Source organism: Prionailurus viverrinus, chromosome D1 (assembly GCF_022837055.1).
Source record: "Prionailurus viverrinus isolate Anna chromosome D1, UM_Priviv_1.0, whole genome shotgun sequence".
NCBI classification, from domain to species: Eukaryota; Metazoa; Chordata; class Mammalia; order Carnivora; family Felidae; genus Prionailurus; species Prionailurus viverrinus.
In genome coordinates, this window is record NC_062570.1 from 3,200,266 (window position 1) to 3,271,806 (window position 71,541).

Consider the following 71,541-nt stretch of genomic DNA (forward strand, 5'->3'; position numbering starts at 1 on the left):
CTGCTTAGGGACATCAGCCTAACCTGGAGATACTAGACTGTGTTGTCATCAGTTGACAGTGTTAGAAGTGCACTATCACATAAATAATGCAACACATTAATATTTTTTCTGTGAGGATTAGCATTTTCATTATTTTAAGGAATAAAAATTTTTAAAAATATTTTTAAAACTCGGCATTCGGGGCGCCTGGGTGGCTCAGTCGGTTAAGCGTCCGACTTCGGCTCAGGTCATGATCTCACAGTCTGTGGGTTCGAGCCCTGCATCAGGCTCTGTGCTGACAGCTCAGAGCCTAGAGCCTACTTCTGATTCTGTGTCTCCCTCTCTCTCTGCCCCTCCCCTTGTCATGCTCTGTCTCTCTCTGTTGCAAAAATAAATAAAAACATTTAAAAAAATAAAAAAAATAAAAATAAATAAAACTCGGCATTCAACACCCAAGGTTTCATTGAGCATCATATCAGAATGTACATCTTTTTCAAAGAACTTGCAATCTTTAATTTTCAGGATTCTTTTAAGCTCTGAAGAAAATTGATATGCATGTAAACTCAGCTTTGTAGAAATGAACAAATAAAAACAAAATACTGAATATTATCCCCTTTAATGTATGTTAGACATCTAAGTAAGCTAATCCTAAGTGAAGCATTGTATCAACGTAAGTAGGTAAGAAGATGGGTTTCTTTTTTCATTTGCAGTCATCGTACTTTTAAACAGATAAACTCACAGCTACAATGTTAGTTCAAGATCAAGAATGACATTTTGTGCATTAAGATCTTATCCGGGAAAATAATTTATATGTGAGAGAGCAGATTTTATGGATAGGGACTGGGGCTTCCTATTTAATTAACTTAAAGCTCAATCGCAGAAAATCAGTGCCATAATAGAGTGGAAATATGTGCACTGAATAGCACTTTGTAATTGATGTAACTAGATGAAAGTCTTTCATTTTGAGACGGATTTCCATTGTGTGAATCCCATAAAAATGCTATACAATGCAGTTTGAGATATAAAACATGAAATTTCTAAGTGACTGTAATGTTTAATCTCTTTGATTTGGAAAAGGACATGCATCACTCATGGCTTAGTCACTTTCGTGTTCCTGTGGCAGATAGGAGTTTTGGTCTGTGAACTCAGGTGATCATGTATTTCCAGATTATTTTTTATTTATTATAAATCGACTTAATTTCTACTCTGAGCGCAGTGCCAAAGTCAGAGTGAGATTCGGCTGTAGTTATTACTCTTTGGATTGTACCCTCTGTCCCAGCTCTGGAGATCTCTTAAGTGCTGAGGTCTTACTTGGAGCCTAGACATTAGCTTGTCTTTACAATTAGTCTCCATGGACACTTACTGTTGCTGGCAATCCCATCGTCCTGGCCTGTTTAGAAACCCCCCAAGCCGGCACCATTCTGCCGCTACCATGTGGAGACAGTGGTCCTTGATGAGGCTGGGAGCCCCAGGCCTGTAACCTCATGAGTCAACCTCATCTTGTGCCCGGGGGCCTGGCACAGCCCACGGGTTCCCTCGGTGGTCCTCTAACAGCCTGCAAGCTTTAGAAGAAACCGTCTGCAACCCTCTGCCGCTTACTGGTCCCCAGACTTATATCTCTGTTCTCCCACGTCAGGTAATATTATTGAATGTCACAAATCCCTTTCCCTTCATACATTTTTGTCCAGCTTTTGGAAAATAAATCCAAGAAACACTGCTACTAACTTCTTAAGCATGTATGAAGCAAGGTGTCTCCCTACTTGCTAGAATAGAGGGGATGGGAGAAAGTGAGAAAAAAACCTCAAAAATTACCTGTCCATACTCTATTTTTGTTTTGAGAGAGAGAGAGAGAGAGAGAGAGAGAGAGAGAGAGCCAGCCTGCAAGCAGGGGAGAGCGGCAGAAAGAAAGGGGAGGGGCAGAGAGAGCGGGAGAGAGAGAATCCCAAGCAGGCTCCACACTGTCAGTGCAGAGCCTCACACAGGGCTGGATCCCATGAACCACAAGATCATGATCGGAGCCAAAGTCAAGAGTTGGATGCTCATCTGACTGAGCCGCCCAGGTGCCCACGTTTCCATACTCTCACACAAGAATTTGATTTCTGTACTATTCGTACGTCCACAAAGTCATGTCCTGGTTTTAATGGATCTGCCATTAGGAATGTGCCCTTCAACAACAAATCAAACTGGTCAACTACTTTGACTTTCTCAGACCTGGATGTAGTTCAGCCAGCTGGAGCTGACATGAATGTGAACATGGACATCATGTTACTCAGTTTGTGTGTGAACACGTATGTCCGCAGTTTCTCTTCTGTATGGTAGATTGCTCATATTCTCAATCAAAATGGTTTAAAGTTTCCAGGACCTTCAACTATTGATCTAGAGGCAATGAAAATATTATACCTCTGTTTTCCATATTCCCTTTACATTGCATTTATACTTCTTTTAATGCCTTCTCATACTCTCTTTGCTTTATTACCCAAGTGATTACATGTCTTATTTACCTTATTTACTTTAGGTCAGGCCTAATTCAAACATTTTCCAGCTATGTGACATTGAAAGGCTTCCTTACATAAAGCTTCCTTAAACCTCAATTTCTTAATTTGAAACTGAGATTATAAAAAGTATCTTGCAACGCAGGATAGGGGATTCTGTAGAGATAGGAAATGCGTACAAATCTCTTAGCATGTTTTCTGAGACATAGTTTGCACTCAATATTACATAATAACTTATCCAACTACGAGACAGCCATTTGCTTAGCAGATAGTTGGAGGTTTTTCTTGTCTTCTTTTATTTTCTTCATACACACACACACACACACACATACATATCTATATGTCGATGTACATATAAACATCCCTTTTAGCTCATTTCTGATCTAAAAACATAAATAAATGGCAGATACTAAATATATTAATATGTAAGACACTTAAGGTATCTTTAAATTCGGAATTTTAAAAAATATTTATGCTAACCTAGAGTCTGCTTCCATCTAATTTGAAATACCATCTTGGATTTTTAAATCTTCACTGCAGTAAGGTTACAATATACTTTAAAAACTCTGAATGTTTTTAAAAAGTGAAATATTCAGATAATTATAGCCCATAAAGTAATTTGTGACATAGCTGAAAAGAAAAAAAAAGGTATTGCTACCTACTTAAATACATGAGTCAACCTCATCTTGTTTATCTCTGCTATTCCAATAACATCAGCCTTGAAAGTGGTCATTTTGGCCCAGTGGATTGTATTCAATCTATGCAGATTCGGTTGGATTTTGTTTATTTCCTCTTCTTTTATCATTACGCTCACTACAGAAAGTATTGGATGATCTTCCCAAAAGTTACATTTGTGTTTTCTCTTCCATATATAGCATAATACATAAAGTCCAGCCATTCTCCATGTTGCTACAAAAAATATTTGTGACTCATTTTTTGTTTCATTAATGATATGGTACCTTAGAGTATATACATACTTTTAACCTTATTTGTGCTGAAGCATCTTATGGAAGAAGTCTGTTGGTGAACATTGTTCAATGGCAAGATTTGTGAGGAAGAAAGAAAACAGGGCTGGACCGAGAGACCAGCCTCTGCCAGTGTCATGGGGAGCATATCCAAGCTGGGGTCAAACTTTAGGGACAGAGTGTGTCAAGGGGTTGTACCTTTGTACCTGGCCCCATCGAGCAATTGAATGCAGGCTCTACCCAGGGAGGAGACATGCTCTTGGTTTGGATGTTTTCTGCATCGTAGGTTAATTCACGGGGATGGGCTTAGTAGGGGAGCCTTGAGCAATCAACATTCTTTGCATTTGGGGGATACACTGCCTCTGTCTTGGAGGGGGATCTGAGGCATGCAAAACAACAACCTGTTGAGCGCTTCACATATACTTGCTTTGTAAAAATAAGTCTGTTCCTTATAGGAGCAGCACCTTCAGGATTCACAATGATCTGCTGGTGTTTTGTTTTGTTTTGTTTTGTTTTGTTTGTAAGGAAACTTAGATAAAGCGGGAGGAAATCTACCTCCAGCTAGGGGGTAGCTGGAGGGGCTGGCAGCTGGCCAGGGGCTGTCCTTGGAATTCAGCATCTCTTTCTTCTCTCCTTTCTATTTTCCCTTCACGGTCAGCTAGCATCAGCTAGTTTGGAGTGTTATCTGGTGGCATGGCCCAGGCCCACATCATTAAGGGGTCCAAGATGCGGTTCAACCAGTATCCTTCTGAGTTTCTGGCTGCTATACTTTTTTATGCCATCTAAGTTAAAGAGGGGAGTACTGAGACATGCCCCCAGTAGACCCTTGGGTGCCAGGGGCGTTTGCCCTGCCCTCCACCATCAGTACAGCCTCAGTCCTGTCTTATGAAGGTCAAGGCTATTTACCCATACCTGGAAGTGGACTCCATTCCTTGTCTAATAGTCTCTGGACACAAGGAGCCCAAAATGACTAGGTAACCACCATGGCTAAAATGTAATGAGATTCTTCCTGGGTGCTCTGAGACAAGTATTTCCCCCCTGGAGGCTTCTAGAACCAAAGACACTTGAGTTGTAAGACAAAGAAACACAAACTCTACTAATTGACTCATTAGGAGTGTCAGGGAATGGAGCCACTTTCTATTTCCAGCCATAATTCCAGGCCTCCTGTGTTTTACCTATCCAGTACCTCGCATGATAAAATAGTATTGATCTAGGGTATAGCCTACATCCTGGAGATTGGTGTGCTATTTTTACGGAGTATGATATCCAAACTGGCGCTTCTGCTGCACTCATAATTTTTTCAGGTTGGCTTTGTGTATTTCAGTATGAGTTAGAGCTGGTAGATTTCATGATCAGTATCACGCCCATCCCCATACTTCCTTTTCCTTAAAGCTGATTCTTTGATTGATAGATTGTATGGGAATCATAGGCAGGTGGGAGTCTGTATTCTCTTGGATAGTATACTTGTTTCTGTCTTGTGGATAGGAAATAAATGTAAACTTAACCAAGAATACTTATTTTGGTCAAGATACTTCACTGTCCCTTCTAGGACAGAAGGGATTCAGTGTGGTCAACATTACAGCAAGTGCCTTGGTGTTCTCCTCTGAGGTTAATGCTGTATCAAGGGGTCAACGTTGGTGTCTATTTCTGACATATTGGACATTTGATAGTGGCAATGGTCTTAGATATATCAGTCTTTTTGGATCTTTGATAAACATTTTTTTGGTTTTGACTTTAATAGGCATAATCTACAAATCAGGGGATCTAGCTGTGAGTGAGCTCACACAAAGCCAAATTTTCTGATAAGAAAGGGCAGGAAGAATATTAGATGACCAAAGAAAGAAAAGATCAAACCTAGACTAATAGATTAGTCAAGAAACATCCAGATGTAATGTTTGGAGTGAAATGATTGTGATGTGTAAAATAAATTCTTCTGTCTCTCTTAAGAGAAAAATATATTAATATTTTTACCGTGCACTAAAATTTATGGTGTATCTTTTCTTGGGGAATGCCCAGAAGGGCTTTTCCCTGCTTTAGGGCTCCTTTAAGCAAAAATAGTGTTGCCACAAGAGAGAGTAGATTTTACTATACTTCTATATGAAAAGTGAAATGGCATAATGTCATAAGCACATTGTTGAGCAGCATTTAATAACTGGACATTACATTCTGGGAAGGGCGGTAGTACATCTATCTTCTTTATAGTGTATATATATTTAATTCTGTATGACTTAGATAAAATATACTTAATTTATTCAGTTGTTACTAATGCATCCATTTATTCAACTAATATTTATGGAACCTATATTCTATTTTAGCATTATACTAGTAATCGGGGGTAGACAATGTCTTTCTTATACTTAAAAATTTTTAAGTTTATTCATTTACTTTGGAGAGAGAACGTGGATGTATAAGCACCCTGAGGGGAAGGGATAGAGAGAGAGAGGAGTGAGAAAGAATTCCAAGGAGGCTTCATGCTGTCAGCACAAAGCTTGATGTGGGGCTTGAACTCACGAACTGTAAGATCACCATCTGAGCAGAAAGCAAGAGTTGGACGCTGAACCAACTGAGCCATCCAGGTGCCCCTTTTCTTATACTTTATTTTTATTTTATTTTAAAAAAATTTTTAACATTCATTTATTTTTGAGAGAGAGAGAGAGCATGAGCCGAGAGGGGGCAGAGAGAGAGGGAAACACAGAATCCGAAGCAGGCTCTAGGCTCTGAGCTGTCAGCACAGAGCCCAATACGGGGCTCTTACCCACGAACTGTGAGATCATGACCTGAACTGAAGTCCGGTGCTTAATGGACTGAGCCACCCAGGCGCCCCATTTCTTATACTTTAAATTTAACAGAGAGATATACTAGCAAGCAACACTTAAAATGCAGAATCATAAATGCTATGGTAGGGGGTATTATAGGTTTTGGTACCTGAATGTCTTATAGATGATTCAAAAAAAATAGGAAAAGGATTTTTACTAGGATATCATCGATTGATATTAAGACCAAAATAATTGTTAAAAATTATCCAATGAAAGGGTGAACAGAGATGCACATCAAGTGGTCACCACATTCAGAGTTGTGGCAGATGTCTAAGGGAAAGCAGGAACAATGAGGGATAGAGGGAGTTTGTTGTGACTGGATCATAGTGTTCAAGGCAGACAGTAGCTCAAGATGATGGTAGATCTTATAATCAAGCCTGGTATTATTTTATCCTGTGGGCAGCTAGAAAATATAGGAGAATTTAAAGCAGGAAAAATATCATAGAGGCAAAGGAGTCCAGTAAGGAGATATGAAAAAGTCATCCATGCGAGACATAATATTGGCCTTCATGAAAATTGTGTCAAGGGAAATGGAAATAATGGTTGGCTTTGAGGGACCTGGGATTTAGACTGAAGTGATGTGGATTGAGAGAGAGGAAGAAGACAACCAGGCACCCGGTTTCTGACGTTGTTGCTGGTACTATTAACTTCAACTGAGAAATCAAGATGTACGGCAGGTTAGTTATTCAGGGATAGGATGACGTCACATTTGAACTTGTTGCTTTTGAAACATATCCACTGGAGAGGTTGAATGAAGACTTGGATTTATGGATCTAGAGCTCAGGAAATACAGATTTTGGAGCCCATATCTGTAGACATGGCCATTGAAGCCTTAGAAGTAAATAAGATATTCCAGGTAAAACTTGTAAAACAAGACCTAGAAATGAGAAAATGGGAATATCAAATATAAAGGGCGCTGTAGAAGAAGGGCCTGCCTTTGGGGAAATCATGAGAGAAGTTCCTCAGCATCCAAAAAGTACAGGAGGGTAAAAACCAGCCATGACATTTGCTGGAGAGAAGTCAAGTAATTAAAATTTTTTCCTTTGAGTTTAGGAATAATTGGTGACCCTGGCAAGAGCATTATCTGTGAGATAGTTGTCGGAAAGGAGTCAGACTCAAGCTGAAATTCAATTGAGTCCGACTCAATGCAGAACCATTAAAAAAGTGGAGAATGTACATTGCAGCAAGCTACTGAATGGTGCCACTGTGCAGTAATTTGAGATTTTGAACTTGGAGTAAATGTGACCCCAGTCATAAGATGTCAGCAGAAGAGGAAAGCTGCAATTATACAGGATACCTGCAGAAGAGTTGTACTAGGGACATGTGGGTCTAAGTAGAAGATAGGAGAAAGTGGCAGGAGAGCATTCTGTATTCAGAAACTCCTGTTAATTTCCAGCACCTCCCAAGCAAGTGACACCGCATTCATCCTCTCTAATTTGTTGTGTCCTTATTTATTGTTATAGGTGTGTTTTTCCTCTTGTTGACCAGCCTTCACATTGTTTTGCTGGGGTGGGGGTTGTGGAGGGGGTAGAATCTCATCATATAAAACGATGGAGAAATTAAACCTTTACCTAATAGTCTTTCAGGAATAGGGAGCGTCTGGGTGGCTCAGTCGGTTAAGCTTCCATCTTCGGCTCAGGTCATGATCTCGGGGTTCGTGAGTTCGAGCCCTTGTGTTGGGCCCTCTGCTGACAGCTCAGAGCTGGAGCCTGCTTTGGATTCTGGGTCTCCCTCTCTCTTTGCCCCTCCCCTGCTCATGCTCTATCTGTCTCTGTCTAAAATGAATAAATATTAAAAAAATTAATAGTCTTCTAGGAATAAAAATGCATGTAACTAACTGCTCCCACCCTGGTACCTCATTCATTAAACAAACATGTATTGAGTGTCTACTAAGTGTGAAACACTGAGGATATAGAAAGAAAGAAATTTTTTTTTAAAACAAAGACAAGAGGTTCTAGTTCAAGATGGAAACATGGGAAGATCATGAACTCACGTGTTCCCAAAACACACTGAATCTACAGCTACACACAGAGCAATTTCTTGTGAAAGAAGTCCAGTAACGAAACAAGGAACTCCTACACATCTGGCAAACAACCACAGAAAATACACCACCCATACTGAAACAGTCAGGAAAAGCTGAGGTGCACTGTTGCCAACTCTTGCCATAAACTTCACCCCTGGCACAGTCACGTGCCATCAGGAGGGAACGCACAACTCCCAACTTCAAAATGAAGAGCAAAGGGTTTAGACCCAATATCTAGCACCTATCTTTCAACACTTCCACCTGAAGAATAATCCCCACAACACCCAACTCTGAGAAACACTGAAGCTTGCATCTGTGAGACCGCAAGACTATAGTAGACTAAGAATGTAGTGGATGACTATGTAGCCATCTATGACTGTAGTAGACTGAGAAACAGTTCCTCCCAGGTTCAGCACAGAAGGAGTTGACCAAAGCACTAATCTCCCAATCTTTCTCTGGAAGAGCCCTATTTCCATAGTTTAAAAGCTGCTGACTGACGGTCAGGCTTCTAGGCTAGCACACACCTACAAGACAGATCCTCCCCAGAGACTTGACAGGCCTGTGACTGCACTGGCTTTGTTTTCCCTCTGGCCTCCTCCAGGTAGCAACAATCTCCCTGGAAGGACTTTGTGCACGTGTCTAGTGCTCCTGCTTTTGTGCCTACTGCCCAGGGTAAGCACCTCTTGATTAACGGCCTCTGGTGGATAGAAGAGCTTCAATTCCCTGGTCCCACAGGACTGGAGCAAACAAACAGTTCTGAACCAACTATCCCCCAGAGTTCAGCACAGAGAGAACAGACAAAAGTGTCCATCTTCCAGTTTTTCCTTGGTAGAGGCCTATTTGCATACTTTAAAAGCTGCTGCCTGAGCATCTGGCTTCTAATCAACCTAGATCCAAGTATTGACTGGGATCCTTTCCCTTGGGACACTGACGCATCTTGGTACTCAACTACTGGGAGCCGCTAAGAACAAAGAATGTAGCTTGGACAATCCCAAAGGTTTGAGAAAGTATCAAAAGCTTGAGCCAGGCTGAATGATAAGTTTCATCTCCTATATGAGACCAGTTTGTCAAGAAGGGAGGGGTGGCTGTTATATCGCACAGAGAGTCAAGGAAAATGAAGAAGAAGATGTTCCCCCCAAAAAGAACATGTGAAAACTCCAGAAACTGATCTTGATGAAATGACACTAAGTGATTTACCTGGTAAAGAGTTCAGGAGGCAAAAGTATTAAAAATAATGACAACTACAATAATTTGTTAACGGATCCAAAAGGGAAAGATAAGTTGTGACATCAAGACATAAAATGCTGGGAGGAAGAGTAGTATTCTTTTGAACTTAAGTTGTTACTGGCTTAAATAGAAGGTGTTTTATGTAAGTCTCATGGTAACAACAAGTCAAAAAGCTAGAGTAGATGCACAAAAGATAAGGGGAAAGGAATCCAAGCATACCACTGCAGAAAATCATGAAATCTTAAAGGAAGATAGCAAGAGAAGAAAGCAACAAAGGAATTACAAAACGGACAGTAAACAATAAAATAGCAATACTAAGGCCATATTTATTAATAGTTACTTTAAATGTAAATGAATTAAATTCCCTAATCAAAAGACATACAGTAGAGTAGGTGAATGGATTGAAAAACAAGACTCAGTTACATACTTCCTATAAGATAGTCACTTCAGCTTAAGGGCACACACTGACTAAAAGTGCAAGGATGTGAAAACATATTCCATACAAATGTACAAATGGAAACCAAAAGAAAGCAGGCAGGGGGTGGGGAGGATGATAGATGACAGATAGATAGATAGATAGATAGATAGATAGATAATATAGATTTAGATTTATATAGATATTAGACTTTAAGTAGACTGTAATATGAGACAAAGAAGGTCGTTATATAATGATAAAGGTGTCAATCTCTCAAGAGGATATAACATTTATAAACATGCATGTGCCCATTGTAGGAGCACCCAAATATACAAAGCAAATATTAATAGACCTAAAGAGGGAATAGATAGCAATATAATAATAGTAGAGACTTCACCATAACACTTTCAACAATAGATAGATCATCCATACAGAAGATCAATAAGGGGTCATTGGACTTAAACTACACGTTAGACCAGATGGATTCAAGAGACATTTATAACATATTCCATCCAACAAATAACAAAATACATGTTTTTCTCAGGAAATGTGATGCCTCCAGCTTTTTCTTCTTTCTCAAGATTTATTTGGCTATTTAGATCTTTTGTGTTCCATATGTATTAAAGGGTTCATATCCAAAATATATAAAGAACTCAGTCGAGTCAATAGCAAAAAAAAAAAAAAAAGCAATTAAAAAATGGGCAGAGAAATTGGATACTTTGCCAAAGAAGACATCCAAATAGCCAACAGATATATGAAAAGGTGCTTATATCATTAATAATCAAGGAAATTCAAACCAAAATCAGTGAGATGTCACCTCACATTTGTTAGAATGGCTGTTCTCAAAATAATAAGAGATAGCAAGGGCTGGTGAGCACGTAAAGCAAAGAGAACCCTTGTACATTGTCCATGGGAATGCAAACTGATACAGCCATTATGGAAAACAGTATGGAGGTTTCTCAAAAAAATAAACATAGAACTATCATATGATCTACCAATCTGTCTTCTGAGTGTATACCTGAAGGAAATAAAATCAGTACCTCTAAGAGATATGTGTGTCCCATGTTCATTGGGAACTGTGTTCATAATAGCCAAGCTATGGAAACAACCTAAAATATCTGTCAATGAATGAATGGATAAAGATATATATATGTATATGTATATATATGTGTGTGTGTGTATAAGTATGTATGTATTCCTTAAAAAGTTTGATTCTTACATTTGTGACAACATGGATGAACCTGGGGGACATTATGAAATGAGCCAGACACAGAAAGAAAAATATTGTATGATTTCACTCATATGTGAAATCTAAAGAAATTGTATATGTAGAAGTGGAAATTACAGTGGTAGTTACCAAGGGTGGGGAGGCGCTGATGACCAAGGGATAAAAATTTGCAGTTATGTAGGATGAACAAATCTAGAGTTCTAATGTAGAGTATGATGACTATCGTTAAATACACTGTATTCAAGAAAGTAGATTTCAAGTGCTCTGAGCACATATTCAAAAAAAATGGCAACTATGTGACAAGATGAATATGTCAGTTGGCTTGAATGTAGTAATCATTTAACTATTTATATGTGTAATAGAACATCATGTTGTACTCCTTAAATATATACATATTTATTAAGAGTAAAAATAAATTTAAAAATTGTATTGTGATTTCATTTTCAAATGCATGTTGTAGATGCATACTTAAAATGAAAACAGTTTTTTTTTTAATTTGAGTAGAGTACAATTTAGTGCTCCGAATAACCTTTACATGATTCTGACTCATTGGCCTAGAGGAGGCGTTGGTATGCAAGAACTGTCACTGTCGAGCTCATACCATCTGTAAAGCATAGAAAGTAGTTTAGTTATGGGATGATGTATTTGAGAGTGTAATTTTAGTTTAGTATATTTTTCATTCCACAAATTTGAAGTATAAAGGAGAAAAGAATATGACAAAATCATGAGGCTCTCAACACAGCGAGCAAGTTGGAAATTCTCCAATTAGCAATAATTGCAGAATCAGCACCTACCGTACTCTTGAAATAAATGCCTCTTTAGAGAAACTACAATTTAAATATTTCTCATACAAATATAGAAAACAACACTGTCTCAAAAGGAAATAAAATAAAAACATGCTGATTGGCAGCTGAGGTAATTGCTGCGTTCAAGTTATCTTATCTGTTTTTATATTTAAAAATATGCCCTACTTTTTTATTCCCATTGCCAGACCTGGAACAATGTGTATATTTTGCATTCTGAATCAAAGCCATAGTTCAATAGTAATGCTTCTTTAAAGATAGTAACAGATACTTGACGTCTCATAATATTAGGGAAATAGTAGAATTGGGAAAGGAATAGAAATCCACATTACCCATTCTGAGAGGTAACCCACGTGGCCATCATAGATGACTAGAGCATTTCCTCCTGGGTGGACCAGCCTGAGCTATGTCTCCTGCCATCTTCTCATGGGTTCTGACGCGGAACAGAAGGAAATACCACGCCTCGATGATTTTCAGACATTATAGACAGCCTTCTAAGGCCATCTTGGGAAACAAAACCAAAAAGGTCCCAGATACAAGATTGATGATTACAAATTCAAGTTTAAAATGTTGTGTGTATTTCACCATAATTAAAAAATAAATTCGAATTTAACTTTCAAAATGAAAAAAAAGAAATCCACATTAAATTAAGTTTTTAACATAATTAATGTATTTGTGCTACTAAATTCTCTACCAGATTTTTCTTTAACAAAATGGACAAAATTTATATAGTTTATATATAACTATATATATAGTTTATATAGTGTATATAATATATATAAATATTTATATATAAATTTTATATATGTTTATTATATATAATTTATACATAAATATATATAAAAAATTTATATAAGCTATAAATATATATAGTTTATATATATATTTATAGTTTATATAGTTTAACATTTTGACTGTTGGAAAGAAGCAAAAATAAATACATATTTTATTTTTTTTTTCTCTTTTAGCAAGTTTTTATTTAAATTCCAGTTAGTTAACATTCAGTGTAATATTAATTTCAGGTATGCAGATATCTGGATTTCTTTCCAAAGATACAAATGACACCTACTTTATACGTAAGACATGTTTTTGTGTTGAGTGTTGAAAGTCATGACTTGGGGTCATAGGTTGATTTGTTGTATTTCTGAAGACAAGTGCAATATAATGAAGCTGAGATCTTTATAACTGACTCTGCTATACTCGAAGAAGAAATGAGAACTTGACAATATTTCTGAGTTCTTCATGAGGTTACGTTATAGCTTCCATGTCTAAGATGACCCACTCCATGGGGGTATAATGTAGATCACCTCACTGTGTCAATCATAAGTCAGGAGAGTTTCCACATGTTATCAGCATGTCTTCTGGTGCAGGGTAGGTCTCAAGGTTCATCCAGTGGTCTGAGTGGAAACTCAATGTTTCAAGCTTTGCGTTGGGGAATCCATTCTGAAGGCATTTGCACATCTCTTTGTTCAGAAGATTTTCTTTTGTTCATATAGAATTGAAAAGAAGTGGGATGAATCTCTCAAATCACAGCTCTTTTTATTGTTGGAATCCTTATCAATATGTAACAGTCTTAAAAGAATCATGAGGACCACGTGCCTAATGTTTCTCATCTTCTGGCATGAAGATAAAACACGTGGAACTTGAGTCAAAAATGATATTTAAGCTCTAAGCTCTTATCTATACATGATCGTATTTCCCTCCCAACTAGAATAATCTCCAGTCTATCTCATATTGGTGAATCTGCGTAATTTGGGGGAACATATATATGAGTTGGGGATTTTTCTCATCTTGTAAATATTTGTGAGCATGAGTTCTGTTTCATATAGGTGCTGTGCATATGGGAATGAGGGGGGCCTGGTCCTCACTCCAATAGAGCGGATTCCAGCCACACTGGAAAATGCATCATTACCAATCATGACAATTTCACTGAAGGAAAAAACAAATCCACTAATTTTAATGCAAGTAGATAACAGGGTATCTAGTTTCGATCATGGGTCAGAGAAGCCTCTGTGAAGAAGTACCTCTCAAGATGATGGCTGATGGAGGCATGGACATTAGCCCTATAGACCGTGAAGGGTTATTTCAAGCAGAGGGAACTACATGGGAGTGTGTGAAGGCCCTGAGGTGAGCAGTCGCTTGGCAGAGTGCGGTTCAGAGAACACTAATGGCATCAAACGGAGTTAGAGGCATCAGGAGTGCCTGTTGAAGATTTTGCATTTAATCTAAGATCATCGAAGCTATCGCTAAAGAACTGATCAAAGGCAGGGGTGGGAGCGGGGATCTAATGCCACCAGGAGACACGGCCTCTAATAGCAGTTGAGCTTAGCCAGCCTCTCCGTCCTGTCACTTGCTGGCCTATGAGCTTATTGCCTCCAGCCTGATGAAATATGAGTCTCCAGGTTTCTCATGCTCAGGGGGCACCTTCTCTTCTGTCGTTTTCTTCAGATAGGGAAGAAGGTCAAAGCCCTCCTTTTCCAATTCTAAGGTTATTAGAAAATAGGAGTGTGTTTTTCCTGAAAATTGTCACGTCAGGCCAAAATTACACTGAGTTCCAGGAGAGGATTAAATGGTTCCTAGACTGAAAGCCGGGACAAATCACGGCCGAGTGGGAGGTGAGAGGGGTGTGCCTTCCTTCCCTAGCATCTCCGGGTGTGTGAGTGCAGGTGTGTGCATGCATGAACCTGTTTGTGTGTGCACATGTGTGTGTGTGTGTGCACCTTTGTGTGCATGCATGCACCTATGTGTGCGCATGTGTGCATGTGCACCTATGTGTACGTGTATGTGCGTGTGTTCACCTGTGTATGTGCCTGCATGTGTGTGTGTGCACCTCTGTATGTGCCTCCGTGCATGCACCTGTGTGTGTGTGCATGCGCATGCGTGTATGTACCTGTGTGTGTCTGCGTGCATGTGTGTGTGTGCAACTACGTGTGTGTGCCTGTGTGCACTAGTTTAGGAATTCCCATGTGTGTTCTATGGAAATGTCGGGTACTTACATATTTTCTCCGTATCTTCAAACTCCAAATCTTCGTTCAAAAGCCCCCTTTTAATAGCAGCATTTTTTCAACTTGCCTTCCTTCAGGAACTTAAACTCTCCAGTGAGTCCTGGGCTCCCATTTTCCTCCTTGGAAAGGAGGAAGGTCTTTCCTGTTACCAGTCTTTCAAACTCTGGTGGCTCACATGGACTGATATCAGTGGAGGCTTTCTTCTGCTAACTCTGATAAACACCAGTGGCTCCATTCTCTTGAGACGGGGAATTTTCTTCATTCTCTCCAACAGTAAAGGTTAAAGATGGATTTCCTCTCCAGTTACTTAAGGGCAAAAATACACGCTTAATTCAATCCAAGTGTATTAAATTTTCTCCCAAGAATACATGGTTTAGTCTCATAGATTGTATAAATTTATCTTATTAATTTGACTTTAACCTGATTTTGTAAATAACATCCTTGGCATTGTGCTGAGAAGCATTTGCCTCCTTCCCATGTCTTCTTCCAAGACAAAGGGCAACTCCATTAGCTGAGGATTTGTTACGTGTGGGCTTCCCTTAATGCAGTGGTAGCTGTCCGGTACACTAATTAACACGCTGTCCCAGAGGTCAGACAACAACAAGGCTTTCAGACCAAATTAAAATGACCAAACAGTGTGGCTTATTAAACTACTTAAAATACTGAGCAAGAAGCAAGAATGAAAAAAGTTAATACACTTAGCTAGAGCAAGAAGAGGGTAAAAGAACTCCCTGAGTCCTGGTGGTGACATTGTTCATAAACCCTGCCCCTCTTGCTGCGTCAGCCTTCACGACGGATGGTTTGGCCACGAGAATCAGAGTTGAGGTCAGAATGAGGGGGGACCGCGGAGGAAAATCTTTCCATCTATGGCGTGCCCCTACTCTACCCAAGAGTTGTAGGGCAAGTGTTCTTGGTGCAAGAGTTGGCCTGTTGAGCAGCCTCTGGTCTTATTTGTGTTTCTTGAGTAGAGCTTATGTGGGATCAGAATGGAACTCTATTGGCTGTCAACAAACTGTGGCCAACTTCAAAGTGGAAAAGTCCTTGTCTAAAGGCGGCATGATCACGATGTGGCTCTGTCCATCCCTTTGTATCTTTAAGCAGCATATTTTTGTTCTATTGCTTCTTCTACTTTTTCTATCTTGGACATCTCTTACATATTATTCACTTACTATCTATATTAAATCATATGAATTCTGTATCGCACAAGTTATTTCTTATTCATTATATACACTAAACCCCTCCTGTGAATTTTACCTATAACTCATATGTTTAATTCTGGCATATTTCCTGTCTGTGCTTAATATTTCTTATGAACTACATCCATCCTATTTGTTTTCCTGTCTTTTATAGCAGATTGAATATTCTCAGCCTTACAGAAAATCCCCATCACAGAATGCGATTAGCTGAGCCATCTAATTTGATTAGTGTCATAATCACCAAATCTATTCTTTCTATCCCCCACTGTTTCCCTTGACAATAAAGGAGAATTTGCATAATTTAAGGACATTAAGAGACACTGGTGGTAGTTCAGGTGGGCTGAAAGCACAGGCTGTTGAGAAATTGATAAACTTGAGTCAACAGATACAAGTGACCAATTTAAGTGGAGTTCACAGGAGAGAAAGGTAACAAGGGTAAGTCTCCAGTTTCTGTATCTATTATATGTATTATTTACTAGAAGCATGTACGAAGAATAGAAGAATAAATTAAGGAGTAGACTGAGGGGGGTGGGGGGGGCGATACTTTTTTTTTTAAACAAACTGAAGGCTTGTGGCAACCTCACATAGAGAAAATCTCCTGGCACCATTTTTCCGAGAGCATTTGCTGAGTCGATGTCTCTCGTGTCACCATGTCACCTTTTGGTGATGCTTACAACTTTTCAAAATTTTCATTATCATATTTGTTACAGTGATCTGTGATCAGTGATTCTGACTCACTAAAAGCTCCAATGGTGGTCAGCATTTTGTAGCAACAAAGTGTGTTTTAATTAAGGTATACACATTGCATTTTTTAGACATAATGCTACTGCACACTTAATAGACTATAGTATAGCATAAACATAATTTTTGTATGTACAAGGAGACCAGAAATTCATTTGATTGACTTTATTGTGATATTTGCTTTATTGCAATATTTGCTTTATTTAAATGATCTGGAACTGAAGCCACAGTGTCTCAGAGGTATTCCTGTAATGTATGCAAATTCAATTATGGAATTATGCTCCAAGGGAGATGGTGAGTTGGTAATTAGTTAAATATTAATGTGAAACTTAGAAGACCAATCTGTTGAGTATATACAGTGAGAATATTTCTACATATAGATGATATTATATATCATGAAATTTAATGATAGCATCTAGGAAAAGAATGCAGAAGGGAAGAGAAACTCAATGAATCATATTATAAGCATATATACTACATATTTATACTATACTATATGCAGGTCCCATTTTTAGTTTTTTATTGTGTCAACATAGCTAAGCTAGAGCTAAGTTTCTCAGAATTTCCTTCCATGCAAATTTTCAGTTAGCTTCCTGCACAGGGGATATTTTTCATGAAATTTGGAAGCAGCACCTATGTTCTTTTTAAACACAGAAGGTCAGCAAAGGACCCAACCACCTTACAGCTCAGGAATGCTACCACTCACATGCTTGGCTAGGGAAAAGAGTCAGGTCCAGCCAGAGTTTCTCCCTCAGCTTTTGCAACTCCTGGGTCATACTGATATGAACCACTTTTCTCTTTATTATTTTGTTGTGGTGGTAGTGGTGGTGGTGGTGATGGGAATACTACTGTAGCATCAAAAAAAGAGGAGCAAGGAGCATTGGGGTAGCTCATTCGGTTGAGCGTCTGACTTTGGCTCAGGTCATGATCTCACCACTTGCGAGTTTGAGCCCTGCTTCAGGCTCTGTGCTAACAGCTCAAAGCCTGGAGACTGCTTCGGATTCTCTGCCTCCCTGTCTCTCCCCTTCTCCCATTCACACTCTGTCTCTCTCTCACAAAAATAAATAAACATTAAAAAAATTTAAAAAAAAAAGAGAGAGAGAGAGAGAGAGAGGAGCAGAATAAACTTAACAGGCTACAGAGGACAGCACCAGGCACGATACTCTATGATACTGGGGCTGGAATTCTACAAATTCCAGTTTACTTTGGTCAGCCTACCTCCCATTAGGTTCTGCCAATAAGGAGCGAAGAAAGAGGTAAGAAAACATAAGGACAAGAGAAGAATTTACCTGTTTCTTGATCCCTGTCAGCAGTGACCCTTCCCTTAGTTTCAGGTTAGGGATTGTCCCATTACTCCCAGAACCTGCCTCGTCACACCCCCTGAAGGCAGTTGGTGGGGTCCTTTCTGCAAAGGTCTAGATACTGCCTCGTGGGACTCCCATGTCCAGGCTTTCACACACCAATGGCTACCCTACCAAGTCCCTCATCAGATGTCCACATCCTGATTTGGCAGCATTTTGGTTTTGATAACTTCAGCTCCTTCCATCAACACCCCTCAGTCTTAGAGCTGACTGGTAGATGCTTCCTGCAGATGCCACCTTCGTGGTCCCTTGGTATCCCATTTCCTCATTTTCAGACTTTGAACACTGTACTTAAAAATCTCTATGTTAAGTGTAATCTCTTAATCCATGTGGAGTTATGTCTCCTGTCTGCGTGGACCCTGTCTGACAAATACTGTCTCTCAAAACATGTGACTACATGGTGGAAGAGTACCCACTAGTTGGGAAAAAATTATCAAAGAAAATTTCTTGGAGGAGCTGGTACCTGAGCTGAATCTTCAGTGAGAAAATGTTTATGAGAATGTTTTACCAAGTTCTTAGCATAAATAAAACCATTCAGATGAATATTTCTTCTCAGGTTTGCTCATAGTGCCACTGTTATTGCTGTTTTTGTTCAGTATTATTATTATCATTATTATTAACACTACTATTACGAGGAATAATCAGGGTTTAGACAGTTGCGAGTGTTTTGGACGTGGGGTATGTGGTCGATCCAGGAAGGAAAAATGAGTGCACATAAAGGCACATAGAACGTGTACAGGTATGTGGCTCCTGACACGGCTCAGGTAGTTCAGTGGAAATGGGCTTCTGGAAGGAAAGGTTGAGGGGAATAAGAACACAACAGAGTTTGTGAACCGTGAGAACAGGTGTGCGTCCGGTTCTGCAGAAGATAAGGAAACAGCAAGGTGATGACTGACACTCCTTTCTGAGCAGTGTCTCTCCAATGGAGGTCTGCTTACTTTTTGGAAGACTCATGTGGATTTATGTTGACCAGGCATGGGTCTATGCACTATTTCAGATGACAGGTACAGGTCATTTGACGGGAATTGATGAGAGGGTATGGGGAGAACAGAATGGATTTGGTGATGAGGAGGTAGAATTGGCATCATTGGTGATTGATTTGCTATCGAAGGAGAAGCAGAAGGTAATTAACATGCAAAGTGAGGTTCTGGCAAGGACAAGTGTGTGCTTGGAAATGCCAGCCGTCGACACAATGGTTCTAGAAAGGGGAACAGGGTGGCGTGTGTTTTGGTCCGTTTGGGCTGCTTTAGTAAAATAGCACAGCCTGGGTGGCTTCTAAACAGCAGAAATCTACTTGGAAGTCTGAGATCGGGATGCCGGCACATTCAGGTGGAGCCCCAACAGAAGTCTCCTTGAGTCTTCAGATGTGGGAAGGGGCCGGGGAGCTCTCTGGAGCCTCTTTTATAAGGCGCTAATCCCATCCATGAGGGCCCCACCCCCTGACCTTAAACACCTCCCAAGGACCTTCTCATACCATCACACTGGGCGTTAAGATTTCAACATATGGGGGCACCTCGGTGGCTCTGTCAGTTAAGCATCCAACTCCTGATTTTGGCTCAGGTCGTGATCTCAGGGTGGTGAGACTGAGTCCTGTATTGAGCTCTGCACTGACAGCATGCAGCCTGCTTGGAATTCTCTCACTCCCTCTGTCTCTGCAACTCTCTCTCTCAGTAAACAAACAAACAAACATTCTTAGAAGATTCCAACCTATGAATGTTGTAGGGACACAAGCATTCAGACATAGCAGTGTGTTTTAGATATCTATTTACATAAGCTCCGTGTATGTAGTAAATACTTCTTTTTCGCCGTGACATTCTCAACAGCTCCTATTAAATCAGGCAGAGAACAATCATACAGACACTGTTTATGGAAGGTAAGATGTTTGTGAAGGAAAGAATGCATTTTGAATTTTTACCACACAAATAATAGATGTTCCCAAAGAAGTACCTAGACAAAAAGGAGTAGGTTTGATAAAATATGAAAAAAACTAATCCCCAACTAAACCAAAACCTAAGTTTTGTATCGCCGAGAAAAAAAGGTTGTATTGCGAAGCCATTTGGGAAAACATACTGTATATTTTATCTCCGTAGGTCCCCATCATGATGATTTTAGATGGATTCATTCATCTAGTTGAAACTTGAATGTCTGCTCTGCGCCAGGCACGGCTCTAAATTCTGTGAATACTGTCACAAAGGAAACAGAGTCACCACCCTCACGGTGCTTATATTCTCATGGAGTGAGATGAACATATAAATAGTAGACAAATTACATAGTGTGTCATAAGTAATCAGTACTGTGGAAAAATCAAGAAGGGTGAGGATGTTGGGAGTATCAGGGGCAGGAGAAGGCTGGCTGGGTCATTTAGACAATTGAGGACACTGATAAGGTCTTAACTTAGTGAAACCCCAGGAAGGGCAGTAGTAAGTCATGCAGTTATGGGGTGCAAGGGGTGATTGGTTTAGGCAAAGGGGTTAGCAGATTCTGAGATAAGAATGTGCCTTTCAGGTGAGAGGCACAGTCCCAGCTGGGCTGGAAGCCAGAGAGGTGGCCCAGTTAGTGGTTCCTGTGAGTTTCTGGTAGACCCGCCCCCCGCCCCCCCCCCCCCCCCCCCCCGTAGACCTGGTGGACAAGAGGAAGCACCAGTTAACATTTAACTTGTTTGCAGTGACCTATAAGCGTGGGAAGAGATGCTTAGCTGGTTTAGAAAGCAAACAAACATCAGAATAATTTTGACTTTGGGCCTGAGAAATTAACAAGATAGAGTACACATCGTGCTGATGCAGATATAGGAAAATGAGCCATAGTGCATTCAGCTCAGGGGGAGTGCACATTCAGACAATTTTTTGAGCTCTACCCTACATAGAAAATTCGAATTTTAATGCTTTTGACCCTGTCATTTTAGTTCTGAGAGTTTATTCCAATAGTATTATCAGAGAGCAACTTAGAGATATATTTAGGAGGAAAATTTTATTATAAAATTGCATAAGATAACACATTTGGAAATTACTGAACTTAATAAAATACATTCTAATCCATCCATTAAATTCAGTATTAGGCAGGGGCACCTAGGTGGCTCAGTCAGTTGGGCGTCTGACTTGGGCTCAGGTCATCTTCTCACAGTTCATGGTTTGAGCCCCGCGTCGGGCTCTGTGCTGACAGCTCAGAGCCTGGAGCCTGCTTCGGATTCTGTGTCTCCCCCTCTCTGGCCCTCCCCCACTCACACTGTCTCACTCCCTCTCTCAAAAATAAACATTAAGAGGGGCGCCTGGGTGGCGCAGTCGGTTAAGCGTCCGACTTCAGCCAGGTCACGATCTCGCGGTCCGGAAGTTCGAGCCCCGCGTCGGGCTCTGGGCTGATGGCTCAGAGCCTGGAGCCTGTTTCCGATTCTGTGTCTCCCTCTCTGTCTGCCCCTCCCCCGTTCATGCTCTGTCTCTCTCTGTCCCAAAAATAAATAAACGTTGAAAAAAAATAAATAAACATTAAGATTTTTTTTTTAATTCAGTATTAGGCAGCCATCAAATGTGGAAGCAATCTCGGGCAGAGACAGTCAAAGGGACCCAATATCTGCTTTTTCCCCATTTCTTAAGAGAAACTCCCAGGGTTTTTTTGCTAGGAATTTGACACATGGAATAAATACTTCATTTCTCAGCTTCTGCGCAGCTGTTACTTTGGACCCAGTGGTGGTTCTTGGTTTAGAGGAAGAGAAGACTTCCTGAAAGGGAGGGGGCCTGTGTCTGCTGGTTCTTCCTCTTTCTTGCTGACTAGGCTGCACTTTTTTTGACCTTAAGAGCTGTAGCTCCAACAGCTGGAGATGTGACCTTCCGAATATAAGGGGCTGAGTGAAAAGGGACAGGAAGGAGACTACCCAGCCCCCAGTCAGCCCTTGATCTCCTTCCCCCACCCTCTTAAGCTTAGGCTATGTATATTACTGATGCTTCACATCTCCCTTTAATCCTAGATGGTAATTTTGAATCAACACAAGTGCAGGTCATAGAGTATCTTACACAGTTAGCTTTCTAAATTCATCTGTGAGTTTGTGTATATAGAGAGAGAGGAAGTAAGACCACAGGATGGAAGAGAGAGAACATAAATCATTTCATGGAACTTGATTTTCACTTCCCTCTTTGTCACTTTCAGTTCTAAAGGGATATTTTTACATAATCTCCATGTTCTCAAGATTCAAACAAAATAAAGTTTTTTTTTGTTTTTGTTTTTGTTTTTTTAGTGATTATACACATTGGCTTTCATCTATAGTTTGAAAGTTAATGAGTATACAAATACAGATATGTATGGGTACTTTTTAAAAAAAATCAACATTTTGATAATAAAAAACATACTACTAAGAAATAAATTCACACTGGCCTTTGTGTATGTTTTTAGGAGAACTCATAAGTGAACTCAGGGACAAAGATTTTTCACATTCTAGGAATAAAAAAAAAATACTACTTGTAGTTCATTAAAAAATATTATCAAAATATCCTATGGCCAAGTTAGAAACGAGTCAAAATAAATGAGAATTCAGTCTATAATGTAAATGTCCCAAGTCAAATGTTAGTAATAGTCTTCCAAATGGAGAGTACGTGAATGATCCTTTATAACAGAGAAGAGTTTATCCTGAGAATATGATCTTTGCCTAATACCAGGACACCTATTAATGTAATCACTTATTCATTAAATATTTTTTAAATGTTTTTCTATACTTAAACTTTGTTTTGCAACAAAAATGTTTTACCCTTACAGTAACGTGAGAAAACAAACAAAATTTTTTAAAAATGTAGTAAGTACTAACTCAGCAACAATATGGCATTGATTTTCACTTGGCCTTGGTTGAAGGTGGGAATTTGGGAAGTTTCGTATAAAAATATTCACGAGCAGACATTGCCCTTTTAAAGTAGTAGGTTCGTCGAGTACATAATGGCCCAGTTTCCCTGGAAAAGTAGAGAGAAGGAAACATAAAGAAAGGGGTTATAGGAGGTAAGGCATAAGCAGAACTGATGCCTACCATGAGTTGTGCCTTCACAAAAGGGCTATGGGCCTGTCACCCCCAGAGGGGGAGGTCCGCACTAGGGTATCATTGCCTTGGTGCACACCCAGCAGCCTCCAACTGACACTGGTACAGGCAGTCCTCATCACAAACACAGGAGGAATGAAACTCAGCCAAACTGACTTCTCTGGGAGGACGCCTCACGCCAGCTGTATATGAACATCCAGGTTTTTTTGTGCAAGCTTCAGAACTAAATATCTTCCACTCAGTAGGTAGGTCCTTGAGAGACATTAAGACTGGAGGGAAACATTAGACTTATAATTTCTTATAATTTCGTATGAAACCAGGGTTTTCCCAAGGGTCATTAAGAACATGGGGACGATGGGAATGCAAGCTGGTGCAGCCACTCTGGAAAACAGTATGGAGGTTCCTCAAAAAATTAAAGATAGAACTACCCTATGACCCAGCAATTGCGCTACTAGGTATTTATCCAAGGGATACAGGTGTGCTGTTTCGAAGGGACACGTGCACCCCCATGTTTATAGTAGCACTGTCGACAATAGCCAAAGTATGGAAAGAGCCTAGATGTCCATCGGTGGATGAATGGATAAAGAAGATGTGGTGTATATGTAAACAATGGAGTATTACTTGGCAATCAAAAAGCATGAAATCTTGCCATTTGCAACTACATGGGATGGAACTGGAGGGTATTATGCTAAGTGACATTGGTCAGTCCGAGAAAGACAAATATCACATGACTTCACCCATATGAGGACTTTAAGAGACAAAACAGATGAACAGAAGGGAAAGGAAGCAAAAATAATATAAAACCAGGGAGGGGGACAAAGCATAAGAGACTCTTAAATATGATGAACAAACAGAGGGTTACTGGAGGGGGTGTGGGAGGGGGGATGGGCAAATGGGTAAGGGGGCATTAAGGACTCTACTCCTGAAATCATGGTTGCACTATATGCTAACTAATTTGGATGTAAATTAAAAAAAAATTAAGAATTATGTTGAAAAAAAAAAAGAACATGGGGACAGGACAGTACTACGCAGCTACACCCTGTCACTGTCCTCAATTCTGTCTGTATTTGACACACAGGCTCTGAGCAGGGAGCTCCCAAGTCCACTTCTTGGAAGCATTTACCTGAGATGCTGTGTATGAGTTTTAATTCCCAGGGAAGAGGTAGAAATATCGTGTCATGGAGAGTCTCTCAATCGTGGGCATCTGGGTAATTATATTTGGAGTCTCAAATGAATATTGAACCTAAGGCAGGAAAGAAAATCTTTAGATACTTCCTAAAAGGGAAATCTGGACTTCTCTCTCAGGAGTCACAGAATTTGTGGTATGTTTTAAGGCTGTGGCCAGGGGGGTATACACAGAAGAAACGTTTAGCTTTTCCTTGGCTATAGTACATCCATGCATGATAGAGTATCCTCAAGCATTTTCTGAATAAACAAGGCCATCAGAATCAGAGAAACTCACACTGGTTCCGTGCAATATTTCCCCAAAACCTCCTCTTTAAACAAACATGGAGTACAGGAAGGAATGCCAAGATGGCCTAAGAGCTTTCAGGATTCCCCACCCACCCACCCACCAAAAAAAATTGAGAATGGTTGCACAATGATGACATTGAAAAAAACAGAAGACCTGTACCTTTCGGAAAATCTCCTCCAAATGATGACAACAAGAATACATTTTGAAGTAGCGGATAAGATGGGAAATGAAGACAGAGCCATCTGTGTTCAGTCTCCAGGAAACGTTATCTGCAAATAAAAGGTATTAAAATACTGGGAGATGTGGCCTTTGTGTTGTGTGTGGAAGACTCTTAGAGTCAGAGCTTTTGGGCATAGTTTGATTTTAGTGCTTTGGAGGAGAGAGAAAGGCAAAGCTGGGACCTCCAGTGTCCCCAGGAGGCCCAGAGAAAACCGTCATGGACTCTCAGTCATCAACCCTATTCACGCTCTTAGAGCCAAAGTTACCTGCCTCGGACTGCAAGTAGTGGAAAAGAAACTAATTCCTGTCGTGCCATTCTGGACCTCCTCTTCATCTGTTCTGTTTTCTCCTGGAATATTTTGCTTGTTTTTTATCGTGAACATCTCTTGAGCTACTACTTTTCGTGACCATTGCAATGTGATCAAATCTCTCCCATCGTCAAAAAGCTAATAGTCTGACGGTCACTTTATCTGCAGCTCCCTTCCTGTTCCTTCCTCCTTTTAATGGTTTCATTCCTCAGGTTTGCCTCTCCCCACCGTCTTCACATCCTCCGAGCCCTAGCCCGCTCACCCGTCTGCTGTCTCCCCCCACCACCCTGACTTTACCAAGTCACTTTCCCCAAGGCCATTCATGGCCTCCACATCATTCAATCTCATGGTCACTCACTGGGTTTCACCTGATCTCTCTCATTCAAATCAGAAACTGGCCATAAGTCCAGTGGAGGCTTTCTTGGTCACACTGACCACACATACATACCCTTACTTTTCTTTCTTATGCCCTGATAGGAAACTTCCTGAGCCCAACTTGCAAATACTCTGCCTCCCAGCTTGACCTCTACCATCCACAAGCCTCAGCTTTGGGATCTCGTCTCCGTCTGTTCTCTGCTCCTGTATAATTTCATCCATTTTTAGACTACGAGATATAATTCTCAGCCACCACCTCCCGAATCCTGGTGCCATTCTCTTTTCGGAGGTACACAGCTTTGTAGCTCTCTCTGTTTCATCTGGAAATATGCCAAAGGCATCTCACACTTTCTGGCAGGATTCCCATTTTAATGAACGCACCATGACCATCCCTTGAGTCCTCTGTGTCATCCCTTCTTACTCACCTGCCACATCCTCCCAACACTGGGTCCTAGACATTTTATACACTAATTCCTTCTGGATTCAACAGCTGTGTCTTCCCGAGACTGCCGCTACCAGCCGTGGCCAGTAACCCTGCAGTAGCGTTTTAACCCGCCTCCTGTATTTCCTGCTGTACTGTAATCCATTCCCCACAGAATCCCCGGAGTAGTTATATAAAAATGATAATCTTACCATTTCATTGCTTAAGTTTCACCAAAACTTCCTGTTACTATTCATATAAAGTAATATTAGTAATAAAGTATGTAAACAGAAAAGACCAAATCCTTCCCGAACCTATGAGGCCCCAAACCGCATGACCCCTCCTCACCTCTCCAACCTCCCTCTCAGCACTGAGCCCCTGCTCTGTGCTCCAGATATACTGGCCCAGTTTTCCAGGCTCCTGTCTTTCCCAGGTCCTCTGTGCTTTTTCTGTCTGGAATGTTCCTCGCTTACCCTTGACATAGTTAACTCCTTCATCTTTCAACACGTTTTTCCTCAAAGCACTTAGCACAGTCAAGAGACAGTCAGTATCTACTTGTGAGACGTGGGTGTCTATTTTCCCGAGTGAACCTCTGCCTCTCTGCTCCGACCATATGCCCCATGAGGTTCGGTAAGCACATCTGCTTCACTTGTGGATCCTACACCCTGTGCTCACTCCACCTTAGCGGGTCGTTACGTGTGCAAAAATGAATGCAAGAACTTTACACGTTAGACTTCATCTCCTCAAGTAAGCTAAAGAGTCTCTTAGATACATACCAGCCCATATATGCCTTCTTAACTTCCTTTAATTGCTAAAAGTACAGAGCTCTTCTTTCAAATAAAGTTTTATTTAAACTCCAGTATGTAAAACAGAGAAGTAGGACTGTTCCAGGTATGGAGTGGGTGTTCCCTGCACAGCCTTCTCCTGTCAGACGACCCTCAGAGGGTCCTCCAGTCCCTTGCTGCTCATGTGTGGCCATGGGCGGACAGCACTAGCCTCACCACAGGGTGTTTTGAAAGGCACCGTCTCGCCACCCCCCCAGACCCACTGAATCAGAACCCTGCCTGTAATATCGTTCCAAAGGGATGTCTGTGCACATCACAGTTTGTAATCACTGCAGTAGAGGACTTATAACTGTGGCTTTGTAAACAAGATTCTTGAAATTGCCCTGGTTCTCTAAATCACCCCAATGTCGTGGGTGACTGTTAAATAGATTTTCTGCAGGTTTGACCACCATCAGCTCGGTATATCTTGTGTTTCTATCTCCTACTTTGTCTTTGCTGCCAAAGGAGGATTTTCAGTCTTGGCTGCATGATGCTGAAGTCAGGCATTTGGATATTAACTAATTTTTTTTTAGATTAGAGTCAAATAATAATGTAAGAGGTTCTGGAATGTGTGAAGAAAGTACTACAGTTTTACTGATTACCTGTTTAATTGCTAGCAGGTGATGAGGTGGACCAAATCATGTGCCATTGCTGTCTGAACAAACAAAAACAACTCTGATTTATAGTTAGACTATTGTAACACTGGCTCCTCATAAAACTCCGGTTTATTTTGAATGTTTCCTCCAAAATGAAGACTTCTAGCTTTCTAGTTATAAAAACCTCCGTATTTTAAATCTATTCTCTGCCTAAAATCTATCATGAAGGAAGAGATGTTTTTCAATCAGCAATCACATAGGATCACAGCCAGGCCTGTGATCTGGAAACTAACAGGAGATCGAGAAGCTTCTCTCTGAAGTCACTTACGTGGAGTCGAAGATTTGAAAGCGATGAAGTCCTTCTCCACATGGGTCTTTTGTACGGCATCACTGAAGATGTAGGGTGCTGAGGGCTGGTTTTCCGGCCATGCACAGGCTTCGCCCACATCTGTCACCCAGACGGCCCCGTTGCCTTCTGGGAGAGACACGCTTGTCTTACAAAAGATGTTACAGACCCAGACACACAAAATGTCTCTTAACCCTTATACCTTTACTTCAATACATTTCCATCTGGAATTTATTAAGAATGCCAGTATCTTCCTGATAGAAAAACTGCCTCACTGACTGGAAACTACACAGAGGCCACTTAAGTTTAGTAGAACCTAGTCCCAGATGATCGGGACACGTGCTGTTATTCTAGCGTACCTAACACTTGTTCAACGACGATACAGGCTTCGTATCTTTCTGGAGCAGACCAAAGTGCCGTTCTACAGTGTGGTTTCTCTCCCTCAGCCCTGGGAAGGCGAAGGCTGGACACCATGCTAATCACAGAAAAAAGTGGACGGCCACCCCCTGCGTCCCCCAGCTCCAACTCACTGCCTCGGCAGGCCTGCATGATGATGACCTTCGGTTTGTCTTTTAGGTTCCTGCAGTTGCGATTGTTGAAAATCTGGAAGATGGTGTCGTCGTGAAGGACATCTGGCTCTTCCTCCCTGTGCTTTGTCCCACAGATCCCGTCCAGGATGCCGTGTGACATGAACACCAGGAACGTGCTGTCTGAGAAGCGGTGCTCTGGGCGGGCGGCAAAGTGCTTCAGCTCGACCTTCATTTCCTGAAAGAGTTTCCAGACTTACCACCTGGGAGCTGTCTGTGTCTACTTTGTGCTCACACAGTACATGGACTTTACACGCACACACTCAAGAGGGAGAGAGAGACAGCAGAAATGGAGTGATCAGACGATTTGGACAGAGTGGAATTGTACGAGAAATTACGTTCTGACATACAGCCAGAAAGCTGGATGTATAGAATGGAAAAGCAGGGTTTTTCATACAGCGTGTAGCCCGGTGGTGTTCAGTAGATCCTTAGACTGAGGGAGACGCTAGGAGGTGGAGTACAGGGAGGGACATGTGAGGTGACGGGTCTCCTGCCAAAGGCTTTGCTTTTCACAACCGTGTTACAGGCTGCATTTGCCCTGAGTTTTCATTAAACAAAGAGTGAGACAGAGACAGAGATGGAGGGACTGTTTCCACTAGTGTAGAGACGTGAACAGATTCCTTGCTAGGTTTAAAATGGTTTGTCTAAAGCCTCCCGTGGTATTTTTTTGGACAAAGCCAGAATCACAACTTCTTCTGTGTATGTATGTGTGCAAAACTTGTTTTGTTTTGTTTTTTAACCGCCTACTTGGCTTCACATTCAGACACACGATACTGAAATTATAAAGGCCTCAGAGTGGTGTCTCACATAGACTATCAAGTGATGGGTGTCTCCCAAACTGAGAGCATTAGCAAGAGCCAGCCTGTTTAGTGAACTACTGCCATCTAGGTCTTGGCCTTCAGAGTGTACGTTGGGAGAGGCTGGGGTGCAGGATGCCTATTCTAGAGAAATGCAGTTTCTGTAACGTGCGCTCCGTTCTGACAGCCGCCAAGGAAGAAGTCCAGGAAGGAGATGAAAGGAGGGACACTCATCCCAACTCATCCCACTCTCTGGGGCCATTACCTGAGCGGTGAGATTTTCCTTTATAACCACTGAATATCCAAGGTTCTCCAGCAGATCTCGCATCCCCGAAATGTCATTTTCACAGCCTTCTCGCTCAGAAAGATAATCGAATGTTCTATTGCAAATGATGAGAGCCAGGCGCATTCGGCTCTTCTTCTCCATCACTGGATAGATCTGCAGTTAACCGACACAGAGTGAGTTGCACCCAGCCTCCCACTTTTGCCTCCAAATCCTATGCAAAATAGGCCCTTACAATTAGAGATTGGATGGCTGGAGGACTTGGGGATGGAACTAGGGATTCATGAACAAAGCACCAGACTGAAAACGTGTAGTAGTTCTGAGTACACACTCCGGAAACCTTGCTTCGGTTCACTGGTGGCGAGGAGTTTAAAGTTTGTTCGAGGACGGGATGAAACAGACAGGAAATCTGATGTAAGGGCCCCTTAATTAGATAACATGATTGAATAGCATCCTGTGCCTTTGGGGCTGATCCTAAGGCATCTGTAGCAAGAACTGAAATTTCCAGTGAGTTCCATGTTGTTTGAGTGGACAACCTTGTGTGCCCCTATTCCAAAGTATATTACCTCATGTGCCATTATTGTCTTTGGTTCCTTAAAATGGATACAAGGACAAAGCTTCAGCACATTGATTTGGGAAGCCTGGGTTACCTGAAAAACTACAAGAGAAAAAATTACTCATTAAGGAGTAGCACCCACTGTCTGGCAGTCACGAGGATCTTTTCACCGGGCTCTCATTCTTAGGAAATGCTCACCGCCATCCCTTCAAAAGGCTTAATAAAACAACAACAAAAAAATCATTTTGTATTACAAATGACAAAAAGAGAAATCTTCATACTACCATCTTTCTTTCTGCTTCTTACCCCCACGGACAACTTTTGTTTTTGTCAGTGGTCATGGCATTGAGTAACCTTTCAATCCCCATGTGTTAGTCTCACACAGACACAGTACCTAAGATTTGGAAGGAAGCCTAATGTTCATGTGGCCTGGTCAAGTGATTATTCAGTTATTTAACTCCACTAAAATATCCCTACTGTGCACATTATTACCACCAGTGCAGTGTCTCCACTAACAGAGACCCTGCAGAATTCTAAAGCATTTTGACCAATTCTGAGGATCCTGGAGTGTGAGCTTTCAAAGCACTGATGTATATAGTTCCTGCATTGGAACCATCGAGACAAATGTCTCCTTCCTTTTCCCATGAAAGCTCACTAATACTTCTATGGCTTCTCTCCTCGTGTTTCAATCACTTTATGTAAATGTGCCCCTAAAAACTATGATAATAATAGCTCTTAATTGTGCTTGCTGTATGGTAGGCTTCATTAGGACAGGGAAGATGTGTTTAATCTCTGTATTTCCTATGCCTAGAATGATTATCTGGCACAGATGAAGAGCCTACAACCACTTATTAAGGAGTAGTTGCCTTCCAATACTTGAAAATAGCTACCAGGCATCTTTCCCTTTTCTTGTTGCAGTTTTCCCGTAGGGAAACAAGCCTTCCGGTCCTTGCAGTATTGCTGGGTAAGAACAGTTTCATCTTCCGAACCAACGGGTCTGTTCGTTTTCCCGCATGTCTGCCCACCTTCTGTCCTTCCCCTCCTGTGACAAAGGACGGCACATTCTTCCTCCTGGCTGAGGGTAGAGACTGTACTTATGTTCCCCCTCGATTTCCTCTCACCTGCGAGAACTGTACTCGGGTGATTCCTCGTCCCCGTCTTCTGCATCATCGGTACCCCTTCTTGCCCCTGCTGTGCTCTCCCTGCTGGCGTATCACATGCCTTGATATCCCTTTATCTGTTACGCACTCTGCCCCTGCACTTAGTGTCCCATCCAGCTATTGTGTTTCCCCGCTCTGCTTCTCAGTACAATTCGTTAAAGGTGGCATCTCTTTTCACTATTTTCATCTCTCATTCTCTTTTCTTCATGCGGTAGACACTGACTGTCATTTTCAACACTTAAATGCTTGAGATTGAGGTCACCACTGGCCATCTGTTGCTTCTTGAGCATTCAAACGTGGTCGAGCACACCTTCCTCCTTGAGCAGGGTTCTCCAGGCTTCAGAGGCTCTGCGTGCGGTAACCGTCCTCTCTCAAGCTGGATGCCCTTCGCCAGCCTTGCGCTTCCTCCACGCCTCCCAGAGTTGGGTCTTTCTACATTGAATCCTCTAAGATGTTCTGTCAGCATCTCTCCCCAGGTGGCCTCTTCCAGACACATCATCCTAAATACTGTCTACATGCTGCTGAATCCTGAGATTTACTCCCGTGCCTGGTCCCCCTGTGAACAACGCGGCTGAATCTACCTGTGTATTCAACATGTACCCTTGGGTGTGATCCAGGCAACAAAGTAAATGTGTAGAGAGAAGGACTCCTGATATTCGCCCACTCCTACAAATAGGTTTTTCCTCAGATTTCTCTCTACTACAAGTTTTTTGCTATCTCAGTTCCTCACACCCTTCCCCTAGTTGCCTACCCAAAACACAGAATCATCCTTGGTTCCTCCTCTTCCTTATTTAGCCCACAGCCAGTCCAGGATAGTTTTTGTTGACTCTCCATCCCAGAGAGCTCCAGATTTGACTACCTGAGATCTTCCCTACCATGACACCAGCCGAAAGCTATGATCTCTTAACTGAAACATTTGAACACATTTGACCTTTCTGATGCTATGCTGGTTTATCACTCCTCCACCTAAAAACTTCTGAGGGCCTTTCTATTGCAGATACAATCCCGATACTTTCCCACTTCCTAAAAGGCTCTAAACAGTATGGTAGCTCCAAGCTGAGACCGTCACAGCTCCTTCTACCACGTCCCTCCTAATCTCCTACTCTCCCATCAGATTGATCTTGGGACACGGCAAGACCGTTTCTGACTGAGAGCTCTTGGGATTGTTTCCTCCTTCCCTGCAAGGCCTTGGCCTCGGAGTATGACACATTGTCCCGAGTATCACGTCAGATGAGTTCTCGTAGCTCTTCATCCTGGCCCACATGCCTCGCCTCTTTCTCTTCTCCATCCCCCGAATTACGCTTATATTTTGGTCATTCTTACTATACAAATACCTTACTGCACTGTAAACTCCATAAAAGCAGGATCTTTATTTATCTTGCTTCCTGCTATAAACACAGTGATTAGAACAGCATATATAGGTTTTTAGCTAATATATGCATATATACATACAGATATATGAATAGATAAGACAGTGAATAAAGATGGCGAAATGTTTATGCCTTTGTAAGCTTGTCCAGAACTCCTGAAAACATGCTAATCAAAACACAACAGCGCTATCACTCCTTTCTAGACGCTACGATTCTCGAATGTGGTTCAGTAACTCATGAGTTTCTTTAGTGATCACACGGTATATGTGACCAGTCTTGTTGTGCTTTTCTTAACGTGTTTCTTTTCCCTTTTTTATTTTATTTTTTTACATTTTAATTTATTTTTGAGAGAGAGAGAGAGAGAGCAAATGGGGAAGAGGCAGAGAGACAGGAAGACACAGAATCTGAAGCAGGCTCCAGGCTCTGAGCCATCAGCACAGAGCCCCATGTGGGGCTCAAACCCACAAACTGTGAGATCATGACCTGAGCCAAAGTAGGACACTTAACCGACTGAGCCACCCAGGGGCCCCTTAGCGTGTTTATCTTAACCACATCCTTGTTCTATTTGCAGTTGTTAGTTGATCTCTCTTTGGTGTTTTATTTATCTTTATAGATGTTATTAATCAATCTCATTTAAAAATAGGAGTCTCAGAAAAGTTGAGGGAATTCCACCGGGGAATGTGGTTAGTCAGGGGCAATGATGGGCTCAGTGCAGAGATGGCTTGTGTTTTATTCCAGCTCTCTTTCTGTTGCCCAGTAGGGGCCTCTCTGTCTGCCTCAGCTCATCTAGTGTCACCACGTGGCCATGACGCTGCCTGTCCTAGGAGAACCCATGCCTACGACCCCCAGCCTTCTCCCCCAATTCATGATCTTCACTTTCACTTCCAGATTCTCAGAAGTGGAGAGCAGGGATGTAAGTGTTGACCTTGCTTGTGACCTGGGGGTTGTGAGGAAGTCAGAAATAACCCAGAGTTTCTGGGGCACCTGGGTGGCTCAGTTGGTTGAGCGTCCAACTTCGGCTCAGGTCATGATCTTGCAGTTTGTGGGTTTGAGCCCTGCGTTGGGTTCTGTGCTGACAGCTCAGAGCCTGGAGCCTGCTTCCGATTCTGTGCCTCCCTCTCTCTCTCCCCTTTCCCTGCTTGTGCTCTGATTCTCTGTCTCTCTCAAAATAAATGAACTTTAAAAATTTTTTTTTAAATAAATAAATAACCCAGAGTTTCGGAACCGATCTCAGTGGTCTTTCCCCTGTGACATAGGGCCTCTGTAATGTAGGGCCTTATCCTGAGTGAGCTTTGAGGGTTTCCAAGAGCCATTTGGTTTGGTGGCTTCCACTATAGGGAGAGCCAATGCCTGGGCTGACAGCATTTTTCTTTTTCTTCACTTTGTTCACATTTACTTCAGATTCCAAAGTGGAATGAAGAAGAAGTTAAATATCAATGTTCTTCTCTGTAGATTATTTGCAGAGATGGTTACTGAAAACTCAGGTTTCCTAGCTCCTTATTGCAGTGTCTGTGGACACCTCTAGAGGTCTGAAGGTTTTCATTGTGGTGTGAGATTTGAAGGCACTTACCTGTTGAGGAAGAAAATGACTTGATTTTGCCAGATTCATCCTTCTCATTTTCATCAAGAATTTCTGAAATAATCGAAAAGAAGATTTGTTAGCAGACCTAAGTTTCTAGAACCTCCATACTTGAAACTCTTTCCCTCACGCTCACAAGTAAATGACTCTGTTCAGCGTGCGCCTTCCCTATGAAGCATGGGAATTTGGCTCGTTTTCTAAGCTTCAGCTTTGCTTCCTAAGGCCTGTGACTTTATGCCAAGTGAAGGAGGAGGCAGAGGTTCCGTGAAACAACGAAGGGCTCATTATGCTCCTGCTCATGTGATTTCAGGAATAATCAAATTCCTTAATCACAGTTTTCTGCAATAGCATTTTTCGTTCTGAGGAAGGAAAGTGCGCATCTCTGTAAAGTTAGTCTTTGAGTAATGACAGAATAATCCCAGAAGGATGTTGCAGGCTTTGAGAATATCCTCATGTGTATATTATAGAGAGGGACAGCAAACTGTGGCCTGCAGGCCAAACTCCCTCCACACCAGTGTTGGCCAATAAAGCTTTATTGGAACATACTCACGCTCACTTTGTACTTATTGTCTGTTGCTAATTTTATGCCACAGCATCAGATTGGAGTTACTGTGACAGAGAACGTTTGGTCGTAAATGCTTAAAATGGTGACGCTTGACCCTTCATAGGAAAAGTGTGCCTCCCACGCTTCAAAGACATATTGATGCGCCACGGCCCCTTATGTTCCCTCTGTACTCCTTTAACAAGGACAGATCTAGGTGCTCAGAGATTTATGCCTTGGGCTAAGCCACACATGAGCAGACGATGGTGGATTTTTTGTTTCTATGGAACATTTCACATCTGGGAATAGGTCTCCAGTCCACAGCGTATGGCCAGTGTCCCACAGACTGGCTAAAGGCTGTCCCAGAATTTCCTAGAGCCCGAGCACCATTTACGCATTGAACAGACGTTAACTCAGCACCCATTATGTGTCAGGGCTCGTTTCCAGGAGCTCGGGCTACCTTGTGGACGAAGCCAACACAGATCTATGCCTCATGGAGTTTATGTGTTAGCGGGAGAGACACGGCACAGTGACTGAGAGAGGTTATGGAATGATTGAAGGTGACAGATGCTGAAGAGAAAAGAAAAGGTGCAGCAGTGTAAAGTGATTGCAGATGCTGGCAGAGGGTCTGGGGTGGACTGGGACATTTTACAGTCTTAAGTACGATAGGCAGAGAGGGGACTAGACATGTGGATAGTTGATTCTCCACTTGCAAATAGAAATAAGAACACAGAGACTGCATAAGGAGAGCAGATACCAATGAGTTACCTGTCCTTTGACTTCAGATACTCACTTATAGTCGCCTCGCTCTTGGAACTGAAGAAATGGTTTTTTAGCATTTTGCCCACCATTTGAGTTTTCTCAGTGAGATCACCAACTAGGCCTTCAGTCTTATCCACAATGACATTCACTGTTTCCCCTAGTGTTTGTATCTCTCGTTCTTTTAACACCTTCTTTTCCTTCAGGTCCGCAAAAAAGGTACCAAGCATGCCATGGGCAATCCCCTTTTTGTCATTGACCAGATCTTGGGGTGATTTCTTGTCTGTGAGAACAATAAGATTTTAAGTATGGAAAGGACTTTGGATGTCTGATTCTAGGCCCATGGGTCTCAAATTTTAAAATGCAAAAGTATCTGAGAGCTTGTTAAGCAGAGCTCCTGGAGCTCATTCCTAGAAATCTGATTTGGTAGATCAAGGTAGAGTTTATTATTTTTATTTCTGTCTGTTTTTGTCAACTCTCTGTCCAAAGGTGCTCCAGATTTGACCATGTGACAACTTCCCTACTATGGCAACACCAGCCGAAAGCTATGATCTCTTAACTGAAACATTTGAACACATCTGACCTTTCTGATGCTATGCTGGTTTATCACTCCTCCACCTAAAAACTTCTGAGGGCCTTTCTATTGCAGATACAATCCCGATACTTTCCCACTTCCTAAAAGGCTCTAAACAGTATGGTAGCTCCAAGCTGAGACCGTCACAGCTCCTTCTACCACGTCCCTCCTAATCTCCTACTCTCCCATCAGATTGATCTTGGGACACGGCAAGACCGTTTCTGACTGAGAGCTCTTGGGATTGTTTCCTCCTTCCCTGCAAGGCCTTGGCCTCGGAGTATGACACATTGTCCCGAATATCACATCAGATGAGTTCTCGTAGCTCTTCATCCTGGCCCACATGCCTCGCCTCTTTCTCTTCTCCATCCCCCGAATTACGCTTATATTTTGGTCATTCTTACTATATAAATACCTTCACTGCACTGTAAACTCCATAAAAGCAGGATCTTTATTTATCTCGCTTCCTGCTATAAACACAGTGATTAGAACAGCATATGTAGGTTTTTAGCTAATACATGCATATATACGTATGGATATATGAATAGATAAGACAGTGAATAAAGATGGCGAAATGTTTATGCCTTTGTAATCTTGTCCAGAACTCCTGAAAACATGCTAATCAAAACACAACAGCGCTATCACTCCTTTCTAGACACTACGATTCTCGAATGTGGTTCAGTAACTCATGAGTTTCTTCAGTGATCACACGGTATGTGTGACAGGTCCTGTTGTGCTTTTTTTTAACGTGTCTTTCTTAACCACTTCCTTCTTCTGTTTGTGCAGTTGTTAGTTGATCTCTCTTTGATGTTTTATGCATCTTTATAGATGTTATTAATCTCCTTTAAAAATGTGAGACTCAGAAAAAAAAAATGAGTCTCAGAAAAGTTAAGATAATTCTACCTGGGAACGTGGTTAGTCAGCGGCAGTGATGGGCACAGTGCAGAGATGGCTTGTGTTTTATTCCAGCTCTCTTTCTGTTGCCCAGTAGGGGCCTCTCTGTCTGCCTCAGCTCATGTAGTGTCACCACATGTCCATGGTGCTGCCTCTCGTAGGAGAACCTATGCCTACGACCCCCAGTTCTCCCCCAGTTCATGATCTTCACCTTCACTTCCCGATTCTCAGAAGATGGAGAGCAGGGATATAAGTGTTGACCTTCCTTGTGACCGGGGGGGAAAGTGAGGAAGTTAGAAATTACCCAGAGTTTCTGAACCTATCTCAGTGGTCTTTCCCCTGTACTGTAGGCCTTACCCTCAGTGAAGTTTGAGGGTTCACATGAGCCAGCAGGTTTGGTGTCTTCTACTATCGGGGGATCCATTTCCTGGGATGACTCAGCATTTTCCTCTTCTTCACTTTCTTCATTTTCTTCACTTTCTTCATTTTCTTCACTTTCATCTTCATATTCTGGAGTAGAATGAATGACAAGTTAAATATCCTTGCTCTTCTCTGTAGATTATTTGCAGAGATGGTAACTGAAAACTCAGGTTTCCTAGCTCTTTACTGCAGGGCCTGAGGACACCTCTAGAAGTTTTTGTCGTCACATGAGATTTGAGGGCACTTACCTGTCGAAGAGGAATATGACCCGCTGTTGTCAGAGTCATAATTCTCAATTTCATCAAGAATTTCTGAAATAATCGAAAAGAAGATTTGTTAGCAGACCTAAGTTTCTAGAACCTCCATACTTGAAACTCTTTCCCTCACGCTCACAAGTAAATGACTCTGTTCAGCGTGCGCCTTCCCTATGAAGCATGGGAATTTGGCTCGTTTTCTAAGCTTCAGCTTTGCTTCTTAAGGCCTGTGACTTTATGCCAAGTGAAGGAGGAGGCAGAGGTTCCGTGAAACAACGAAGGGCTCATTATGCTCCTGCTCATGTGATTTCAGGAATAATCAAATTCCTTAATCACAGTTTTCTGCAATAGCATTTTTCGTTCTGAGGAAGGAAAGTGCGCATCTCTGTAAAGTTAGTCTTTGAGTAACGACAGAATAATCCCAGAAGGATGTTGCAGGCTTTGAGAATATCCTCATGTGTATATTATAGAGAGGGACAGCAAACTGTGGCCTGCAGGCCAAACTCCCTCCACACCAGTGTTGGCCAATAAAGCTTTATTGGAACATACTCACGCTCACTTTGTACTTATTGTCTGTTGCTAATTTTATGCCACAGCATCAGATTGGAGTTACTGTGACAGAGAACGTTTGGTCGTAAATGCTTAAAATGGTGACGCTTGACCCTTCATAGGAAAAGTGTGCCTCCCACGCTTCAAAGACATATTGATGCGCCACGGCCCCTTATGTTCCCTCTGTACTCCTTTAACAAGGACAGATCTAGGTGCTCAGAGATTTATGCCTTGGGCTAAGCCACACGTGAGCAGACGATGGTGGATTTTTTGTTTCTATGGAACATTTCACATCTGGGAATAGGTCTCCAGTCCACAGCGTATGGCCAGTGTCCCACAGACTGGCTAAAGGCTGTCCCAGAATTTCCTAGAGCCCGAGCACCATTTACGCATTGAACAGACGTTAACTCAGCACCCATTATGTGTCAGGGCTCGTTTCCAGGAGCTCGGGCTACCTTGTGGACGAAGCCGACACAGATCTATGCCTCATGGAGTTTATGTGTTAGCGGGGGAGACACGGCACAGTGACTGAGAGAGGTTATGGAATGATTGAAGGTGACAGATGCTGAAGAGAAAAGAAAAGGTGCAGCAGTGTAAAGTGATTGCAGATGCTGGCAGAGGGTCTGGGGCGGACCGGGACATTTTACAGTCTTAAGTACGATAGGCGGAGAGGGGACTAGACATGTGGGTAGTTGATTCTCCACTTGCAAATAGAGATAACACAGAAACAGCATAAGGAGCGCAGGTAACCAATGAGTTACCCGTCCTTTGACCCGAGATACTCACCTAAAGCCAGCTCGCCTTTGGGACCGAAGATACTTTTCACTAACATTTTTCCTACTATTCCCGATTTCTCATTGAGACCATCAATCAGGCCTTCAGTCTTATCCACGATGAGGTCCACTCTTTTCCCTAATGCACGTAACTCTTGCTTTGTTAACACCTTCTTTCCCTTCAAGTCCTCAATAAAGTCGTTCACCCTATTGCCGGCCATCCCCGTTTTGTCGTAGGGCCGGACCTTGGGGTGATGTCTTGTCTGTGAGAACAATAGGGTTTTAGGTATGGACAGACTTTAGATATTGGATTCTAGGCCCATGGGTCTCAAATTTTAACATGCAAAAGAATCTGGGAGCTCGGTAAATAGAACTTCCTCATTCCCAGAAATCTCATCTCCGTGATCAGGGTGGAGTGTGTTATTTTCATTTCTCCCAACGTCTCAGATCATGGCAAATCTCCTTGCCCAACGACCACACTTAGAGTAGCACCAGTCGCCTTCAAGATTCTGCTCTTTTACAGGTGGAGAAAGTGAGGCTCACAGAGAGAAAGCAGCCTCACTAACTAGCTTGGTGATGGCTGACTCAGTTCTATCTCGGTGTCACCTATGATCTCTTTACTTCCTGTCACTTTTATCACTACTCATTTAAAAACCTGCCATCATCAATAGTGTACCAGTAAAGCACGGACATATTAGCATCTAGGAAAGGACCCCTGTGTGTGTTCTGAGGAAGGGCTGCAGGGTGACTCTGGCCTCAGAGACTGAAAGAACAGTGTGGCTGGTTTGGTCCCTGCTGTTCATGAGAGGTCACACGGGGAGCAGAAGCATGGAGGAAATGAAATGCCCCATGGACGGCCCCTCACCCTGCTGAGGACACTCGTAAAACGGGTAAGAACTCTGAGTGTGAGTTCACAGTAAGGGCTAAAATCGCAGCAAAGTGTTAAGAAGATAGCTCCAGATTTTTTACATCTCCTTCCTTTTCCTAGAAGGTCTAACTTCTTGCCTAAAATACTTCGTCTGCTCGAGTACCTGCCACCGTGCCCTGAGCCCCAGTCCCTTACGTCCCCAGGGTACCTCGCGAGTCCCCCTTGTCTCCCCCACTCCTCGTCCTCCTGTAATTCCCTCAAACACGGCCATAAAGGATGGAAAACTGGAGCCACTCACCGGCTGTTGCTGCTGAGGCTCTCTGGGCAGGAAAAGGAGTGAAAATGAAAGCAGCCTTCTGTCTCTGCTCTTAGTGGATTGGCTGCTATTACCTAAATCTAAACGGGAAACTACAGCTTTTCAGGTTCCTTTGTCTTTGCAAAGAAAGAATTTGACCCGTCTTCTGATCTATACCTTATTTCCTTTGAAAAACAGGAAGCAAAACCTGACTTTTCTTTCTTCTGTCTCACAGTTGCTGTGTTACGTGTTGCAGTGTATTTTTGACACAGTTAATAAGTCAAATAGACCCTCGTTTGTCTCAGTGCCATCTGTCAGCCACCCAATGGCAGAGAGGCCTCACTGGACGGAGGTCCGCTCAACCCCTGAATGACGTGTGAGTTTGCGAGGTTTAACTGGAGCTGGAAAGTGACACACAGAGGTACTCCCTGTCACTGTTTTTAAAAACCCAGATAAGCGATCTTTTTTCTTCTCTTGTTCCTCATCTGCCCGCTTGTCAGTTCTGGGGAAAATGTGTATATTTCTCTTGGTTGACTCTTTTACTTAAAATTAGAGTTTTTTTGTTTTTTTGTTTTTTGTTTGTCTGTTTGTTTTTAATTATTTTTTTCAACGTTTTTATTTTATTTTTGGGACAGAGAGAGACAGAGCATGAACGGGGGAGGGGCAGAGAGAGAGGGAGACATAGAATTGGAAACAGGCTCCGAGCCATCAGCCCAGAGCCTGACGCGGGGCTCGAACTCACGGACCGTGAGATCGTGACCTGGCTGAAGTCGGACGCTTAACCGACTGCACCACCCAGGCGCCCTAGAGTGTTTTTTTTTTTTAACATGTGTTCGCAATTGCAATTAAGTAACACAGTTTTTATGAAATGAAATAAGATCATCCACCCAAATAGTCTCACACTACGAAGTAACCCCAGTATATGCTTAGCTCGCATCATTGAAAGTTTTGTTCCTGTGCTTGTAAAAAGCACTCAGTACAATACTGATTTTGTTGATGGCCTGCATCTCCAGTCTCTTTGAACCCTTTGCTCTGACTGGTAGCTTACCTACGACTTGGTCTTGCCATCATGATGCGGTAAATGGACACCGCAACTCTCTGTGCCCGGGTCTTCAGAGGCATGGCACTCTTCCCCCTCTTGGACACCTGGGCTGGGTTGCTAGAAGATGACAGACGTCACGTGGAGAAGAGCCCAGTGGCCCCGGACAAGCCATCGGAGACCAGCTTCAGGCTTCCAAAGCCATACGTTTTACTAATACATAAACGATCCCAGAAATGTCAGTAGGTTCCTAGCCTGTGTGCTGGTGATCTCAGACAAATGGAGAATCCCAGAGACGAGAAGGACCACATGGGTGACTGACCCACTGAGTTTTGGGACAGTTTGTTATTCCCCAATAGATAAACACATTTACCTCTAACCCTTCCCTCATCTTGTCAGTCATTTGCTTTTTACAGTTTCACAATGTATGACAGATATTTATAAGAATCAACACATTAGGTACCGTCTCCGTTTTTGACGTTAGAAGCATTTCCTAGTGATATTTGCTCCTCTTCCGGAAACCCTTCATTCATGTGCCTTCCAGATCACAAGCCTGTCTTTGTTCTCCCATGACGTCACTGGCTGCTTTTCTTGGTGAACTTAGCCAGTGACTTCCCATCTCAGGGCCTCTGCTCTGTCTGTCCTCCTTCATTCAGCAGCCTCAGGCAGCAGCTTGGTTTTTGATACCGTTTATACATAGGAGGACAGCACAAAAGTTTCCCCTCCAGTCCATGCCTGCCCCCTGAATGCCGGGCTCATATAGCCGGTATCCAATGGGCATCTATTTCACTGCCTACCAGATGTCTCCGTGCCCCCAAACCTACCCCCTGTTAGAATGTTTTCCATTTTATTCTTCTAGTGTCCAAGAGTAGAACATTTAAGTCCTACACTCTTTCTCTCATTTTCTCCAATTCTGTCGGCTTTACCTTCAGAACGCAAGGATTGCCCTCTGCATCTGTCATCCAGATCTGGACTGCCCTCAACTCTGAATTTTTGCCATAGCCTTCCAAGTCCTGTTTCTGGGTCTACCTTGGCCTCATCCTTCCCATTCTCATCTCCACCCGGGAGCCAGACTGATCTCGATAAAATGTAACTCTGACCATTTAATTCATTCATCCACTCAACATTGTCTACAGTTTTCTATCTTAGAGTAAAAGTGGAAGGTCTTTTATAGCAATGGCGCATTATATAGTCTGGACATGGTGAATTCCTTGATCTCATGTCCTAACTTTCCACCACTCCTCTTTGTCTGTGGATTTCCAGCCATCATCTCGTTGCTCCTGCTCAAACACATCAAGCATGTTCCTGTCTCAGCCCATTTCTCCTCGCTTTTCCCTCTGTCTGGAATGTTCTTCCTTCACATGTCCCATGATGGGCTCCCTCTCTACATCACATCTACTCTGCTGATAAACTGTGTATTTATTTAGTTTCTATATATTCTCTCCCTGTTCCCTGTTAAAGTACAAGCTCCATAAGGAGAGGAACTTTGTTTTGTTCTCAGTGCCAAATGCCTGCCATATAGTCATTATTGAATATTTGTAGTTTTACTGAGTGAATGCATATTTTATTGATTTTGTGCATTTTAAAAAGTCCTGCCCTTGGTTTATGCACCTTCTTTTTTTTTATCATCTTTGAATTCACTTCTTAGTTTCATTTTTTAAGATTAATATCTAGTTAGTTAACATACAGTGCAGTATTGGTTTCAGGTGTAGAAGTCAGTGATTCATCAACATACAGCACCCAGTGCTCATCACAAGTGCCCTCTTTTTTTTTTTTAATGTTTGTTTATTTATCTTGAGGGAGAGACAGAGAGCACAAGTGAGGGAAGGGCAGAGAGAAAGTGAAAGAGAGAATGCCAAACAGGTTCTGTAAGCACAGAGCCCCATGCCAGGCTCAAATTTACGAAATGGTAGATCATGACCTGAGCGGAAATGAAGAGTTGGATGGTCAACTGACTGAGCCACCCAGATGCCCCAACAAGTGGCTTCCTAAATGCCCATCACCCATCTAGCCCATCCCCCACCTTCCATCAACCCTCAGCTTGTTCTCTGTTGTTAAGAGTCCTTTGTGTTAGGGGGTGATTCAGTGACTCAGTCGGTTGAGCATCCGACTTCGGCTCAGTTCGTGATCTCACAGCTCGTGAGTTCAAGCCCCGTGTCAGGCTCTGTGCTGACAGCTCAGAGCCTGGAGCCTGCTTCAGATTCTGTGCCTCCCTCTCTCTCTTCCCCAACCCACTCGCATTCTGTGTCTGTCTGTCTCGAAAATAAATAAACATTAAAAAAATTTTTTTAAGGAAAAAAAGAGTCTCTTGTGTTTGTTTCCTTCTCTTCTCTCTCCCCTCTTCCCATATGTTCATCTCTTGTTTCTTAAACTCTACATATGAGTGAAATCATACAGTATTTGTCTCTCTCTGACTGGCTTATTTCACTTAGCATAATACATTCTAGCTCCATCCACATTGTTTCAAATGGCAAGATTTCATTCATTTTGATGGATGAATAATATTCTAGTGTATACATATACCACATCTTCTTTCTCCACTCATCAGTCAGTGGATATTTGGGCTCTTTTCATAACTTGGCTCTTGTACATAGTGCTGCTATAAACATTTGTGTGCATGTACCCTTTGAATCAGTATTCTTGTATTCTGTGTGTAAATGCCTAATGCAGTTGCCGGATCATAGGGTAGTTCTATTTTTAACTTTTTGAGGAGTGTCCAGACTGTTTTCCAGAGTAGCTGCACCAGTTTGCATTCCCACCACATTGCAAGAGGGTTCCCTTTCTCCACCTCCTCACCAGCATCTGTTGTTTCTTGTGTTGTTAATTTTATCCATTCCAACAGGTGTGAGGTGGTATCTCGGTGTGGTCTTGATTTGTGTTTCCCTGATGATGAGTGATGTTGAGCATCATTTCATGTGTATACTGGCCATCTATATGTCTTCTTTGGAAAAGTGTCTATTCATGTTTTCTGCCCATTTCTTATCTGGATCATGTATTTTTTGGGTGTTGAGTTTGGTAAGTTCTATTTAGATTTTGGATACTAACACTTTATCAGATATGTCATTTACAAATATGTTCTCCCACTTCACAGACTGCCTTGTAATTTTATTGATTGTTTCCTTTGCTATGCAGAAGCTTTTTATCTTGATGAAGTCCCAGTAGTTTATGTTTGTTTTTGTTTCCCTTCATAGAGTTATATATCATGTCTTGATTCACATTTAGGCAATCTCCATCCTCTTAAAACAAAATTGTTTTCTTAGCGATTCCTACTACTTCACCTTCCAAAGTGTATAAATAACCTATTAAGTTCAATAAAATATGCTATTATGTTTTCTTTGTTGTTCTCTTGGGTTTATAGATTAATTTGGGTGGCAAATTGAAACCTTTATATTTTTTTGTCTTCTAATCAATGGGATTATATATCTCTCCAGTAGTTAAATCTTTTTTATATATATATCACTCAGGGATTTTTTAAAATATATTTTTCCATATATGCCTTGTGACTATTTGTTTAGGATTATCTTCAAGTACCTTATGTTATTCGCTTCTTATTGCAAAGAGAGGCTTTAAAAAAAGCAAACACTTCCTGATTTTCTTTGGAATACAAGAATGCTGTTAAATTTTGTATACAGATTTGAACTCTTGCAAATCCGAGGAGTTTGTTATTAATTGGAAGAGATTTTTAATGAATAAAATCATATTTTTCAAAAGCAGTAATGATTTTATTTCTTGTGTTCCATAGTTTTTACTTTTGGCTTAATCGGCTTGCAACTCTAGTGCAAAATTGATTAGAAATCTTTTTTACTTGTATATTATATAAAGTTAATACTCAAATACTTCTGCATAAGAAGGCTACAGATTTTCTCATATTGTTTTTCCTCTATTTCTATTTTATTGGTAGGCTTTTTATTAAATATATGTGTTAGATTAAGGAATTAGTTTTCTTCCTGTTTTCTTAAGGTTTTAATTTTTAATCTTTTATTTATTTATTTTTTAATGTTTATTTTATTTTTGAGAGAGAGGGAGATGCAGTGTGAATGGGGGAGGGGCAGAGAGAGAGGGACAGAGAATCCGGAGTAGGCTCCAGGCTCTGAGCCATCAGCACAGAGCCTGATGAGGGGCTCAAACTCACAAACCTTGATATCATGACCTGAGCCAAAGTTGCTGCTCAACCGACTGAGCCACCCAGGTGCCCCTATTTTTTATTATAAACAATTTCTGAATACTACAGAATGCCTTTGTAAACTTCTTAAAATTATTGCATCTACTTTTTCATCTTATTTTTTTGAGGAATGCTATCATAAATATGTCTGTTATTATACTATCACCCCATTCTTAGTGTAAATACTATTATCATTAAATACTAGTTAATAAATATTAATATTATTTCAGTTATGGCTAGGTTTTTTTGCTAGCATGTTTTTTAGAATCTTTCCAAAAATTTAATGAAAAGTCAGCTGATATTTTTCTAACTTTTCTTCTTCTGTAATTTTGTTTCAGTTTTAGAGAAGCCCTGTAAAACAACTTAAGAAGTGTACTTCTCTTTTTGATGTGGAAGTGTTTATTTAAAGTAGAGCTCATCAGTTTCTTAGAAGTTTTGTAAGACCTGTCTACAACGATTTGGGTCTATTAACCTTTTCTGCTGTTAGATATGACAAATAAAAATTAATTTCTTGAATTTTTATGGATCCATTCAGCTTCTTACTTTATTGTGTATTAATTTACCTTTTCTGGAAAAATTTCCATGTATTTCCTGTGTTATGTATGATATTCTCTGGTTTTTTTTCTGTATATTTTTGTCTGTATTTATTGTACCTTTGTATTTCTGACACTGTCTTTGTGCTAATTCTGTTTTTTCATTTTCAGTCTTGCTGAATGTCTGTGAGTTGATTCGTCCTGTTAAAGGGCCAGCGTTTGCTTTAATGACCTGCTCAGTCCTTTGTTTCCTTACCATTTTATTCGTGATTTCTTTTTAATCTTTATTATTTGCTTACTTCTTTTTATGTATTGGTTTACTATTCTTCTGACTTCTCAAGTTGAATGCTTAGTTCATACGTTTTTCTTCCTTGTTTTTGTATGTGTTGTACATCTACACTTGTATATGTATATGAATTATGTATGTGCATTTATTGATTGATTGATTTATATATTTCAATTTTGAGTTGAGATGTGAGACAGTCTTTCTGCTAGTGGATTTCTAATATTAACACTCAGTAGCCAGAGAATGAGGTGTATATAATATGTGTCTTTGGATCTTTGTGATGTGGCTCATGTTTCTACATAGGTAGGCCAAGTCCAGAAATAAAAACATCATTAATCTTTGTAACGTTAGTTAACCCTTGCAATTCAAAATTCACTTAACCCCTATAGTTCAGAATCCCTACCATCCTAGTCTCTCCTTGCTTTGAAGAGGCAACACAGCACAATGGTTAATAATTCTGATTCCAGAGTGAGTCTGGGCACTCCTATCTTGTTGTGGCCACGTGCTGACTGTGACTTTGGACAAGTCATTTAAGCTCTATGTTCTTTTGTTTCACTGTCTGTAAAACAGGGATGTTGACAATTACAGGGCTGTTGTTATGATTAAATTAGTTACTTGTATACAAAAATCCCTCACAATAATCAAAATCTTTACATTAATCCTGACATAAAATTGATCTGTATAAATTTAACTATTATAGTTACATTCAATATCTAGAGCCTCCTTTTATTTTTTTAAATTTAGTTCAGCCATGTGTTAAAATATCTATCCAGCATTCTCTGTACACATAGCAGAAGTGGTACATCTCCTTCCATAGTAGTTCTGATGGCCATGTTGCCCAAATTCCTCTACCAACATTCATCCCTCCAGAACTGTGGATGTTGTGTTTTCCATTACTAACACCCCCTTTCACTTTACTGCCATTTATGCAATTATATTTGTATTTCTCTACAAATACACTGACTTTATACCGTCTTGAATCAAAGCCCAACTGATCTCAATAGCCAAGAGCTTGCAAGGGATAAAATTTTTCTGAAATGTGGAACATGCAGAGTCTGAGGAAAACAATAACAAGAAAATTAACTTATGGGAAGAAAGATATATGGGATTAATTTGCTGAAATCATAATAGTTTACTGAGGAAAAAAAATGAGCCCAACAGATCATGTTGATTAAGTAATGAATTAGAAAATTTGTTCTACATCATCATATAGATCCAGGGTTTGAGAGTGTACAAATGGGGAGCTAATTTACAGTGTTGGTCTCCAGATGGGCACTGTCTCCTTTCACCTTGTACTGAGGACCAAAGTCATGGCCAGCTGTCTTCACCCAGTGACATGCAGACATGATAAGTGTCATTAAGCTGGAAAATCCAGCTTGCTTCTTACACTTCATTTCCAACCAGCCACCATTTTAATTGAAATTATATTCTCTTTTGGAGGATTACAGGGCACAGTTTAGTTGTTTTCATTTTTATTGAGATACCAAACCTTAAATGAGTGTGTTGTGCTAGCTAAGGTACTTTTCCAAGTTGGTCAAGAAGGGCTGGACTGCCCATGATTGCCTGAAGGAGAGAAAAAGAACAGAAGGTCACGATAGTAATCCCCAGAAGCCTTTAGTCCATCCCTTATTATGATTCTTTTTTCATCCTCTTCTGGGTACTTTTTGCCACTTCCTTTGGTTTATATTTGTGACCCTTATAATCTGTCTGCTAAAAATACTCAGTGTGATCTTTGCCAAATCTGTTATGAAATTACATCATCTCTCTGTGCAAAGCACTTGAAATATTGTCCATCTCACTGGGCATAAAATATGTAAAACATTTACCATGTGACCACCAAGGTCCTTGTGATCAGGCTCCCCACTGCTTTTCTTAGGTCCTCTCAGCCATTTTCCACAATCTCATCTGCCTCCAGCCTACCATCGTTTTGCAGTTCTTTAGACATGTTAATTGCATTTCTGCCTTAGGGTGTTGGTACTTGCTGTTCCCTGAGCTAGGACACTTTTCCCCCTGCCCATGATACGGTCTGTCCATTCTTTGTTCTGATTTTACCATTTTATCACTTCAGAGAAACTTTGCCTGATTAATCTATAGATAGCACTGCAGCATCCACCTTTTTGTGTCTCTTTAGTCTCCTTTATCTTTCTTCTTAGCTCTTATCCCTCTCTGACATAGGACATATTTCCTTGTGTATTTAGAGTCTGTTTCCACTCGCTAGAGTATGAGCTTTCTCAGAGCAAAGACTCCATTTGTTTTGCTTACTGGTAGATTACCAACAACTGGAACAGAACCTGGAACATAGTAACTGCTTGAGAAATGCATCACATCAATAATTCAATCCCCAAATGTGGTTCTACTGGACTAATTAGGCCTTAAAAGCTATTATACTGAGATATCTGTGCAATTATGGAACCAAATCGTCAGAAACCAGAGTATGGGTAAATATTTAAACTACTGAGATAAACGTTATGATAAAATATAATTTAAATTATGTGTCTGAGAGGGATACTAAGAATTGTTTATAATGTAGAATGATATAAAGCTGCTATGAGGGAGTAAAATAATTGTTGGGTCTAACCTTGATGTACCCATTCTAAAGTAGTTTGCCCAATAATAATAATAATAATAATAATAATATGTTGAGATGGGTGCTTGAAGGGGTTTTGATACTTGAGTAGTATTTGCAGATCTGAGACCACACTCTGAGTGTTCTGAGATCCACACTGTGAGAACAGCTGGAGAACCAGAGTTGGCCTCACCACAAGCTTTATAGTCCCGGATAGATTTCATACTGTGTGATGATGATAGCTCAAAGTAGTGAGGGAGTGCATGCCCTCAGAGGACCAAAGTCCTGCTTTCTCCATGGTCAGCTCCTCTGTGTTGTGTGTTTTCAGGATCTGAGGCACTGTGTGGTGACTGAGCATGAGGGAGGGGCAGGCAGGTAGAGAATGAGAGATGAGTATAAGTAATAATGGAAGCGTGAGCACATTTCTATGTTAATAACTGCTACCGTGTGTCCTTCGTAGGTTATTACTTCCTGTCTTGGTTTGGCTTCTCTCACTGATTGATTGACGGACGGACGGATTGTGGAGGTGGAGGTAGGGGCCAGATGCACATTAAGTACAGTAAAAAACAGCAACTGATCGCCAGACTACATCAACAAGGCAAACTACTGTGACCTTCTCAGCTGTCAGCTGCCATGGGTCACTGGACCTCACCACCCGTATTACTCTCCCATTCACTTCACCTGCCAACAGCTCTTGATACTTACTATTTTCAATTGCCAGGGAAGAGATAGAAGTATCTTGTCATGGATAGTCGTTCAATGGTGGGCATCTGGGCTCTAACATTTGGTTTTTCAAATGACTGTTGTACCTAAAACCAAAAAGAGGTGCTAGGTGAGGCCTACCTCTTAGGAATTCTCAGAAAAGAGTTTCCACCTCGAGCCCGAAAATTCTGGGCATGCAGGGTGCTCCCAGCACTGATGAGGCTCGTCCCATGGATACTCTAGCTTCCTGCCACTGCTGCCTTCCCTCTTAAAAGTGACACCCTCTGTCACAATAGCTCTTTCTCTCACATACTTTATATCTAATCCAAGGCCTTCCAAACTTCCATTTCCTGTTTTCTGATCTATAGGTCTAATGACCAATTTTCCTTTGGGGTCTGTTCGTGAGAACTCGGTCTCGAGAATTCTCTACGTTCTACATCTACCAGGGCTAACTCCTCAATTTAATGAGACTCAAATCCCAGGATTTTGTTCTTAAGTCTGGAACAATGAAAAACTTTCACATCCCCTCCACCAACCTGACCTGAAGTCTTTCGACACGGAGTGATCAATGAGATCCTACTTAACTTAGATCGACTATTGCTAGTCTTTTCCTAGAAATGCCCTTCAAAGTGTAGTGTATAAATCCTGTTCGTCAACTTGCTAAGTTCTTATAGAGACCCTGACTCATGTCACACTGCAGTCTTCTCCAGTTTACTAATGGTGTAGCCTTCTTTTTCCATAAGAGTGTACCTGTCCTCTGTGTTTTTGAATGGAAACACAACACACTTTTCCATGTTCTTAATACCAATCCCTTTCTCCCTAAAAAGAGGGGAGGAGCATATATTTATTATTCATGCATTTATTCACTCAATGAATATTAATTCCTATGTGCCTGAATGTTGAGGTGTTTAGCAAATCCCTGCCTTCATTAAGGTCTCATTTGAATGAGTGAATGCAGTTGAAAAAGAAACAAATAAACGCATACCCTGAAGGCATGCATGCTTGTGGGAGCTACAGAGGGAAATAAACTAGAAGAAGGAGGACCCAGGTATGTCCTGAGCCGGGGAAGGAATATCACGTCTTCCCTTCTGGACCACTCCATTCAAAGAACGTCTTCTCCTGTCTTCTCTTTCACATGTCCTCAGTCTTTGCCTTTACGGATCCTATCCCAGCAATCATCTCTCTTACAAGAGTGTAAATGCTCCACAGCCTTATGTCACATATGTCTCGTTTGCCCCCTTGTTGCCAGGATAGAACCCACCACCAAGTATGCCACCCAACCCTATTTATTTCATAAATTAAACAATGAAAATTAGTCCAAATACCTCCCACTCTTTGAAATGGAAGAACTTAAATCCCATGAGAGACAAGCTTATATCTTCTATTATTGTTTAATATATTTTGATCTCCTGCTTCTACACATTGATATTTTTTTTTCTGTATCAGATTTTAAACACCTAGATGACAAAAACCAGGTGCCACTCTACTTGTGTTTGCCTGATATTTCTGCCACTGTCCCCTGAAAGACAGATAATAACAAAGCCCTTCTAAGCAACACGTGACTAGAAGAGGAGAGACAAGCTTACCTTCCGAAATACTTCCTCCAGATGAAAGCACCATGAATACTTTTGGAAGCACGTGATGAGTTGTGTAATGAAGAGAGATCCCTTGTTCACGTCTCTCCAAGACACATGATCTAAGGAGATAGGAAGCGGTCACCCTTGGGCTGTGGCCTTCGCCCTTAGGTTGCTTATATTTGTTTCTAAAGCATAGCGTGGTAATTCTCTCGACATGTTGAGGAGAAGCACTTATAACCCTTTTCCACAGAGAGGAAACAAACCAACACACCAAAAGCTAGTAGAGATTGACCTAATGGGGCAGCTCATCAGAATTGTGGGAGATGGCACTGTATTGTTAGGACGGACTGACTTTTTATTACATGCCCCGTGTTCATCTGCTTGAGAGATAACTGGAATTATCACATTTTACAGAGGCAACAATAGAAGCTCAAATGGATTCAGGAATGTCCCCTTGTTTACACAGGTGGCTCTTTACAGATTTCATACTCTCCTTTCACAATATAGCAAATAAAATAGATGAGCAGACCCAAAGGAAACTCTTGGAGGGGATCGATATGTTCATGGCATGGATTGTGGTGATGATTTCACAGATACATACTTATCTCCAAACTCGTTACATCATATACACTATATATGCATAGTATTTTGTATGTCAATTATGATTCCATAAATGGGTTAAAAAAGATGAAAAATAAAAATTTGCAAATTAAAAGCACTCAAACGTCAGGCTTCTTCAGGTGATTATGTTGAGCTCAAGAATTCTACACTGTTCTATTAGTAGGGTCTAATAAGCCCCCTAGTACCATTTTGTACTCCTCTAACAGGGCATCCAAATCCCTTGCTGGGGTGTGTGATGGCATATCGACAGAAAGTATCAAATGGGAAATACAGAGGCAAGGCTTGCCCTGGATCCCTGGAAAAGGGCAGCCAGTCCCAGGATCCATAAAAACTCTTCTCAAAATGTTGACTGGATTCAATAGAAAACTGAATCCATCATTTATGTTAAAATGGCTTATGGTCAGGGGGGTTCCTTCCATTAGGTTGTTTTAATGTTTGGTGTGCCTTTGACTATAAAGCATAGCACTTATAATAAAAGCACAATTTTAGAACGTATGGGGGATAAAAGAATCTTTATCCCCATAGAACAGACAAGACAAAACATAAAAGACATCAACCCTTAAAATTTGCTTTAGGTCATTGTTGCACAGAGCCTGTCTTGATTTTCTAGAATCACTCAGAGCTGGCCTTGGGCCCCCCAATCCCTGTCTGCAACAGAAGGACACGTACGTGGGGTCGAGGAGCAGAAAGCGATGAAGTCCTTCTCCACGTGGACCTTGTAAATGGCGTCGTCCTCTAGGTTGTCACCCACCTGTGAAAGGCGGCTACCCATCTGTGAAGTGCTGTCCATTGGGGCCGCTGGAGAGTCACTGATCAACAGTTCCCCCAAATTTTCTGTGGAGACATCGACTTGCTGCACACTGTACAGCTCCGAGTATGCCTGGTCCAATTACCCACCTCTTTCTTGTTAAATATTTATCCTAACCAGTTTCAGACACACACACATGCACACACACACACACACACACACACACACACACACACACCACTCTGCCTTTCTCTCGTGTTGTTGAGCAATGTGCCCACTAATGGTGAGAATGTCATAAAACTGGAAGAACCCATTTGCTAAGACCAACAAAGGAGTTAAAGCCTCACTTGCATCATTTCAGAGAGCAGACTTAGATTTTTCGCTAAATAATTTTTGTTTCCTTTTTATCCCCCCAAATGCCACTCCACAAAACCTAAAAGACCCTGGATTAACTCAAGTAGAGATGTGTCAGTTGACAAGACACAATCTCGTGCTACCAGCCCCCGAGGTGGACTCTCCTAATAGTTCAGTTTGGTTTCTATGGCCTGAATTGGGTCTACAATCGTTCCCTCCAGAAAAAAAGTACACAGCACAGTTCTCTGCAAACAGCTTCATCTCAGAACTCACCACCTCTGCAGGCCTGGACGATGATGACCTTGGGCTTGTCCTTTAGACTAAGGCAGTTGCGGTTGTTGAAAATCTGGAAGATGGTGTCATAAGCCAATACATCTGGGTCTCCTTCAGCGCTGTACTTCGTCCCACAGATTCCACTCAGGATGCCATGAGACATGAACACCAGGAATGTGCTGTCCGAGGACTTGTGCTCTGGACGGGCAGCAAATGCCCTCAGCTCTGATTCCATGTCCTGAAAAAGACCTCCAAGTCTCACTTTGACGAGGACAAGCATTTCAATTAGCCCGACCTCCTACTCCTCATGCACAGTGTAAGAAGCATCCGTGGCATTCCACGTGCTATGTCTTTTCCTGGTGGCTGCCCCATCTTCCTATCATGGAGCAGTGGGTGGAACTTTCTGCTCCTGACGACACTATATAAACCATCCTCTGGATACATGTTGCACTCGCCTCCCGTCCCTTATGTAGTTTTTCCTTTCCATCTCTGTCTTTTCTCTCATTACCTGATCAGAGTTTTGTGTCACAAAGGCATCACACAGCTTCCCTTGTAAAACCCATCCCACCGTGCTTAGAATGAAATCGAACCGTGGATGTATGAACACCCCCTCTCGCCCTGCCTCCTCCTCTCCTGCGCTGCGGTCACCATAGTCTTTCTGTGGTGCTCCTGTGCCAGCTTTCCCATTGCGTTCAGACTTGTCACTTGGAATGTATTTCATCCACGCCTTTCTGGACCTGTCTTGTTCCATGCACTGGTGTGCCTCGTTCTCTGTTATCTCCTCAGAGAGGTTTCTCTCGACCACCCCGTCCAACGTTCTTGCTCCCCACTCACCAGTTTGCTCTCATGTTTCCTTTTCACTTGCTTTTGACTCTTTTCAGTCTTCTAGAGACACCCTGAAATATTCTGTTTTGCTTACAGATTGATTACTCTTGCTAAGTGCACCTAGATTGTGGCAGGTGGGAGCTTCCTGTCTCATTCACAGACCTGTACCCAGTGCCAGGAATAACCCCTGGGACACAGTTGGGACTCAGTACATTTGTGGCAAGTACATTCTTGCTAAACGCTCGTTACTCTAGAGTTTTCTGGGCAGTGTTGGGGTCAAGTCCTAACCATCCCACTTTGGAACATGCCAATCACTTTGTTCATTTATGGAACTGACGACAGTTAGAGCTCAAAAGAGGCATAGATTTTACTTTCCGATACTTTCATTTTATAAATACACACACACACACACACACACACACACACACACACGGCTTAAGGTTGTCAAAATATTTGCCTAATATGGTAACACTAATGTGTTAGTAGCAGTATGGATGTTGAACATGTACTTGTTTGGGGCAGGTTAGGGGTCCCTACCTTAGCAGTGAGTTCCTCTTTTATGTGCACACTGTAGCCAAGGTCTGTAAGCAGCCTCCTCATCCCTGCAACGTCAAGGTCAGCCCCCTTCCTGAGAGAAAGATGATCGAACGTCGTATTGCATATGATGAGAGCCAGACGAGTACGATCCTTTCTCTCCTTTATTGGGTAGATCTGCCAGAAATGGATTTGCAGTGAGTTCAGTTTGTCTCCCTCTCCTTTGAAAGCCTCACCCACCAGTCCCTGTTACGTGCTAAGGGCTCATGTAGCTGTCCCAACCCCTGAACCAGAAGACCCTGCCTTCTTAACTCTTTACAGTGGATTGAGTTGACAATGGAAAGAATTACAAATTGGAAGTAAATGATCTTTTAAGAGCCTGGAACAGGACCCAGTATATATCTGCGATGGTTACTCAGGAATCTTGAGGGCCCTCGAATATTTTCTACTGTCTCTTCGTCTCTCTTCTCTGCCTGGTCTCATCTTTCTTAGAATTCAAGATTCAGATCAATTTTTGTCAAAGCTGGGAGACACCTGCCAGTGGCCCCAGCTAAAAACGATTGCATCAGTGATCCTTTGCCTTTGGTAACATTATTATTCTGGTACTGGTTTTTGAAAACATAGCAACATACAGTGCTATGCAGGCTTCAATTATATTTTAAAAATATGCATTATATCTAGGATTTTCACTAGAATGCAAACAATTATTACTTGGCCATATTCTCTTATACATATTTTGCATCCATGACTACGGCTAAAATTGTCATAAATCACAAATAGATACTAGAACAAATAGATAAACAAAGTGAGAAATGTACATTTTATCACGGGGTTGAAAGAGAATTAGAGTCTATGTGAGGCCCCATGATTTCCTCCTTGCCCAAAGCATCTATGGGTAAGATGACCACTGCCCCCACTCCCCAAACTTTGCAGGTAGTGCTTTAGGAAACCGTGTATTTCGTGAAAACAGTTGTTTCTCTCTTATTCTCTATTTCACGGACGAGCACAGTACCTCTTCAGCCCTCTGTTTACACAGTTTCACGAAGTTTTCACGGGGACAAAGCTTGAGAGCATCTACAGATTCTTCTGGCTCAGCCGGCCCAGGCATGTTATTCACGCTAGCTGCAGGATACATCACATGACATAAATTATGAGATCTGCCTTTGTGACCCACTTACCACTTCAGAAACTGACAAAGAAGGGAAACTATGGGCAGAAGGTTTTTTAACACGTAAGGGTTATGACTGTATCTAACCTCTAGTGTGAGGAGATGTATTTTGACTAGGAAAGAAGGGGGGAATTTTAGCAGAGAAAGAAGATCCACCTGAAAGTGCAATAGTAGATTCTGCTAATTCTGAAGAAAACGCCTTGATGATTTGGGGTCAAATTTAGCCTTTCTACCTTCAGCAGAAACAGTTTGATTTTTCTAGTGGTTTTACTGTAGGGTCCTCACTCATCCAAGTAGACTTTCTATCGTCTCCGAGCAAGAACATATTGAGCTAATCTCTATTGGAGGGCTAGCCATTAGAAATGTAATTGGGCCACCTGTGCAAGTCAAAATTTTATAATGTCCATGTTAAAAAAAAAACAACTAAAAAGAAACAGATAACATTAATTAATATTAATTGGCATTAGTACTAACATTAGCACTGCATTTTAACATGATATGTCCAAAATATCACCCTTTCGGCACGTGTTACCAGCCAGGCAGGCGCCCAATAGCCAGGTATGGCTAGTGGCCGTCCTGTGGGACGATGTACAATTTTGAGCCCGTTCTTATTTCATGCAATACACCCCAGACACGTAATGGGATCTTGAATTGTGTACCATCCAGCTGTCACTTGGCCCAGACTCTTGACCTTTCCAGAGGAGACAGGCTTCGGTGACTTGTCACCAAGTTGTGATGTCAGCTATGTAGAGGGTCACTGCTGTGTCATAACTCTAGGGCTCTGTCCAGAGACTCTGCTGTGCTCTGGTGACACTTGCCCCCAGGTTGCTGAGTAACTTGCGCTCAGTTTTCAACCAGGTTTAAAAATGTGAGGAAATCCCTCCTCCCTTGTGGAGAAGTTTGTCTCCGGCTCATCCTGACCCACTCCCTGGAGAAATGTAGTGCTCTCAGACCCTGCTTGGCCTCACTTGACGGAGATTGTGCAAGACACTTGGAAAGTCCAGAGCTCCCCCCCACCCCGCACCCCAGAGAAATGAGGAAGAAGAATTCACAAACAATTTAGAAGTTTGCCAAGAGCTATTCGAAAAGGAAGGATTTTGTCTATGAAATGGGTAAACCTTTGTGTTCACTTACATGAACCAAGAACACCTCTGATTTTATTTAAATGAGAAAAGCAATGTTACCCTTTATAAAATTTTCAGTTGCTTATATTCTACACTTTTTTTTTCTATTTCGCTCATTTGTTTCCATTAGTTTTTAAATAATATTTTTCTGATAAATGTCTTTCTAAATGCTAAAAACCTGGAGAGGCAGCAGATTACAAGTCTTTAAGGAAACCCAGCTTTCTGAATCTTTTTTGAACAGTGACACATGCTCTTCCTTTGTATTCCAGAAGATTCTGCCAGTGGGAGGACATATAGGGTCCTGGGATAGTCTCTGGTCAGAGAGTACGTTTTCTCATCAAAAGAGTTCTCGGTTTCCAGATTGTGTCCAGCTTTGGCGAACACTCTAACTTAACAAATGTTGGCTCCTAATGACCATTATGTATCTACAAATAGATACTGTGCTTGCAGATGAAACTGGGAATAGATAGGACTTCCATCTCATATTTAATGGTAAGGTTGGCATGGAGATGAATCCATTCAGTACCACATAATAAATATTATAGTGCAGCCTGCTTCCCAAAGCGGGTTCTACTCACCTAGCAGCACAGTGGAAACAAATGAGAGAATTAAGAGTTGAGATAAAAATTTCAATGTGTTTGTCTTATCTGTTACCTAATGAAATGCTCCGAGAACCCCTTAAACTGATACAAAAAGAGAGGGTCTGGTACCAGGTAAGACAAAGCCATCCCTTTGGGAGGTAGGAATCCAAGTAGTTATTTTTTTGTAGGAATAACCAGTGTGTGGCATGTTAGCCTGCCCAAGTGTGAGCTTGTTACACTAAATGAACTAGTAGCTTGGATTCTTCCTCTCCCCACTCCCCTCAGTACCATGCTAGGAACCCTCAGAACCCTATCCATGTCCAGAAGGCTTGGCCAATGTCCAGAAGGCCTGGCCAAGGTCTTTATGTCCTACAGAAGGCCAGCTCGCCCAGCTTCCCCACCTGCCTGCATTCTGGGATCTCTCTGGAGGCTCTGTGTGCAGAGGGATCCCATGGGACCCCTGTACCTGCCTCCCACCTGCCATGGATTCGGCTGATGGCCTAATGTATTTTCCATTTAATGTGCATTGTGATGCCTGGAGTTGCTAAAATTATTTTGAAGCTCCCATGACTTCATTTTTGATTCCCATTTGCTGAATTATCGCTGATTTTTTTTTAAATCCACATTGTCTCCATTCCATGTCAGATTTAAGGGAAAGTAATAAACCTGCCGAAGGTCCAATTTAAATATTAATGAGGACAGGGCCCAGGCCACCACGTTGGACGTCCATCAGACTGGTGTGTGTGTCCTGCTGGTCAGGGGTGCCCCATCTCCAGAAAGGACTCATTGAAAAAACTCATTTGCTATAGTAAAGTCTCTACAATTTCTGTTATCGTTTGTTAATTATTGCTTACTTTTATTAGTATATTGATAAGCTCTGGTATGCAGGACTGAGAGTTCAGGTTAAACACTGTCGTAAATTAAGTGTGCCACTAGTGACCTTGGACCCGGCGAGATTTGGGCTCTAGTAATATTTATAATTCAATGTAGATCAGAAGTTTTAAAATGTCCTAATAGATTGGACACGTTATAGGTGTTCTCCTGATCCTATTTTGTAACTTGCAGAAATGAGTGAGCCCTAGAAAGGTCTAAATATCAGAAGCAAAATCATAATTATGATAAGTAACATTTGTTGCCTGCACATTCTTCATTTGTTGTATTCATCCTCTAGTAATTACGTGCCTGCTATGTGGCCGGCACTCTGCTGAGAGCGATTACTCACTTGTGAAGAAAACACTTGTGCTCTGGGTGAAGAGACTTGGTGGATTATAATCCTGTGTAATCAGAAGGGAACCCTGGAGAAGAGTGACTGTCTTAGCACAGAAGTTACCAAAATTGTCACCATTTTAGAGATGCTGAGACTGGTGCCCAGGGAGGGAAAGAAGCTTGAATGAAATCACAGAGTGTCTACAGTGACAGGACCTGGGTTCAAGGTCAAATATCCCTCACTGCAAAGTGTCCACAAGTACCTCTTTCTGAGAGCAACGTACATGTAGAGACTTGGCTTCTTAGCTCATTGGGGATTGGATCCCTGCCAGCAAAAGACAGGATGGCCTCCAAAAGGACAACGACAGGTTTAGTGAAAACCACATTCTAGTAATGAAGGATGGCAGGATTATAGAGGACCCTAGAGGGGCTTTGGAGGTGACTAGACTCCAGAAAATTTGAGATGCCCATTGTAAGTGACTTTAGTTTACCTTCTAAACTGGTAGAATGCTTGTCCGTATTAAGGAAAGTTTGGACAATGGCTTGACCTGCCTCCTTGGGTTTCTGACGCACTGAGTTCAGAAAGACCCGGGGCTTGTCTCCAGGTTTGGCATCATGAAATTTTTTCTTTTCTGCTTCCTCCAATTTCAGGACATCTTTCTCCACCAAGTCTTGCAAAACGCCAGTAAGGAGCTCTTTGCCCACAGATTCCAAAATCTTAAATGGGTTTTTGTCGTGTTTGTCCTCTGTAGGAAATACAAAGACCCCTTCAACTATGGGCACAACTTAGAGTCTTGCTCTGTCTCTAGAAGGTTCTCCATTATGGGAAATAACCCTGAAAATGCCTTCTGACTATTTCACCATCTACCCCATAAACTACCTGTACTCTTGCACTGTACCTGTTGAGTTCTCTCAGGCCATCAAATTCACACTGGGCCCACGGGCTAGTATTTAATGGCTCATCACCACCTAAGATGAGGGGAGGGGCTTCTCATCTCTCCTCTGTGACACTGGGCCTAACGCTAACTTCCCAGCCACCTTTCTCTTTCTCACAGTGATGGTGATGGCCCATTTGTAATATCTGCTCCAAGGAAAGCCCATGCTGTTACCTACAGCTGTAAATTTGTTTCCACTAGAATGTACTATCTTTTCTTTCCTCTGTGTATAATTTCCTTGGTAAAAGCACCATGTCTTTGAATCCACATCTCATTCCCACATCTTTGTGCTTCAGATACTGACAAACCTGCATATGCCTCCCGAATGTATAAATTAATGAATAAATGAGCAAATGCATCTAGAGTTCTAATGTTCTAAGATCTTGTCTCAAAAAGAATTCTTAATTGAAAATAATCTGATGACTCATCTTTCAGTATGGTAGATTAATTTGCTACTGTGTGGGATAGTGTTCTATCCCATCTTTGCCAAAAGGGGTAAATGTAGTGTCATTTCCATCCCAAAATTTTCGGCTAGCTTTAATCTGATGGTGGAAATTCCTAAATACCTATTCTTTCATATCTCATGTACTTTCATAAGATCATTAAAAGCAGGAGCTTTGTTTGTCCTGTTCGTTACCTAGAGCAAGATCTCTGACACAATTGGCATCTGTCAAATATCTTTTTAATGACATGGTATGCTAGCAATGGTGATGAAATGAGTCAGTAAAATAGTATTTTAACTAACATTTACTGCATGCATCCTGAGTCAGCTACTGTGATGGCATTGTACCTATGAAGAAGTCAGACACTTCCAAATTGCTCATAAAGCTTAAAGTCCAATGGGGGGACCTGGGGGAAGGATGGATCTGTTTTTTCTTTTCTTTTCTTTCCTTTTTTTTTTAAAGACAAGAAAAGTATAGTAAATGGCTGAAGAATCCTAGGCCACTATAGGAATAGGGGTTCTGAAAAAGAGTAGTAGAAATAAAAGCGGAGAGCAGGGGCTGGATTTGAGAGAGGAACCAGTAAGCTTGGCCGCTTCTTGAGTGTCGGAAGTGAGGAGAAAGAAAGAACTGAAGATGATTTCAGGTTTCTGGTGTGAATGACTGGTGTGAATGACAGTGGTGTCATTAATCAGGACAGAGGAAACTGGAGGGGAAGCAGGGTGGGGGGAAGGATGACCAGTTAGGCTCGGGGCGCAGAGAGATAAAAGCTGTCTGAGGGAGCCATGAGAGCATATGTTCAGTAGGCACTAGAACAGGGAAGTGTGGTGTTCAAGTGGGTAGTCAGGTTTGGGACACAGGTTTAGAACTTGTGAGCATAAACATGTTAGTAAAGCTACGGGGATGGCCTCTGCTAAAGCACATGGATTAAGAAAAGAAAAAGGCATCAGATCAGTTCATGAGAATTACCCATTGCCCTCTCACCCTGAGGTCATCCCATGAACCTGTATATAGTTAACGTCAGGAAAGATGCAGTTCGATGTTCTTGCTTTGGAAATACCAGTACCTGGAAGAGGAGGAAACGCTACTTCAGAGTCCGTGGTGTTCTGAGAATTTCCAGATTGTGGGCCTGAGGGAAGATTAAGGACATTAAAATAGTCACTTCTCATGTCTCAGGAATCTTGGCCAATGTGATAGAGGCTCCCCTTTGAAAGTATCTCCTGCAGGCCTGTTCAAGATGCGACTAGCTGAGAACCACACCCACCACCGAGAAGCAAAAGCCTATACACCTTCGTGGCAGAACAGATGAGTCTCTGAACGTGGCTCTTTCTGCTTTCTACGATGAAAGACAGCATCAGATGTAGCATCAAGAGGTCTCTTACTTTATAAGTTTCACGGTGGCTCCTGGGGTGACCCCTACTGCCTACCAGGTGTGTGCAAGGAGTGTCTCATGCAGAGCCGGGCCGGGCTTTAGAGACACCTAAAAAGGACAGGCATCTGCTCGTGGACACTTAACTTTGCCAAGACGTACCACAGCAGAAAATCAGGACGAGGTGACCTCCTGGTCGCCCCTCAATCAGTGTAAAGTCGGTTTCCCAAGTATCACAGAACAAGAGAGTGGCCAAGCCAGGGTATGAGTGCAAACCTGTCTTCGTTATCATCCATAGACTCTTAATCAAGTATGCCACATAGGGCACTGCATGATAACACAGGTGCCAGGATCCCTAACCACCGCCTCAGTTGCGGTATTCGGTCGCATAAAATCACTCAACATATTAGTAAATCCTCTTCGGTAACTTTTTTGATTGTCAATTTTAAAGATAAGAATTTAATTGAAATTTGTTTAAGGTTTTATAAGGATGTCAGTAGAACAACACCCACCCGAGAAGCTTATTCCGAAAACTTTAAGAATTGGCATAAGCTGACAATTGAGAAATACTCCCAACTCTTTTTTTCATGGTACCTATTGGAGACCAGATTTCCATACACAAACGGTGGTCCATTTCCCTGCTGCAAATGGAGGACAGCCGCAGGGAACCCCATAAAACTTCAAGCCCAAGGTAGCACGCTGCACTTGACCCATCCCACCCATCTAGACTGCTGGAGTAAATTAACCATCAGTAACTTCAAGAGCATTTTCTGGAGGAGGCCTTTTATGGTAATAGAAAGTCGGTCTTCTTATGACCAAGAAATTTCTCTTAGAAGGATCTCTCCCATTAGAGTGCATCCGAAAATTACATCTAATTGTCGTGTTCTATGGGCCTAAAAACATTGGCAGAGAGATGAGGGAGAGACAAAGCCCTATACCCCTCACTGAGGAGGCACCATGGGACAACTTGAGAGGCACACCCCACACACGGTGAGTCACAGTGGGTTATACAAGTGCCTCTAGAGTCCATGAACTGTGGATGGAGAGGAATGGGACAAGGATGAAGGCTTTGGCTATTCTAAAAGTATTCTGGGCCCTTATTGTTATTTGTTGGTTGTCTCTAATTTGGGGGGTATCTTAAATGAAAGAGTTACTGAAAGATAAATGAGAAGTTCATTACTCATTGGTAAATGCTTGCTGGGTCACTCAGCAGGCATAGGCTTCCCCCAAGCCCCAGGAGAAAAAGGCTTCTCATTTTCAAAGAACATCTTCTCTTTCTAAACGGCTTTGGCATGTGCAAGAGAGACCAGGGGCTGGACTCCCCTGGATCTCCTGTGTTTGCTGTGGGGAGGGACTAAGTGACCACAGGAGGGGCTGCTCAGATGTCTGAGCCCAGGATTAGGCCCTCAGAAGGACTGGAGGTGGGGTTTGGGGAGGCTCACAGAATGGTCTGCAGCCGGGTCCCACACTAGTGGACAGTCTTACTTCGAAGAAGGTGGGAGGGGGTAACTAGAAGACAGAGTCCACTTAAAATCTTCACTTTTCTGTAAGCGCTGAATTTATTCTCTGAGGGTTTCACCATCACCGAAATACATTTTATTCCTCCTGGAGAGCACAGTTTTGGAGAGGGGTTACAAAGTGAATTTGATTACAGACCTGAAGTTCTTATGTCAGATGACTATGTTCCCTGGACTTTAACGAGAGAGAGAGAGACAGAGACAGAGAGAGAGACATTGGCTGATTAAATGCCTTGCCAGGGTGGCTGGAGAATACAACATGAAACTTTTCAGGCTGCTCTCATAAACTTCAACAAATCAGCTGCCACATATTCAGGATGGGGAATGAGCTTCGATCCAAAGAAGGCTACTGAGGCCAGGAACAAAAAAGAAAGAGGAGGCACAGAATAGAGCCACTGATAGAGAAATGGGGCCCTGAAGCCAGAAACCAGGAAGTTGTCCGCAAACTAACAGGAGCAGGGAAGAAACCCAGTGTCAGGCACAGACACAGGGCCTACGTGAACTTTGGTCTGAGTCATTGACTCTTACTTGAGGAGAGCCCCAGCGTCTCTGCAAGGTGGGTGTCTTCCTCACAGATGTGACAGATAAAGATCTGGCACGCCCGTGGCCCTTTTCGCAGGACGCTGTCGATCAGAGCTCGGGCCTTATCCATAACGGTAGCGTTTTCACATTTTACTCTCTCCATCTCCTCCTGGTTCAGCACGTTTTTCTCAAAGAGTTCATCCAGCAAGCCGTTGACCGTCCCCATGCCGACTGAGTTGATGAACTGCTTCCTCTTGCCCTTCAGATCCTTGTCTGGTAGGAGAACAAGGGTTCCTCAAGTCACAAAAACGGGCTGCCTGCCTCTCGTGTCAGCAGCAAGGGGCAGCCTACTTTGGGTTGAATCAGTAGGACGCCCCCTCCACACAGTGCAGGAATCCTCCAGCCATGCACACCCGTCAGTGCTCCCTGGGCCTTGCCCATACGTGCTCCCCGGGCGGCCTGAAATCACACTGGCTCCCTGCCATTCCTATCTGGAAACCCGGCATGGTCCTGACATGCCCCGTGTTTACTCAACCCTGCACGGGAAGATAAAGAGGCAGCGCTCTGTTCTCCCATTCCCTGTGGTGCCCACCCCGGGGCCGATCCTGCACCGTCTACCAGACTGTGGCCCTTCGAATTCAGTTAGGATTGCAAAACCACAGGATACCAGTAAAGCCCCAGCTCCCTTTTGGCCCTTGCCTTTCCTTTCTGCAGGCTGTGGAATTCTCTGGAACCCCTCTCCTTTCCCCCTGTGCCCTCCCCCCTGCCTCTGTGCCCTCGCCCTCAATTCTGATCACCTGAACATTCCGAGAAGTAAAAGCCAAAACCGTTTTTCCCCAAGAGCTGTCCTTTTAAGACAGTGCGCGACTTACCGGCCATGGCTTTTTGCTGTCAGCCTCGGTGGTATGAAACCGAAAGCATTTTCCACCTTCCTTTTAGCAGGGTGTGTACATGTGTTGAGAAATAGCCACTGTTCACGCATTCGCATCCTGTTTTCTTTTCCTCCCCCTCTGCTTCAAGAGACAGTCAGTTCTCTGAAACTTAGACTGCATCGGGGAGTGTATCTTCGGGAAATTTCTTTCACTTGCACTTGGAGAAGGTCGGAGTAGGAAGAGAGGGGACTCAGAGAGCCAGGAACCAGTGGGAAAAGCTGTATACAGTGAAACTCAGACAGTGCAGACTTGCCCATTCATTAGGAATCAGCAAGTGTGGTGGGGAAACGTAACTTCTGCTTTGGCGTCGTACTCAGTCCATTCTGGCTGGAAGAGAACAGCATAGACTGATGGCTGATGAACCACAGGGGTTTGCTTCTCCCAGCTCCAGAGGCTACGAGTCTGGGATCAGGGCCCCAGCACCCGATTGGCGTTGTGGTGCCGGCCCCTCCCTGGGTCTCAGGCTGCTGACTTCTGGCCGTGTACCCATGTGGTGGGAAAGGAGCTCTCTGGAGCCTAATTCTGTTCAGTTCTGCCCCTCATGACCTAGTCAGCTTCCAAGACCTCAGACCTCACCTCCCAAAACCATCAACCCTTTGGGCCTCAGCTTCTCGACCTACCATTCTGGGAAGGACACAGACATTCCGTCTATAGCATTTGGGGAAGTTGAGCCACGGCATCTTCTGTCCATCCTGCAGCTCCTGGCTGTGCTCCTGGGAAGTAGGTTTGCTTTCAGGGATGGACACCTTTTTCCCCAGAATCTAGTGTTTTCTTTCCTGTTGCTCTTCCCTGACTCTAAATTTAGGGACACCGTAGAGGCTAAAAGCCCAGCTGCGGACTCCAAATCTCTGACTTAGCTTTGTAACCACTCATTCTTGGGCAAGATGCTGAAGTTTCCCCTGCTTTGCTTCATCTGTCTGTAAAATGATTTCATAAATAGTGCACACTGACACGGTTCTGAGCATGAAGTGGGTGAAAATGTAGAAGCTGCATAGAACAGGCCCTGGCGGGTTGTAAGCCTATGATCAGCGCTATTGTTATTTGTAACACAAGTATTTCTCACTAGAAAAAATGGCGAAGGTTAATTATTCTCAGATTATCTAATTAAGCTCATCTTTTTAGGTTTTTAACATCTGGGTTTAGTTGACACACGGTGTTACAGGGGCCCCAGACTACAACCTAGGGATCCCAGAAGTATGTGCACCACACTGTGCTCACCACAAGTAGCCACCATCTGTCACCACACAACACTGTCCCAGCCCCACTGACTGTGTTACCTGTGCTGTGCCTTTAACTCGCCTCAGGTTAAGGTTACCTCTTGCGAGAAGCCTCCCGCCTCTCATCCATTCACTCAGTGAGCAAATACATACAATGACCTAGTCTGTCCGACACGGTGTCTAGATGCCAGGGGTTCAGTCAACACAGACCATGGTCCCCTGCCCTCGTGGTCGCAGACTCCAGAGGAGAAAACAAACAGGAAACCTAACAGGTAACTAGGATATTCAGAATGTACCAGCTGTGGTGAATGCTAAAGAGAACACAGGAAGTAGGAGAGTGGGCTGTGCAATACTGGAGGACGCACTGAAATTGAAGACACAGGAGAATGGCAAGACCCAGAAAAGCCACCGCTTTCTGTAAGCACATATTCCATGTCCCAGAAGTAAAGTCAATAGAGCCATTTTATTTTCTAGATCGATTTTGTGGAAGACGGACTGATAACAAGACTAAGAAAATATGCAGATATTAACCTTCACACTTATCAATTTATATAATGAAAATACTCTTGGGGGTCACCTAGGTGGCTCAGTCGGTTCAGCCTCCGACTCCTGATTTCGGTTCATGTCATGATCTTGGGTTGTGGGTTCAAGCCCTACATTGGGCTCTGTCCTGACAGGGCAGAATGTGCTTGGGATTCTCTCTCTCTCCCTCTCTCTTCCCGCCCCCCCCCCTCGTACTCTCTTTCAAAATACATAAATAGGGGTGCCTGGGTGGCGCAGTCGGTTAAGCGTCCGACTTCAGCCAGGTCACGATCTCGCGGTCCGTGAGTTCGAGCCCCGTGTCAGGCTCTGGGCTGATGGCTCAGAGCCTGGAGCTTGCTTCCGATTCTGTGTCTCCCTCTCTCTCTGCCCCTCCCCCGTTCATGCTCTGTCTCTCTCCGTCCCAAAAATAAACGTTGAAAAAAAAATTTTTTTCAAAATACATAAATAAACTTAAAAAAAAAAGATGTGTATGTAGCAAATTCCATAGAAATTTCATGGAAATTACATAGAAAAAATCACCTTAACACACATTAATTGCAGCAGTCCAGTTATAACTGGAACGTAATGATTTAACAATGCTCATCTCAGAATTGCCTGTGCTAGCTGGGCTGTGCTATAGTATGAGTGTTAAGAGGGTGTGGAAAGCTATTAGGAGGCAGAAGGTCCCTGTGCTTGTATTCTGGCTGTGCCATTTTCAACACTTAGAAAGCCACATACCCTCTCATTTTCTCCAAAACGTATTCTTGATATTTTTAGAGCTGTTCGGACCTCATGGTGAATGCATCTCAGTGAGAGCACTAACCACCTGTAACATATTCTTTTATGTTTTCTTTGTCTGAACCTTCCTTTTGCTGCATCCTGTCATCTAGGACTTTGAGGTCTAACAGCCCTGGGGTGGACTTCCATTCATTAGATGTAGATCTTGGAAACCTTATTTTATATCTCTAAGCTTGTCTTTTCTCCCCCTTGTGGGAAGTGTGGGCTCATATTCTTACTTTTCAGGATGGAGTGGCCACAGTGCCTCCCACCTATAGCAGTCACAAGCTGTATCCTGGAAGCAAGGTCATGTGCAAATACACATTTTTGTAAAATGCTTCTGATTTTTTTTTTTAATCTCATGTCCTGTCACAGCAAGTGTGTCAGTTAGACAGTTACCTAAGCATGGATTCCATGTTACAGATGAGAAGACCCAGGTTCAGAGACTCAGGGAGCACAGGCTGTGGAGCCTGAGTCAGAAGCCAGCTCTCCTCCCCTTTCAGTCCTTCCTGCAGGTGGGGGCTACTCCCCGCCTCCCTGCTCCAGGGAGTGTAGAAGCAGAGGATCCCGATGGACTCTGCACCTGCTGCTGCGAAACGAAGATAATGTGAGGAGATAAAGTATAAGCATTGAGAATAACTATAATGGCAATAAATGAGAGGATAGATAAAAGTGCTGTGAGAAAGCCAATTAAATATGGCCCTCTGACCCGAAGCAATTAGGGAAGCTTGCAGAGGCTGGCGGGACCCAGTCTGTAGAACAGCAGGAGGGGGGTGGTTTGCAGATGGGTAATGGAGGAGAAAGAAGATAACTAACCTGAGAACTTTCTGTGTTCTAGGCACTGAAATAGGTTCTTTTACCCACTCACAATGCTGGAAAATTATTACTAGTAGCTCAGTTTTAAAGATCAAAACATGGAGGCCCAGAGTGGACAAGTCTCTTACTCAACAGCAGAGTCCATGAGTATGTGGAATAATTTGATTGCTGGACTCTAACATCTATTATCTATCTATCTATCTATCTATCTATCTATCTATATCTATGTGTCTAATATGTATGTATGTATGTATGTATCTGTCTATGTATCTGTGTGTCTAACATCTTTCTATGTGTCTAACATCTGTCTCTCTATGTCTGTCTAACATCTATGTGTCTAACATCTCTCTGTCTATCTATCAATCATCTACCATCTATCTGTCCATCTATGTATCTACCAAGAGTAGAAATGTGGGACCAGAACAACCCGGTGAGAAGACTAATATAAACAAAATGCTGAGGCCAGAGTCATAGGGAAGAGGGAAACACAAGATTGCTTGAATTAAAGGGTTTTCGTTTGGGATCAGTGGGAACTGAGTTTTGAGAGGTAGGTTAGGTCTAGATTATGATGATTTACAACAGTCCGCCTCAGTGAGGAATCTAAGCTGATGTGACTGGCAGGAGGGAGCCGCTGTGGATCCTTGGGTAGGAGAGTCATATGGATGTGTCTCCAAAATAGCTATTTTGCGTTGAGTGCTTAACAAAAACTAGGCCCTGGGATAAGTACAGATATACCTTGTTTTGTTGCCCTTTGCTGGTGTATTTTTTACAAACTGAAGGTTTGTGGCAACCGTGCCTCAGGCAATTCTGTTAGGGCCATTTTCACAACAGCCTCTGCAGACTTGCTGTCTCTGTCACATTTTGGTAATTCTCACCGTATTTTGAATTTGTTTATTATTGTTCATATGTTTTTACGGTGATCTGTAATCAGTGATCTTTGATGTTACTGTCATAATGGTTTTGGGATGCCACAGACTGAGTCATTAAATGCTACGTGTGTTCCGACTACTCTGCCCACCAGCCTTCCTGTTCTGTGAGACCCAACAGCATTGAGATCAGGCCAGTGAACAACCCTCAGTGACCCCTGGGAGTTCAGGAAGAGTCTCATCTCTCACTTTCAACCAAAAGCTGGAAATGACTAAGCTCAGAGAAGAAGGCCTGTCAGAAGCCAAGATAGGCTAACAGCTAGGCCCTGTGACTACACAGTTAGCCAAGTTGTGAACTATGAAAAAGAAAACCACAGGCCCAACATGATGTCCTTTAGGACAAGTCCACAAACTGGCGCTTCACCCCTGTCCTGACTGCAGTTCCCCAGAAATGCTGTCTTAACTGCAGCAAGGAATTTTCTTCTTCATTGAGGTAATATATATTACGTGGGCCCTCTCCGTCCTCCCTTCCTCCCCAAAGGGAGCTGAGGTAATCCACCTAATGAGAACCACCCCCCCACCTTCCCCCTAAGGGAAGATGACCTTGCCTCCAACAATCCTTTTCTTCTGCAAATAACTTTCTTGCCCCTCCCTCCTTCCTAGGAAAACCTTCCATTTTGCACCTCTCCTCAGAGCTCCTCTCTACTTGCTGGGTGAGATACTGACTGGTTCATAAAGTGCTTAATAAGGGCAATTAGATCTTCAGATTTACTCAGTTGAATTTTTGCTGTTCAACAGATTTGGTGGCAGCACTGGGATCCGAAGGAAACCTCTGTCAGCATTTGGGGATGAAGGGAAACACAGGTGTTGCCCCCTACACACTCTTAGACTTCACAGTCTTTCTAGCCATTTCCAGTGGCCATTGGTGAGTTCCTGTTGGCTTGAGCTCTGGTCTTTTGTGTTCAAACTCCCGATCTGATTGGTTCACGGAGGAGTCTAGACCCATGGGAGTCTCTGACGGAGCACCAATCCATAGCCCTTGGTCCACTGCACAATTCCATGTCGGAATCCCTTCTTCAGTTGTATTCTGCAGTCCCACTAAACTGGGGTCTTCTGGCCTTTTTACTAGTCCCAGTCTGCAGCGCCATTTACTAAAATGGTGGATTTAGTCCACACTGAGAACTACTGGTAGTTACTGGTCACACGTAAGAACTGGCCTGGGTCAAAGATCAGATTGGCTTTGCTTTTAGCTGGACTGGGTCCAATGGTAGGCCTCCAGTATAGTTTTACATAAAGGCCACTTGCTAATGGGAATCTTAGAAGCCAAAATTAAAGCCACAAACATTGACGGGCATTGGGTCAACATTTAAAAAGCATGAGAGCACTCACCACCTCAAGAATCCTGTGAAGGGATAGTTTGGTCATGGGGCAGGTTACATGGCACTAGGTTACCTGCCAGTCAAGAAAATTCTGTGCAGTGAGATACACTGTAAAACACCCCACAATTCCCAGCCCTATGGCATGTCCCTTTTAGGTATTAGCTTGGTTCTGAGAAACCCAAAGGCCCAGCTAAAAGATATGGGATGTTTCAAATCGTTCCAGCACACCTGCTTATTTTATTTTATTTTATTTTATTTTATTTTATTTTATTTTATTTTATTTTATTTTATTTTATTTTATTTTATTTTATTTTATTTTATTTTATTTTATGTCCTGGGCGCCTGGGTGGCTTCTGACTTTCAATTTCAGTCAGGTCATTATCTTTTTTTTTTTTTTTTTTTTAATTTTTTTTCAACGTTTTTTATTTATTGTTGGGACAGAGAGAGACAGAGCATGAACGGGGGAGGGGCAGAGAGAGAGGGAGACACAGAATCGGAAACAGGCTCCGAGCCATCAGCCCAAAGCCTGACGCGGGGCTCGAACTCACGGACCGCGAGATCGTGACCTGGCTGAAGTCGGACGCTTAACCGACTGCACCACCCAGGCGCCCCTCAGTCAGGTCATTATCTTATGGTTCATGGGATCGAGCCCCATTTCAGGCTCTGTGCTGACATCTCAGAGCCTGCTTGGGCTTCTGTCTCTCTCTCTCCTCCTTTCTCTCTGCTCCTCCCCTATTTGTGCATTCTCTGTCTCTCTGCCTCTGTCTCTGTCTCTGTCTCTCTCTCAATAAATAAACTTAAAAAAACAAAAGACAACTGTAGTCCTGGAAGTTGCCTATATCTAGCAGTATGGAAAAATTTTGCTAAAGGCAAACTAGAATTACAGGGGCCGATTGTGGGGAACATTCTAATTAAATAAGATTTTTTAAGAAGTGTGCTGGAAAGCAAGGGTTCTCAATTAAGCAAACAGAATGGGATACTTACTGTGATTGGCATGCAGAATCCTCCAGAAGCTTTCAAAATTCCAAAGTGGTTTTGTCGAAAGATTTATTACAAAAGGCTAACGCAAAAGTAAACAGAGGAAAGGTACATACAACGAAAGACCACAAGACTGCTGTATCCGCCCTGAAGAGACCAATTAGGCAGACAGCTGCCTTGTAAAGTAAGACCACCCTCGGCTACAGGCTGTCCTCTGCAGGTCTTTTTTACTCTTTGGTCAAAGGCCACACTAAGGGCCATAGTTAAGGAATTTCTTAAGCGTGGGTTTGCGGGTAGGGATCCTCAAAAGTTTTTGGAAACAGATTCCCTCCTGAGCCTCCCTGAAAGAGGGAAATAAAACTCGACGTCCCTTCCGTCCCAAATTCAGATCCACTGATCAGTGATCACTTCTCTCCTGGGAATAGCTCTTGCCTTCTTACTTGCGTGCTTTTGTGTCTTAGGAATTGGGTTTGGCTCTCTGTCTGCCTGGGATGTGCAGGCTGTTGGTTCTTTCTTTGGGTGTCTTTGGAAGCAGCTCTGGATCTGGTGCAGGTGGTCCTGTGGTAGAACCCCTTCCTAAGGAACATGGTGGAGGCCTTCACAGAACAAAGGAAGGCAGCATGCAGTATGGCCCAGTTAACTCCTGTACACGTATCGTAGCTCTGACACAACTCTGTAACTTGGACTGTGTCCACTCAGACTATATGTGTCATCATATATGGGAGACACAGAAGTAGAAATTGCATAAAAGGCTACACACCGCTGTGCTCAGGGCTGTTTTTTGGGTACAAACCCACTGAGCCTGTGCTGGCACAAAGAATGAAGTTGCCTCCTAGACAAAGAGAGCCTCAGTGTCCCGACACTCTGTGCAAGAATCCTGCTATGGTCCTG

At 42.4% G+C, this 71,541-nt stretch overlaps 2 protein-coding genes across 6 annotated transcripts; both read right to left on the reverse strand.

Annotated features, from left to right (window-relative positions):
- Positions 1-12,944: 12,944 nt before the first annotated feature.
- LOC125176790 (caspase-12-like) lies at positions 12,945-40,319 on the reverse strand. Of its 4 annotated transcripts, XR_007156390.1 has the most exons (14): positions 40,085-40,319; positions 38,932-39,181; positions 37,591-37,653; positions 37,280-37,432; positions 35,492-35,740; positions 34,149-34,211; positions 30,059-30,150; positions 29,475-29,648; positions 28,356-28,590; positions 27,808-27,954; positions 24,896-25,005; positions 24,386-24,505; positions 14,945-15,259; positions 12,945-13,429 (listed from the first exon to the last, which is right to left on the reverse strand). XR_007156390.1 is itself a non-coding variant. In XM_047878640.1 (13 exons), exons 2-12 carry the CDS (start codon positions 39,137-39,139, stop codon positions 24,407-24,409), a joined length of 1,593 nt encoding a protein of 530 aa, XP_047734596.1. In that variant the 5' UTR covers positions 39,140-39,181; positions 40,085-40,319; the 3' UTR covers positions 14,818-15,259; positions 24,386-24,406. The 4 variants fall into 4 exon arrangements, 3 of the variants coding, with proteins under 3 accessions (XP_047734596.1, XP_047734595.1, XP_047734594.1); XM_047878640.1 differs by lacking the exon at positions 12,945-13,429 and having other exon boundaries at positions 14,818-15,259; XM_047878639.1 differs by lacking the exons at positions 12,945-13,429; positions 14,945-15,259 and adding an exon at positions 21,725-23,179.
- A 6,890-nt stretch (positions 40,320-47,209) lies between these two features.
- Positions 47,210-64,274, reverse strand: LOC125177253 (caspase-1). Of its 2 annotated transcripts, XM_047879399.1 has the most exons (11): positions 64,036-64,274; positions 63,170-63,436; positions 60,822-60,884; positions 58,872-59,126; positions 55,314-55,423; positions 54,305-54,478; positions 52,943-53,180; positions 52,237-52,401; positions 50,956-51,065; positions 49,373-49,476; positions 47,210-47,664 (listed from the first exon to the last, which is right to left on the reverse strand). In XM_047879399.1, exons 1-10 carry the CDS (start codon positions 64,040-64,042, stop codon positions 49,378-49,380), a joined length of 1,488 nt encoding a protein of 495 aa, XP_047735355.1. In that variant the 5' UTR covers positions 64,043-64,274; the 3' UTR covers positions 47,210-47,664; positions 49,373-49,377. The 2 variants fall into 2 exon arrangements, with proteins under 2 accessions (XP_047735355.1, XP_047735356.1); XM_047879400.1 differs by lacking the exon at positions 58,872-59,126 and having other exon boundaries at positions 64,036-64,257.
- Positions 64,275-71,541: the final 7,267 nt, after the last annotated feature.

Coding starts and splice junctions, on each gene's coding strand:
- LOC125176790 (XM_047878640.1), bottom strand. CDS start 39,139: ATGGCCGGCAATAGGGTGAACGACTTTATTGAGGACTTGAAGGGAAAG. Junction 34,212..35,491: donor CAAGAGCGAGGCGACTATAA/GTGAGTATCTGA, acceptor CGATTATTTCAG/AAATTCTTGATGAAAATGAG. Junction 28,591..29,474: donor AGGAAAATCTCACCGCTCAG/GTAATGGCCCCA, acceptor AAACTCTTTCAG/GAAATGAAGGTCGAGCTGAA.
- LOC125177253 (XM_047879399.1), bottom strand. Junction 59,127..60,821: donor AGCGTTTCCTCCTCTTCCAG/GTACTGGTATTT, acceptor TATTTCCTACAG/AGGACAAACACGACAAAAAC. Junction 55,424..58,871: donor GCATTCTACCAGTTTAGAAG/GTAAACTAAAGT, acceptor TGTATCCTGCAG/CTAGCGTGAATAACATGCCT.